The 72,089-nt window shown below is 43.7% G+C and overlaps 1 protein-coding gene across 1 annotated transcript; it reads right to left on the bottom strand.

Annotated features, from left to right (window-relative positions):
* Positions 1–1,666: 1,666 nt before the first annotated feature.
* LOC138666803 (steroidogenic acute regulatory protein, mitochondrial-like) lies at positions 1,667–40,213 on the bottom strand. The gene is made up of 7 exons (XM_069754977.1): positions 40,150–40,213; positions 34,888–35,007; positions 25,945–26,081; positions 25,708–25,863; positions 17,175–17,359; positions 9,017–9,110; positions 1,667–1,795 (listed from the first exon to the last, which is right to left on the bottom strand). The coding sequence occupies exons 1-7, from the start codon at positions 40,211–40,213 to the stop codon at positions 1,667–1,669; spliced, it is 885 nt and encodes a 294-aa protein (XP_069611078.1).
* Between the last annotated feature and the right edge of the window lie 31,876 nt (positions 40,214–72,089).

Genomic DNA, 72,089 nt, shown 5'->3' on the forward strand with positions numbered 1-72,089 from the left:
TCGGGTTTCGTGAAACCCGACCCGATCCTATAAAAGTAAAAGTCGCTCAACCCTAATTATGAAAGCTTGCACGCAGGCTCGGACTGGCCCACAGGAGAACAGGAAAATCCTCCGGTGGGCCCCTGTGCAGGAGTAAGCCTCTTACCACCCAACATGAGCAGTTGTTGGCCTACTACATTCGATTACAGACAAAATAAGCATCTCATTATTCATCCAACAAATTACCCAGTTTATTACTCTATAGAAGCAGAGCTAAATTTGAGAATGAGGATAATGTAATATTTGCACATAGCAAATATCATGGTTACTGGTGGGCCCTTGACACGTCAGTACCACACTGCTTTCATGTGCTGAAATGATTCATAAGTACCCATTGACCCTATGTATTCCAGAAAAATGCACTTTTGGCCTGTCAAGGCTGTTGCCTTGACATGCCAAAAGTGCATACAGAGGTACACCAAGGTGTTTTCAGCCAGGCTTGAAGGCTCAGAAAAAATCTTAGTGGCTGGACAAAAAATTATTTAGAACATGCTATAAGTGTGCGGATCCCTATAGTTGTAGGTATGTAATGGCAGGCAGGACCAATAAAGAGACCTTTTATGTCAAAGGGAATCTGTCACCAGTTTTTCCAGCCTAATCTGGGAGCAACATTATTTAGGGACCGAGATCCTGATTCCAGGGGTATGTCACTTACTGGACCGCTACTTTATAAGCAGGAGATTATCTCTAGAGGACTAGAAAACCTGCTGCCAGGTAGCCCTCCTTACTCATGAACTCTGTGTAACTCTGCCCCCTCCAAAGCATTTCTTTCCTCCGCAGGCAGCTCAATATGCACTTTTTTATGTCTACCGGACACTATGATCCTATGATTATGTGATGCAGGTTGGTGGGAGGTTGGCACCAGCAAATTGTGAGAGAGACTGGATTCATCACTGCTGGTGTGACAGAGCTTGGAGGGTACATGTAGCCGAGATATTGAAGAAACTGAACCTGCTGAAGGGATGGTTTGAAGGGGTGCAACTTGTGAAGTGGACGGTCTCGGTCCACTAACATCTTGAAACCAGATAATTTTCCTCCCATGTCACTAAAAAACATTGGGTGTTGAAGTAAAGGTTGCAGAACATGGTCAAATCTAGCTGTATTTTTTAAGGCAAATTAAAAAATGTTTGGTTTCATAAATTACTACCATTTGAAAAAACATTTTAAAAAAACAAAACTCTTTATCAAGGTTGTCCAGCCTTAGGAAACAAGTCTGCAGTCACTGTGACTATTCTCCGGTGGCGGTACTGGGAGTATGCGGTCATGTGACCAGTGACCACAAGTATGCAATTTACCTACTTCTGGTCACATTCCCACTAGACGCTTCTGGCCTCACTGCATTAAGCGAGGCAGCGCACGTTTAGTCGGCATGTGCCTGCATGTATGCAAATCCCATATTTGCGGTCACGTGCCTTCTGCTCCTGGCACCAGGACTGTAGGATCCTCACAGAGCACAGCACATGCGATGTGAGGATTCACAAGACTGCAGTCACAGTTACTGTAGACTTGTACGCTAAGGCAGGACAACCCCTTTAAGACCTGCAAGCAAGTCTAAAACAGTTAAGATGGGTATATTCACAAATAAATCATACTAATAGTATCAATAAAAGCATATTTTGTATATTTCTTAGGATAGAGCCGCTGTAACAGGTGAAAATTCGTTTTCACTTGATGACAGATGTCTCCTCAGATGTTTAATAAAATCGGCTTGTGACTGTGACAGGGCTCGGTCAGTCGCAGACTGCGGTATCCACCCCTATGGAAAGAAAGTGTAGAGAAGAATAGTTAGAGGTTGTTTATTATCTGTTAAAGGGAACCTGTCACCCCGAAAATCGTGGGTGAGGTAATCCCACCGGCATCAGGGGCTTATCTGCAGCATTCTGTAATGCTGTAGATAAGCCCCCGATGTTACCTGAAAAAGGAGAAAAAGACGTTAGATTATACTCACCCAGGGGCGGTCCCGCTGCTGGTCAGGTCGGATGGGCGTCTCCGGTCCGCTCCGGCGCCTCCTATCTTCTTTCCATGACGTCCTCTTCTGATCTTCAGCCACGGCTCCGGCGCAGGCGTATTTTGCTCTGCCCTGTTGAGGGCAGACAAAGTACTGCAGTGCGCAGGCGCCGGGCCTCTGACCTTTCCGGCGCCTGCGCACTGCAGTACTATCCTCTGCCCTCAAGAGGGCAGAGCAAAGTACGCCTGCGCCGGAGCCGTGGCTGAAGATCAGAAGAGGACGTCATGGAAAGAAGATAGGAGGCGCCGCAGCGGACCGGAGATGCCCATCCGACCTGACCAGCAGCGGGACCGCCCCTGGGTGAGTATAATCTAACGTCTTTTTCTCCTTTTTCAGGTAACATCGGGGGCTTATCTACAGCATTACAGAATGCTGCAGATTAGCCCCTGATGCCGGTGGGATTACCTCACCCGCGATTTTCGAGGTGACAGGTTCCCTTTAAAGGGGTTATCCTCTACTTGGACAAACCCTTCTTTAATTTAAAAAAAAACTCTTATACATATTTTGCGCATTGGCACCATGCAAACAATGTCGGCTTCCGGTCTCTCAGAGCTGGCATGACATGGTTATGCTACATGCACATTGCAACCAATCAGCAGCTGGTTATGGCCTACTTCCCTCACATTTCTGTCAGATATTTGAGCTTCACCTGAGGAAACTGAGCGCTGCAGCCCAACAGCGGCCACGGATTATTATGCCTTGTGAGTACTGCCAAAATATAATGTGAGCTTCTGGAGACCCAGCGCCGATGCAGAAGGTAAGTATAAGGGGTTTTGTTCATAGCATCACACTAGGCGTATTTTCAGCGTTTTATTCTGCAGCAAAACCTGATCTCTTGGCACTAAAGAACCTGCAGAAAAAAGTATGTTTTCCTTGCGTTTCTTATGCTTTTTTCGAGTGTTTATTGCATGCTATCTGTTAGGGCTAGCGGAAAGCACTAAATAATAAAGAGGTAGATATGAGGTGCGCTCTCAGCTCAGGGTCCACCATGCAGAGATAGTACCTGCTGCTGAGTAATGGTGGATGGACACTTGCTCACACGTGGGTTAGACTTCACCCAGTGTGAATGGAAGCGAACTCTGTTGCTTCACAGAGTTGCCAAAGTACGCTGCGCCCTGTTAGCAGTCACAGGGTGCAGCTGCAAGACACTAGTGGGATCCCTATGAATCACCCCCACTAAACTGGTGATTGGACTCGCTCTGACCTTCGGTGGCTTTTGAGCCCGCACCTAAGGACGCCCCGAGTCAGATGCAGAGTCCAAGTGGGAGTTCTCACCCTACAAACAGGCTGTCAGGAAAGCGCACTGATTGCACAGGGTGCCGTACAGATGGGCACTGGAAAAGGCACTGTAACATGTGCAACGCGTGCAGGTAGCACTGTCGGGCGCTAGATAGCTTCCACCATTCGCGAGCAGTCAACAACACAAGGAATGAGAATGATTAAGGAACTTTCATCCATCGACAGTCATTCATCTACACACACACATGTTATCAAGTTTATACTAGCGCATGGTCGTGTGTGTTAGGGGTCGAGTTCCTGCCTCTGCACAGGGGGAATCTTGGGCCATCTCCGCTGCGGTCTCCCATTCTTCTCCTGCCGCAGTGGAGCTTGCTCAGCGGAGACGTCGATCCCAGCGTCTCGCTCAGTTTGACTCTGTGCTAAGAGTTACTGCTGCGTTTCCTGCTTCTCCCATTGAAGTCAGTGCTGGGCAGCGGCGAGTGGACGCTTCTGGGGCTAAGTCCTGCTTTTCACATTCTGAGCATGCCCAGAGTAAGATCTCTCAGTGGAGATCGAGGGTCACATGATCAGATACTGCAGCTAAGGTCCTTGTAGCTGCTAGGACTAAATCCTGCTTTGCACTCTGAGCATGCCCAGGGCGAGATCTCTCAGTGGAGATCCAGGGTCACATGCTCAGGTGCTGCAGCACTCCATTGGTCCTTCTTTGAAAGGTCCTAAACATGCTGCAGCGGCCATGCGCTAGTATTGTCTTTATATTATGTGTGTGTGTAGATGGATGTATGTCGAAGGATGAAAGCTCCTAAATATCCCATTCCTAGTGTTGTTGTCTGTTTGTGGATGGAGGTAGCTATCTAGCGCCCGACTAGCCATCAGCACGATACACACATTACAGCGTCTAGTTGCTGTGACTGCCAGTGCGGCGCCGTGCGCTTTCTCTGTGCTTTCCTGACCCAAGCCTGGGTGGTTAGTGGCGCCCGCCAGTGCGGCACCGCACGCACTCTCGTGCCTCTAAAATATATTCTCTTGGTGCGGTACTGTGGCCCTGTGACGCAACAGGGTTCGCTTCCTCCACACTGGGTGAAGTTAACCCATGTGTGTATTCATATTATACCGCCATATCGTCCGTCTCTACTAGCAGCAGGGTTTTCACCTGCACGGTGGACCTCGGACGGCGAACGCACCTAATACCATTACATCTTATACTTGGTGCGTTCCGCCAGTCCTAACAGTGTGGCCATGCGAACCTTTTATAGCGGAAGCTCTCCAGGACCTTCCTAGTGATCCAATAGGAGCTGCTACAGGACCTGAGCATGTGACCCCCGAACTCCAATGAGAGGTCGTCCCTTGGGCATGCTCAGTCGAGAAAAAGAAGGACTTAGTCCCAGGAGCGTCTGCTCGCCGCTGATCAATGCTGGTTACAATGGCTGGACCTGGAATTGAATCAGTAACTAAGCGCACAGTATCTGCCTGAGTCAGACGCTGGGACCGATGTCTCTGCTGAGCAGGCTACACTGCGGCTGGAAGAGAATGGGAGACCGCAGTGGACATGGTTCGAGATTCCCCCTGTGCAGCTGCGGGAACTCAACACCTAACACTATATTTGTCTCTTGTACATGCTAATAAAGTTTAGTATTGCAAAAAAAAGTCCTATTCTAAAGAATGAGGTTTTGGCACAAACACTGCAAAACCTGATAACTGTGTTTTTTTAATTTGTTTTTTCACCTTACATTCAAGTCAATGGGTAAAAAACACTGAAAAAACGCTAAAAGAAGTGACATGCTCTATGTCCAAAAAACCATGCAAAGCACAAAATACTCATGACAAAAAAAAAACAACTTGTGTGCATCAGATGTCTGAAATCTCATAGGCTTTTTTGGTACTGTAAAAAGCAGCTGAAAATTGGCATAACACAAGCCTAAAAAAACAGCAAAAATGCCCAGTGTGAACTTAGCCTAAAGCTTTTGCTGCTGAAAGTGAGAAATCAACATTGTGAATCAATTTCTTAGAATTTCATCTATGCTGGTACTGCACTATGCTGTGGATTTGTCTACATCTCATGTGCATGTAGCCTGACAGTTCAGATGTAGAACATCATTGTTATGGTCGTATGTATGTGGAGACAAATCAGTTCCTTGCCTATTAGTGAGAGAAATTTGTATGCTTGTAGTAGACAGTCAAGACAAACATGATCAGTTGCTTTGTAAAGTTTTGCTCCAGGCTCATGGACAAACAAGTATTCACGCCTACAATAGCTTGTTCTTATTGCACAGGCAAAGGCTATACTTAGAAATTCTACATCCAAACCACTGCTTTTAGGAAAATATGCCACAGAACAAATACTAGACGTTAAGACCATCCCGAATAGGGTCACCATGACGTGGTGGGATGGCTTTTACTTTTTTTGATCAAAATTATGTGACCTAAGCACCCTGACCTTATGATGACCTTATTATGCCTCTGTACAAAATTTTCTCATAATACATCAATGTGCAAGTGTCCTCAAATATTTTGAAGGAAAGATACCTTACCAGCCATCTATGGTTCAATAAGATCAGCGCAAATTGAATTTACAAAAATCTGTGTATTCAAAAAATGTGGATTTTTTTGTATATTTGTGTAGAATTAAATTCTATTCAAATAAATTTGCTCATCTCTAGTTGATGGGCTGTATCCTATAATTCAATGACCCAACATTTGCATATGACATGTTAGAAAAAAACATACAAAATATACCATATTTTTCAGGCTGCATGATTAATGCAAGCAAAAATCTTGGAAATGCATATAAAGTAGAGAAAAAAGTATTTAGTCAGCGACCAATTGTGCAAGTTCTCCCTCTTAAAAAGATGAGAGAGGCCTGTAATTGCCATCACAAGTAGACAACAACTATGAGAGTCAAAATGAGAAAACAAATCCAGAAAATCACCTTGTATGATTTGGCAAGATTTATTTTGCAAATTATGGTGGAAAATAAGTATGTAGTCACCTAAAAACATGAAATATTTCTGGCTCTCACAGACCTGTAACTTCTTCTTTAAGAAGCTCCTCTGTCCTCCACTCATTACCTGTAGTAATTGCACCTGTTTGAACTTGTTATTAGTATAAAAGACACCTGTCCACAACCTCAAACAGTCACACTCCAAACTCCACTATGGTGAAGACCAAAGAGCTGTCAAAGGACACCAGAAACAAAATTGTAGCCCTGCACCAGGCTAGGAAGACTGAATCTGCAATAAGCAAACAGCTTGATGTGATGAAATCAACTGTGGGAGCAATAGTAAGAAAATGGAAGACATACAAGACCACTGATAATCTCCCTCGATCTGGGACTCCATGCAAGATCTCACTATGTGGGGTCAAAATGATCACAAGAACAGTGAGCAAAAATCCCAGAACCACACAGGGGACCTAGTGAATGACCTACATAGAGCTGGGACCACTGTAACATAGGCTACCATCAGTAACACATTACGCTGCCAGGGACTCAGATCCTGCAGTGCCAGACGTGTCCCTCTGCTTAAGCCAGGACATGTCTGGGCATTCTGAGTTTTTCTAGAGAGCATTTGAATTGTCCAGAAGAGTATTGAGAGAATGTCATATGGTCTGATGAAACCAAAGTAGAACTGTTTGGTAGAAACAAAACTCTGCATGTTTGGAGGAGACATAATTCTGAGTTGCATCCAAAAAACACCATACCTACTGTGAAGCATGGGGGTGGCAACATCATGCTTTGGGGCTGTTTCTCTGCAAAGGGACCAGGACAAATGATTTGTGTACATTAAAGACTGAATGGGGCCATGTATCATAAGATTTTGAGTGCAAACCTCCTTCCATCAGCAAGGGCATTGAATATGAAACATGGATGGGTCTTTCAGCATGATATGATCCCAAGCACACCGCCAGGGCAACGAAGGAGTGGCTTAGCAAGAAGCATATGAAGGTCCTGGAGTGGCCTAGCCAGTCCCCAGATCTCAACCCCATAGAAAACCATTTGAGGGAGTTGAAAGTCCGTGTTGCCCTGCGACAGGCCAACATACCACCAATAGTGTGTGCCAACCTTGTGAAGACTTACCGAAAACGTTTGACCACTGTCATTGCCACCATAATTTGCAAAATAAATCTTGCCAAATCACACAAGGTGATTTTCTGGATTTGTTTTCTTATTTTGACTCTCATAGTTGTTGTCTTCCTATGATATGAATTACAGGCCTCTCTCATCTTTTTAAGTGGGAGAACTTGTGTGTGTCCCATCATTAGCACTTCTTCATCAGACTATCTGTTGAAGAAGCACTTGGTTAACAAAGGCCAATAGTCATCTCAGAAATCTGGGGATGTAAATCTTTTCTCCCATCCACACCTGGAGATCACCAGCGGAGGTGAGTAGGAAGGTGAATGGGATATTTGTAAATTTGGCTGTAGAGCTGAGTGCATAATGCCTGTGCTGTAGAGCTGTGTGTATAATGCCTGTGCTGTAGAGCTGTGTGTATAATGTCTGTGCTGCTGAGCTGTGTGTGTTTAATGCCTGTGCTGCTGAGCTGTGTGTGTATAATGCCTGTGCTGTAGAGCTGTGTGTATAATGTCTGTGCTGCTGAGCTGTGTGTGTATAATGCATGTGCTGCTGAGCTATGTGTGTATCATGCCTGTGTGGCTGAGCTGAGTGTGTATATAATGCCTTTACTATAGGGCTGAGTGTGTATATAATGTCTGTGCTGTAGAGCTGTGTGTATAATGTCTGTGCTGTAGAGCTGTGTGTATAATGTCTGTGCTGTAGAGCTGTGTGTATAATGTCTGTGCTGTAGAGCTGTGTGTATAATGTCTGTGCTGTAGAGCTGTGTGTATAATGTCTGTGCTGTAGAGCTGTGTGTATAATGTCTGTGCTGTAGAGCTGTGTGTATAATGTTTGTGCTGTAGAGCAATGTGTATATTGTCTGTGCTGTAGAGCTGTGTGTATAATGCCTGTGCTGTATAGCTGAGTGTATAATGCCTGTGCTGTATAGCTGAGTGTATAATGCCTGTGCTGTAGAGCTGTGTGTATAATGCCTGTGCTGTAGAGCTGTGTGTATAATGTCTGTGCTGCTGTGCTGTGTGTGTATAATGCCTGTGCTGCTGAGCTGTGTGTGTATAATGCCTGTGCTGTAGAGCTGTGTGTATAATGCCTGTGCTGTAGAGCTGTGTGTATAATGCCTGTGCTGTAGAGCTGTGTGTATAATGCCTGTGCTGCTGAGCTTTGTGTGTATAATGCCTGTGCTGTAGAGCTGTGTGTATAATGCCTGTGCTGTAGAGCTGTGTGTATAATGCCTGTGCTGTAGAGCTGTGTGTATAATGCCTGTGCTGTAGAGCTGTGTGTATAATGCCTGTGCTGTAGAGCTGTGTGTATAATGTCTGTGCTGTAGAGCTGTGTGTATAATGCCTGTGCTGCTGAGCTGTGTGTGTAAAATGCCTGTACTGCTGAACTGTGTAATCCCTCCAATTCTTTATACCATTGGGGAAGTTTTAAATAGTAAAGAAATAAGTTTTAATATTTTTCTTGTCTTAATTTGAGATTTTGGAGCATCCTATAGCAGGGCATGACTGAAAAATATGGTATTTATATTATCACATGGCACATGTGAAGCTGTTTGACAGCACCATATTTTTATGTTCTTATATTGCAAATAACATGACAAAATCCTTCAGATAATTACAGTTTTGGAACTATTTAAAGACATAAAAATATCAATAGAGGCTAACCTTAAGATCTAGGCTTAGAAGCCATGTGAAATGAGTTTTTCCATTGTCGCCATCTATGGGCTGGAGAACAATACAGGTGAGACCAGCTTCTGCCCTGCAAAAACAGAAGTGTTAGTTCTCTACTGCAGTCAATTAATCATAAACTTTTGTTTAAAGGGAACCTGTCACCTGAATTTGGCGGGACCGGTTTTGGGTCATATGGGCGGAGTTTTTGGGTGTTTGATTCACCCTTTCCTTTCCCGCTGGCTGCATGCTGGACGCAATATTGGATTGAAGTTCATTCTCTGCCCTCCGTAGTACATGCCTGCGCAAGACAAGATTGCTTTGCGCAGGCGTGTACTATGGAGGACATAGAATGAACTTCAATCAATTATTGCGGCCAGCATGCAGCCAGCGGGTAAGGAAAGGGTGAATCAAACAACTGAAAACTCCGTCCATTTGACCAAAAACCGGTCCCGCCAAATTCAGGTGACAGGTTCCCTTTAAATGACAGAGTTACTGAGAGGCTAAGGTGGTAGGTAGCCCAAGTTCAGTGATTTGTGTGCATCCCCATCCAGAGAAGGCACCGCCATCCTTCATAGCCCCTCTCAGGTACTGTACACGCTTAATGAAGGGCATGCAGAAATAATATGCTCCAAATTCATTAAGTTGCAAACGCCTTCATCATATCAGTGTATACCGCCACTTTTGTTAAATTTGTCAGGTGGCTGTTGTAACGGCCTGGCTCCTCCCCAGCTTTGACATCTTTGGCAAAAAGGTCTTTAAAGTTGTGTCAAAAAGCTAAAAGTCACAATTTTCTTTTTGCAACTTCACATTGCTCAAAAATGTTGGCATAAACTGGCAAAAACTGGCATAAACAGTTTGGTGAATTAGGGCCTTAAACCCCTTAGCGACAGAGCCAAATTTTAAAAATCTGACCAGTGTCGCTTTATGTAGTAATAACTCTGGAACGCTTTGACAAATTCCAGTGATTTTGAGAACGTTTTTTTGTGACACATTATACTTTATGATAATGTTAAATTTAGGTTGATATGTTTTGTGTTTATTTATAAAAAATATCAGAAATTTGACAAAAATGTAAAAAAAATAGCAATTTTCAAACTTTGAATGATTATCCCTTTAATCCAGATAGTCATACCACAGAAAAACATTAATAAATAATATTTCCTACATGTCGGCTTTACATCAGCACCATTTGTAAAACGTTATTTTATTTTGTTAGCATTTTAGGAGGTTTAAAGTGTAGCAGTAATTTTTCATTTTTTAAAGGAAATTTACAAAATTATTTTTTTAGGAATCTATCCAAGTTTGCATTGACTTTTCCTATACAGGTCCTTCTCAAAAAATTAGCATATAGTGTTAAATTTCATTATTTACCATAATGTAATGATTACAATTAAACTTTCATTATAGATTCATTATCCACCAACTGAAATTTGTCAGGTCTTTTATTGTTTTAATACTGATGATTTTGGCATACAACTCCTGATAACCCAAAAAACCTGTCTCAATAAATTAGCATATCAAGAAAAGGTTCTTTAAACGACCTATTACCCTAATCTTCTGAATCAACTAATTAACTCTAAACACATGCAAAAGATACCTGAGGCTTTTATAAACTCCCTGCCTGGTTCATTACTCAAAACCCCCATCATGGGTAAGACTAGCGACCTGACAGATGTCAAGAAGGCCATCATTGACACCCTCAAGCAAGAGGGTAAGACCCAGAAAGAAATTTCTCAACAAATAGGCTGTTCCCAGAGTGCTGTATCAAGGCACCTCAATGGTAAGTCTGTTGGAAGGAAACAATGTGGCAGAAAACGCTGTACAACGAGAAGAGGAGACCGGACCCTGAGGAAGATTGTGGAGAAGGACCGATTCCAGACCTTGGGGAACCTGAGGAAGCAGTGGACTGAGTCTGGTGTGGAAACATCCAGAGCCACCGTGCACAGGCGTGTGCAGGAAATGGGCTACAGGTGCCGCATTCCCCAGGTAAAACCACTTTTGAGCTACAGAGAAGCAGCACTGGACTGTTGCTAAGTGGTCCCAAGTACTTTTTTCTGATGAAAGCAAATTTTGCATGTCATTCGGAAATCAAGGTGCCAGAGTCTGGAGGAAGACTGGGGAGAAGGAAATGCCAAAATGCCTGAAGTCCAGTGTCAAGTACCCACAGTCAGTGATGGTGTGGGGTGCCATGTCAGCTGCTGGTGTTGGTCCACTGTGTTTCATCAAGGGCAGGGTCAATGTAGCTAGCTATCAGGAGATTTTGGAGCACTTCATGCTTCCATCGGCTGAAATGCTTTATGGAGATGAAGATTTCATTTTTCAGCACGACCTGGCACCTGCTCACAGTGCCAAAACCACTGGTAAATGGTTTACTGACCATGGTATTACTGTGCTCAATTGGCCTGCCAACTCTCCTGACCTGAACCCCATAGAGAATCTGTGGGATATTGTGAAGAGAAAGTTGAGAGACGCAAGACCCAACACTCTGGATGAGCTTAAGGCCGCTATTGAAGCATCCTGGGCCTCCATAACATCTCAGCAGTGTCACAGGCTGATTGCCACCATGCCACGCCGCATTGAAGCAGTCATTTCTGCCAAAGGATTCCCGACCAAGTATTGAGTGCATAACTGAACATTATTATTTGTTGGTTTTTTTGTTTGTTATTAAAAAACACTTTTATTTGATTGGATGGGTGAAATATGCTAATTTATTGAGACAGGTTTTTTGGGTTATCAGGAGTTGTATGCCAAAATCATCAGTATTAAAACAATAAAAGACCTGACAAATTTCAGTTGGTGGATAATGAATCTATAATATATGAAAGTTTAATTGTAATCATTACATTATGGTAAATAATGAAATTTAACACTATATGCTAATTTTTTGAGAAGGACCTGTATATTGGAAACCCCCCCAAACTGATACAATTTTAAAAACAGCACCCCTAGACATATTGAAAACTGCATACAGGTAGTTTATTAACCCTTCAGGTGCTTTTCAAGAATTAATACAAAGTGGCATGATAGGAATGAAAAAGATGATTTTTACCAAATGTCGCTAACTTCTGAACAGGCCGCTACAGCTGTCAGACTCTAAGGCCGCTATTTGCTCGTGAATTGCCATGGCAAACATCAGGACCACACAATCATGATCTCAGGGTGCCGATGGGGAAAAAGAGGAAGACCCCACACTCTGTTAACTATTTATATGATATAGTCATTATTTACAGCAGCATCTAAGGGGTTAAACAGATATGGACGGTGACAACACTGATCGTGGCTGATGCAGCTAGTTGTCAGCTATAGTGTACAGCCGACAGCTGCTGGATTGTCACCTGTATGGGGAGGCTATTCTCTTATATCTCAGGTCAGTTAAAAGACGCATTGGCGGTCATTAACCCCTTTACCCCCAAGGGTGGTTTGCACGTTAATGACCAGGCCAATTTTTACAATTCTGACCACTGTCCCTTTATGAGGTTATAACTCCGAAACGCTTCAACGGATCCTGGTGATTCTGACATTGTTTTCTCGTGACATATTGTACTTCATGATAGTGGTAAAATTTCTTTGATAGTACCTGCGTTTATTTGTGAAAAAAACGGAAATTTGGCGAAAATTTTGAAAATTTCGCAATTTTCAAACTTTGAATTTTTATGCAATTAAATCACAGAGATATGTCACACAAAATACTTAATAAGTAACATTTCCCACATGTCTCCTTTACATCAGCATAATTTTGGAACCAATTTTTTTTTTTGTTAGGGAGTTATAAGGGTTAAAAGTTGACCAGCAATTTCTCATTTTTACAACACCATTTTTTTTTAGGGACCACGTCTCATTTGAAGTCATTTTGAGGGGTCTCTATGATAGAAAATGCCCAAGTGTGACACCATTCTAAAAACTGCACCCCTCAAGGTGCTCAAAACCACATTCAAGAAGTTTATTAACCCTTCAGGTGTTTAATAGGAATTTTTGGAATGTTTAAATAAAAATGAACATTTAACTTTTTTACACAAAAAATTTACTTCAGCTCCAATTTGTTTTATTTTACCAAGGGTAACAGGAGAAATTGGACCCAAAAAGTTGTTGTCCAATTTGTCCTGAGTACGCTGATACCCCATATGTGGCAGTAAACCACTGTTTGGGCGCATGGGAGAGCTCGGAAGGGAAGGAGCGCTATTTGACTTTTCAATGCAAAATTGACAGGAATTGAGATGGGACGCCATGTTGCGTTTGGAGAGCCACTGATGTGCCTAAACATTGAAACCCCCCACAAGTGACACCATTTTGGAAAGTAGACCCCCTAAGGAACTTATCTGGATGTGTGGTGAGCACTTTGACCCACCAAGTGCTTCACAGAAGTTTATAATGCAGAACCGTAAAAATAAAAAATCATATTTTTTCACAAAAATTATATTTTTGCCCCCAATTTTTTATTTTTCCAAGGGTAAGAGAAGAAATTGGACCTCAAAAGTTGTTGTCCAATTTGTCCTGAGTACGCTGATACCCCATATGTGGCAGTAAACCACTGTTTGGGCGCATGGGAGAGCTCGGAAGGGAAGGAGCGCAGTTTGACTTTTCAATGCAAAATTGACAGAAATTGAGATGGGACGCCATGTTGCGTTTGGAGAGCCACTGATGTGCCTAAACATTGAAACCCCCCACAAGTGACACCATTTTGGAAAGTAGACCCCCTAAGGAACTTATCTAGAGGTGTGGTGAGCACTTTGACCCACCAAGTGCTTCACAGAAGTTTATAATGCAGAACCGTAAAAATAAAAAATCATATTTTTTCACAAAAATTATATTTTTGCCCCCAATTTTTTATTTTTCCAAGGGTAAGAGAAGAAATTGGACCTCAAAAGTTGTTGTCCAATTTGTCCCGAGTACGCTGATACCCCATATGTGGCAGTAAACCACTGTTTGGGCGCATGGGAGAGCTCGGAAGGGAAGGAGCGCCGTTTGACTTTTCAATGCAAAATTGACAGGAATTGAGATGGGACGCCATGTTGCGTTTGGAGAGCCACTGATGTGCCTAAACATTGAAACCCCCCACAAGTGACACCATTTTGGAAAGTAGACCCCCTAAGGAACTTATCTGGATGTGTGGTGAGCACTTTGACCCACCAAGGGCTTCACAGAAGTTTATAATGCAGAGCCATAAAAATAAAACAAAATTTTTTCCCCACAAAAATTATTTTTTAGCCCCCAGTTTTGTATTTTCCCTAGGGTAACAGGAGAAATTGGACCCCAAAAGTTGTTGTCCAATTTGTCCTGAGTACGCTGATACCCCATATGTGGGGGGGAACCACCGTTTGGGCGCATGGGAGGGTTCGGAAGGGAAGGAGCGCCATTTGGAATGCAGACTTAGATGGAATGGTCTGCAGGCGTCACATTGCATTTGCAGAGCCCCTAATGTACCTAAACAGTAGAAACCCCCCACAAGTGACACCATTTTGGAAAGTAGACCCCCTAAGGAACTCATCTTGATGTGTTGTGAGAGCTTTGAACCCCCAAGTATTTCACTACAGTTTATAACGCAGAGCCATGCAAATGAAAAATATTTTTTTTTCCACAAAAATTATATTTTAGCCCCCAGTTTTGTATTTTTCCAAGGTTAGCAGGAGAAATTGGACCCTAAATGTTGTTGTCCAATTTGTCCTGAGTACGCTGATACCCGATATGTGGGGGGGAACCACCGTTTGGGCGCATGGGAGGGCTCGGAAGGGAAGGAGCATCATTTGGAATGCAGACTTAGATGGATTGGTCTGCAGGCGTCACATTGCGTTTGCAGAGCCCCTGATGTACCTAAACAGTAGAAACCCCCCACAAGTGACCCCATATTGGAAACTAGACCCCTCAATGAACTTATCTAGATGTGTTGTGAGAACTTTGAACCCCCAAGTGTTTCACTACAGTTTATAACGCAGAGCCGTGAAAATAAAAAATCTTTTTGTTTTCCCACAAAAATTATTTTTTAGCCCCCAGTTTTGTATTTTCCCAAGGGTAACAGGAGAAATTGGTCCACAAAAGTTGTTGTCCAATTTGTCCTGAGTACGCTGATACCCCATATGTTGGGGTAAACCCCTGTTTGGGCACACAGGAGAGCTCGGAAGGGAAGGAGCACTGTTTTACTTTTTCAACGCAGAATTGGCTGGAATTGAGATCGGACGCCATGTCGTGTTTGGAGAGCCCCTGATGTGCCGAAACAGTGGAAACCCCCCAATTATAACTGAAACCCTAATCTAAACACACCCCTAACCCTAATTCCAACGGTAACCCTAACCACACCTCTAACCCTGACACACCCCTAACCCTAATCCCAACCCTATTCCCAACTGTAAATGTAATCTAAACCCTAACCCTAACTTTAGCCCCAACCCTAACTGTAGCCCCAACCCTAACCCTAACCCTAGCCCTAACCCTAGCCTAACCCTAGCCCTAACCCTAACCCTAGCCCTAACCCTAGCCCTAACCCTAGCCCTAGCCCTAACCCTAACCCTAACCCTAGCCCTAACCCTAGCCCTAACCCTAGCCCTAACCCTAACCCTAGCCCTAGCCCTAACCGTAGCCCTAGCCCTAACCCTAGCCCTAACCCTAGCCCTAACCCTAGCCCTAACCCTAGCCCTAGCCCTAACCCTAGCCCTAACGGGAAAATGGAAATAAATACATTTTTTTTTATTTTTCCCTAACTAAGGGGGTGATGAAGGGGGGTTTGATTTACTTTTATAGCGAGTTTTTTAGCGGATTTTTATGATTGGCAGCCGTCACACACTGAAAGACCCTTTTTATTGCAAAAAATATTTTTTGCAATACCACATTTTGAGAGCTATAATTTTTCCATATTTTGGTCCACAGAGTCATGTGAGGTCTTGTTTTTTGCGGGACGAGTTGACGTTTTTATTGAAAACATTTTTGGGCACGTGACATTTTTTTATCGCTTTTTATTCCGATTTTTGTGAGGAAGAATGACCAAAAGCCAGCTATTCATGAATTTCTATTGGGGGAGGCGTTTATACCGTTCCGCGTTTGGTAAAATTGATAAATCAGTTTTATTCTTCGGGTCAGTACGATTACAGCGATACCTCATTTATATCATTTTTTTATGGTTTGGTGCTTTTATACGATAAAAACTATTTTACAGAAAAAATAATTATTTTTGCATCGCTTTATTCTCAGGACTATAACTTTTTTATTTTTTTGCTGATGATGCTGTATGGCGGCTCTTTTTTTGCGGGACAATATGACGCTTTCAGCGGTACCATGGTTATTTATATCTGTCCTTTTGATCGCGTGTTATTCGACTTTTTGTTCGGCGGTATGATAATAAAGCGTTGTTTTTTGCCTCGTTTTTTTTTTTTTTTTCTTACGGTGTTTACTGAAGGGGTTAACTAGTTTTATAGGTCGGGTCGTTACGGACGCGGCGATACTAAATATGTGTACTTTTATTGGTTTTTTTTTTTATTTAGATGAAGAAATGTATTTATGGGAATAATATTTTTTTTTTTTTCATTATTTTGGAATATTTTTTTTTAATTTTTTTTACACATTTGGAAATTTTTTTTTTTACTTTTTTACTTTGTCCCAGGGGGGGACATCACAGATCAGTGATCTGACAGTTTGCACAGCACTCTGTCAGATCACTGATCTGACATGCAGCGCTGCAGCCTTCACAGTGCCTGCTCTAAGCAGGCTCTGTGAAGCCACCTCCCTCCCTGCAGGACCCGGATCCGCGGCCATCTTGGATCCGGGGCTCGAGCAGGGAGGGAGGTGAGGAGACCCTCGCAGCAACGCGATCACATCGCGTTGCTGCGGGGGGCTCAGGGAAGCCCGCAGGGAGCCCCCTCCCTGCGCGGTGCTTCCCTGCACCGCCGGCACATCGCGATCATCTTTGATCGCGGTGTGCCAGGGGTTAATGTGCCGGGGGCGGTCCGTGACCGCTCCTGGCACATAGTGCCGGATGTCAGCTGCGATAGGCAGCTGACACCCGGCCGCGATCGGCCGCGCTCCCCCCGTGAGCGCGGCCGATCGGCTATGACGTACTATCCCGTCCAGGGTCAGATAAGCCCAGGGCACCTCGACGGGATAGTACGTCTAAGGTCACAGAGGGGTTAAGGGGTTAATTAAAAAAAAAATTAAGAAATGCTCCTACCTTATTATTCCTTTTTGAGGAGGCATTAACTGAGACTCCGTGGCAGTTCCAATAAGATACAGTGATGAACCTTTTCGGTAGCAGTGTCGTACACTAACAAAGTCTCTCTGCCTGACCATATTTGCAGGTATCTGGGCTGTAATTTCTCTTGTCAGTAGAGTATTTCTTCCAATTTTTTGTAGAATCTGAAAAAAAAAACAAGTAATCAACATTACTGCAAAACTGAAGCTGTACATAGAAATGACAAATAGTCCTTCATTCTATGTATATCACATGTGAAAATATTATGAGCGACAATTTTATACCCCACCAAGTCCACTTCAGGCTTTTTCTGTTCTCATAATAGAGAGCACATCCGCTTTGTGAAATTTGCTACATGATAATAGAATATTTCCAAAATGCTGATAGATTCAACTCCTGCCATCAAGAATCTATTAATGAGATATGAACTGCATCCTATAAATGTATCATAAATGTCCCAGATGGCACAACCCCTTTAAATATGCGTACAAATATACTGCTGGAGTTTGTAGTTTTTAACAGACGTTAAAGGTTTTTTTCCATCTCCAAGATCTATCCCAATATGTAGTAGGTGTAATAAAAATAATAATAATAATAATAATAATAGGAATACCTACATTTAGAAATGTAGTATAGTTCTTCTGATTCGCTATGTCACTTACCCCTTGTGCAGGGCATTGCACTAGCTTAAGTATCCATGGCTAGGACCACTCAGTGACAGTTAGCTGTTAGGGGTCGTAGCCATGGATACCAAAGCTACTACAATGCCCTGAGCATGGGGTAAGTAAGTGACTTGTGTTATGAGGAGAACTCTACCACATTGGAGGTGTTTGCTATTATTATTATTATTATTACACATACTACATATTGGGATAGGATCTTGGAGATGGGAATACCCCGTTAAAGCTATGCTCACATTTTTGCAATTTTTTTTGCTCTGTTTTTATATGCAAATTGAAAGTTGCTTTTTACAGAAGTTATCAGAATTGACAAATCTCCTGCCAGCCTTTTTAAATCTGCATCATGTCAGTTCTGTCACCGTTTTTGTAGCATTTTTTACCCATAGAAAGCAATAAGTGAAAAAAGATGCAAAAAAATGCAACTGTTTTTTTAGGTGTTTTTATGGCATTTATGAAGCATTTTTTGTGAAAGTGAACTTTATTAAACACTAGCTGAAGAGCCCGGCGTTGCCTGTGCATAGTAAATACCTGTGGTTAGTTATAGCACCTCACTTCTCTTATTTTCCCTTCACGCCTCTCATTTTCCCCCTCGCATTCTATTCATTCATAGAATTTTACAGCCACGAGCACAGCTGCATTAGCAGAGTTCCTGGGTGTAAAATGATTTAACCCCTTCAGATGGATTTACATCGTGGGACGTGACAGAACTATGGAAGGTATGGGATACTGTTGATTATTTTTCCTTTTTTACAGAACGAGGGTCTTCAGGTGGATTACCAGTATAATAAAATATTCCAGCAACCTGTGTCTTTATTTCATTAAAATACTTTGTAATAATGTGTGTGTGTTTTATTAACCATTTCATACTATTGGATTAATAATGCATAGGTGTCTTATTGACACCTCTCCATTATTAATCTGGCTTAATGTCACCTTACAATAGCCCTATGTGGCGTCATGGAAAGATCGCGTCCCTGCAGATCGGGTGAAAGGGTTAACTCCCATTTCACCCGATCTGCAGGGACAGGGGGAATGGTAGTTTAGCCCAGGGGGGGTGGCTTCACCCCCCCCCCCCCCCCGTGGCTACGATCGCTCTGATTGGCTGTTGAAAGTGAAACTGCCAATCAGAGCGATTTGTAATATTTCACCTATTATAACGGATGAAATATTACAATCCAGCCATGGCCGATGCTGCAATATCATCGGCCATGGCTGGAAACACTAATGTGCCCCCACCCCACCGATCGCCCCCCCAGCCCCCCGATCTGTCGGGTACACTGCTCCGGCTCCCCTCCGTCCTGTGCGCCGCTCCCCCCGTGCTCTTGTCCGCTCCCCCCGTGCTCCAATCACCCTCCCCCGTGCGCCAACCACCCCCCTGCACTCGGATCCTCCCCCCTGCAGTCCGATCCACCCCCCCTGAAGTCCGATCCACCCCCCGATGATCCAATGCACCCCCCCGTGTTCCGTTCCACCCCTCCCGCGCTCCGATCCACCCCCCTATGCTCCGATCCCACCCCCCCGTGCTCCCCCCCACCCCATCATACTTACCGATCCTGCCGGGGTCCGTCCGTCTTCTCCCTGGGCGCCGCCATCTTCCAAAATGGCGGGCGCATGCGCAATGCGCCCGCCGAATCTGCCTGCCGGCAGATTCGTTCCAAAGTGCATTTTGATCACTGAGATTATATCTCAGTGATCAAAATAAAAAAAATAATAAATGACCCCCCCCCCCTTTGTCACCCCCATAGGTAGGGACAATAAAAAACTAAAGAATTTTTTTTTCCCACTAATGTTAGAATAGGGTTAGGGGTAGGGTTAGGGTTAGGGGTAGGGTTAGGGGTAGGGTTAGGGTTAGGGGTAGGGTTAGGGGTAGGGTTAGGGGTAGGGGTAGGGTTAGGGGTAGGGTTAGGGGTAGGGTTAGGGGTAGGGTTAGGGGTAGGGTTAGGGGTAGGGTTAGGGTTAGGGCTAGGGTTAGGGTTTTGGTATGTGCACACGTATTCTGGTCCTCTGCGGATTTTCCGCTGCGGATTTGATAAATCCGCAGTGCTAAACCGCTGTGGATTTATGGCGGATTTACCGCGTTTTTTCTGCGCATTTCACTGCGGTTTTACAACTGCGATTTTCTATTTGAGCAGTTGTAAAACCGCTGCGGAATCCGCAGAAAGAAGTGACATGCTGCGGAATGTAAACCGCTGCGTTTCCGTTTTTCTGCAGCATGTGTACAGCGATTTTTGTTTCCCATAGGTTTACATTGAACTGCAAACTCATGGGAAACTGCTGCGGATCCGCAGCGTTTTCTGCAGCGTGTGCACATACCTTTAGAATTAGGCTATGTGCACACGGTGCGGATTTGGCTGCGGATCCGCAGTGGATTGGCCACTGCGGATTCGCAGCAGTGTTCCATCAGGTTTACAGTACCATGGAAAACCAAATCCGCTGTGCCCATGGTGCGGAAAATACCGCGCGGAAACGCTGCGTTGTATTTTCCGCAGCATGTCAATTCTTTGTGCGGATTCCGCAGCGTTTTACACCTGTTCCTCAATAGTAATCCGCAGGTGAAATCCGCACAAAAAACACTGGAAATCCACGGAAAATCCGCAGGTAAAACACAGTGCCTTTTACCCGCGGATTTTTCAAAAATGATGCTGAAAAATCTCACACGAATCCGCAACGTGGGCACATAGCCTTAGGGTTAGGGTTGGAATTAGGGTTGTGGTTAGGGTTGTGATTAGGGTTATGGCTACATTTGGGATTAGGGTTAGGGGTGTGGGGGGGTTAGTGTTGGAGGTAGAATTGAGGGGTTACCACTGTTTAGGCACATCAGGGGTCTCCAAACGCAACATGGTGCCACCATTGATTCCAGCCAATCTTGTATTCAAAAAGTCAAATGGTGCTCCCTCACTTCCGAGCCCCGACGTGTGCCCAAACAGTGGTTTACCCCCACATATGGGGTACCAGCATACTCAGGACAAACTGCGCAACAATTACTGGGGTCCAATTTCTCCTGTTACGCTTGTGAAAAACATCATTTTTGAGGAAAGAAAAATGATTTTTTATTTTCACGGCTCTGCGTTGTAAACGTCTGTGAAGCACTTGGGGGTTCAAAGTTCTCACCACATATCTAGATAAGTTCCTTGGGGGGTCTAGTTTCTAAAATGGGGTCACTTGTGGGGGGTTTCTACTGTTTAGCCACACCAGGGGCTCTGCAAACGCAACGTGACGCCCGCAGACCATTTCATCAAAGTCTGCATTTCAAAAGTCACTACTTCCCTTCTGAGCCCCGACGTGTGCCCAAACAGTGGTTTACCTCCACACATGGGGTATCAGCGTACTCAGGAGAAACTGGACAACAACTTTGGGGTCCAATTTCTCCTGTAACCCTTGGGAAAATAAAAATTCTGGGCTAAATAATTATTTTTGAGGAAAGAAAACGTATTTATTATTTTCACGGTTCTGCATTATAAACTTCTATGAAGCACTTGGGGGTTCAAAGTGCTCACCACACATCTAGATAAGTTCCTTTCGGGGTCTAGTTTCCAAAATGAGGTCACTTGTGGGGGGTTTCTACTGTTTAGCCACATCAGGGGCTCTGCAAACTCAACGTGACGCCCGCAGAGCATTCCATCAAAGTCTGCATTTCAAAACGTCACTACTTCAATTCCGAGCCCCGACATGTGCCCAAACAGTAGTTTACCCCCACATATGGGGTATCACCGTACTCAGGAGAAACTGGACAACAAATAATGGGGTCAAATTTCTCCTGTTACCCTTGGGAAAATTAAAAAATTCTGGGCTAATAATTATTTTTGAGGAAAGAAAATGTATTTATTATTTTCACGGCTCTGCATTATAAACGTCTGGAAGCACTTGGGGGTTCAAAGTGCTCACCACACATCTAGATAAGTTCCTTTCGGGGTCTAGTTTCCAAAATGGGGTCACTTGTGGGGGGTTTCTACTGTTAAGCCACATCAGGGGCTCTGCAAACGCAACGTGACGCCCACAGAACATTCCATCAAAGTCTGCATTTCAAAACGTCACTACTTCACTTCCCGAGCCCCGGCATGTGCCCAAACAGTGGTTTACCCCCACATATGGGGTATCAGCGTACTCAGGAGAAACTGGACAACAACTTTTGGGGTCAAATTTCTCCTGTTACCCTTGGGAAAATAAAAAATTGCAGGCTAAAAGATCATTTTTGAGAAAATATTTTTTTTTTTTTAATTTTCATGGCTCTGCGTTATAATCTTCTGTGAAGCACTTGGGGGTTCAAAGTCCTCACCACACATCTAGATTAGTTCCTTTGGGGGTCTAGTTTCCAAAATGGGGTCATTTCTGGTGGATCTCCAATGTTTAGGCACACAGGGGCTCTCCAAACGTGACATGGTGTCCGCTAATGATTGGAGCTAATTTTCCATTTAAAAAGCCAAATGGTGGTTTACCCCCACATATGGGGTATCAGCATACTCAGGACAAACTGGACAACAACATTTGGGGTCCAATTTCTCCTATTACCCTTGGCAAAATAGGAAATTCCAGGCTAAAAAATGATTTTTGAGGAAAGAAAAATTATTTTTTATTTTCATGGCTCTGCGTTATAAACTTCTGTGAAGCACCTGGGGGTTTAAAGTGCTCAATACGCATCTAGATAAGTTCCTTGGGGGTCTAGTTTCCAAAATGGGGTCACTTGTGGGGAAGCTCCAATGTTTAGGCACACAGGGGCTCTCCAAACGCGACATGGTGTCCGCTAACAATTGGAGCTAATTTTCCATTCAAAAAGTCAAATGGCGCTCCTTCCCTTCCGAGCCTTACCATGTGCCCAAACAGTGGTTTACCCCCACATGTGAGGTATTGGTGTACTCAGGAGAAATTGCCCAACAAATTTTAGGATCCATTTTATCCTGTTGCCCATGTGAAAATTAAAAAATTGAGGCTAAAAGAATTTTTTTGTGAAAAAAAAGTACTTTTTCATTTTTACGGATCAATTTGTGAAGCACCTGGGGGTTCAAAGTGCTCACTATGCATCTAGAAAAGTTCCTTGGGGCGTCTAGTTTCCAAAATGGGGTCACTTGTGGGGGAGCTCTAATTTTTAGGCACACGGGGGCTCTCCAAACGTGACATGGTGTCCGCTAAAGAGTGGAGCCAATTTTTCATTCAAAAAGTCAAATGGCGCTCCTTCCCTTCCAAGCCCTGCCGTGCGCCCAAACAGTGGTTTACCCCAACATATGAGGTATCAGCGTACTCAGGGCAAATTGCACAACAACTTTCATGGTTCAGTTTCTCCTTTTACCATTGGAAAAATAAAAAAATTGTTGCTAAAAGATAATTTTTGTGACTAAAAAGTTAAATGTTCATTTTTTCCTTCCATGTTGCTTCTGCTGCTGTGAAGCACCTGAAGGGTTAATAAACTTCTTGAATGTGGTTTTGAGTACCTTGAGGGGTGCAGTTTTTAGAATGGTGTCACTTTTGGGTATTTTCAGCCATATAGACCCCTCAAACTGACTTCAAATGTGAGGTGGTCCCTAAAAAAAATGGTTTTGTAAATTTCGTTGTAAAAATGAGAAATCGCTGGTCACATTTTAACCCTTATAACTTCCTAGCAAAAAAAAATTTTGTTTCCAAAATTGTGCTGATGTAAAGTATACATGTGGGAAATGTTATTTATTAACTATTTTGTGTCACATAACTCTCTGGTTTAACAGAATAAAAATTCAAAATGTGAAAATTGCGAAATTTTCAAAATTTTTGCCAAATTTCCGTTTTTATCACAAATAAACGCAGAATTTATTGACCTAAATTTACCACTAACATGAAGCCCAATATGTCACGAAAAAACAATCTCAGAACCGCTAGGATCCGTTGAAGCGTTCCTGAGTTATTACCTCATAAAGGGACACTGGTCAGAATTGCAAAAAACGGCAAGGTCTTTAAGGTCAAAATAGGCTGGGTCATGAAGGGGTTAACCCTTCATTACCCCATATCCCACCTCTACACAGGAATGGGAAGAGAGTGGCCAAGTTCCAGAATAGGCGCATCTTCCAGATGTGCCTTTTCTGGGGTGGCTGGGGGCACATGTTTTTAGCTGGGGGGGGGGCAATAACCATGGACCCTCTCCAAGCTATTAATATCTGCCCTCAGTCACTGGCTTTACCACTCTGGTGGAGAAAATTGTGCGGGAGCCCACGCCAATTTTTTCTGTGATTTAACCCTTTAATTTAATAGCTAGGTCACCCAAATTTTGCACATACACACTACTAACATTAGTAGTGTGGAATATGCCAAAAAAAAGGGATATGAGATGGTTTACTGTATGTAACCATGTCTCATATCATGTCGGGTTTGAGAAGGAGAAATGAAAAACCGACAATTGAATTACCGGCTTTTAAGCTATCTAGCACTGTAGGAAATATTAATATATATACATATATGTGTCTCACTGATATATATATATATATATATATATATATATATATATATATATATATATATATATATACCCCTATACTATGTGTGGACATTTATCTTAGCTATTCTATTCTAACTTGTCAGTGTGATTTTACTGTACACCGCACTGAATTGCTGGCTTTTCTATGGAGCACCGCTGCGTATTTCTGGCAAGTCACATGCATGGTCTGTGTGTAATCCATGTTTTTCTCGCCCCCATAGACTTTCATTGGTGTATTTTTTGCGCAATACGGTGACAAACGCAGCATGCTGCAATTTTCTACGGCCGTAGAAGAGCGTATAATACGGATCAGTAAAATACGGCAGATAGGAGCAGGGGCATAGAGAATCATTGTACTGTATGCAATCCGTATTTTCTGCACCTCTCATACATCCGTAAAACTCGCTAGTGTGAGGCCGGCCTAACCGGCACCCAATAAACATTGCAACAAAGCAACAAAAACGCAGTGAAAATGCTGAAAGATGAGTGTATTGAACACAGCGTTTTTACTGCCAAGAAAGCAGGTTTTGGCTGCAGAAAAAAATTGCAGCAAAATTTCTGCATGTGAACATAGCCTAAGGCTATGTGCACACGTTGCAGATTTGGGAGCAGAATTTTCTGCACAAAATCTGCATCTCCTGGCAGAAAACACAGGTGCAGATTAGATGCGTTCTTCTTGTAGATTGTGTGCGCTTTTGTTGCGGATTTTGTGCGGATTTCATGCGTTATTACCCCTGCAGATTTCTATAATGGAAGGGTGCAGAAACACCGCAGATCCGCACAAAAGAAGTGACATGCTCCTTCTTTCAATCCGCTGCGTTTTCCATGCAGAATTTTCTGCACCATTATCACAGCATTTTTTTTTCCTATTAATTTACATTGTACTGTAAATCACTTTGCGGATCTGCAACTTTTCTACGTGGAAAAAACCGCTGCAGATCCGCAGTAAATCAACATCGTGTGCACATAGCCTAATAATGTTGGGAAGAGACTGTTATAATTCAGGTAAGACCTTTCCACATGGCCCATCATACTGACATCGTAGTGTAGGGGTCCACTAGCCCCAGTGGAGACCTGTTACAATCTATTGCTCTTGATATGGTCGGTTTGATTCAATCATGTCCTTCTAATATTCGTTCTGAATTATTATTTGCACTGTAGAAAACCCTTGATGATTTTATATCAGCTTTCCTAATTGTTGCAGCCATCATATAGTAAACTATTCCACTGCAGCTAAAGTCATTGTAGCTGGGACTACAACACCCGTCCCCTGACCTCATGGTGACTCTACCAGGCTCTTACAAGCTATTTCCTATTTCATGCAACCTTCCAATGGTAATGTAAATACAGGATTACTATTATTACATCTACCAATAATTAGAACTTTCATGACCTGCACTTTGCTGATACTTGGATTCCATTGATCCATTTGTTCAAGTTGTTCAAAAAGTTGACTGTAGATGCGTTCTGGTGGTGAGTCTATTATTGCTTCAGCTCGGAATACTTTTCCTGTCCTTGGGAATGTTTTGCTGAGAATCCAATCACCATTCTGCAGAAAATAATTAACATGGATTAGTAAATAATATGGTAGGCTGTTGAATGCCATAGGTCAGACTGCTGGTGGCCATACCTGATATGTTTCAGCCTGCCACCCATCTTGCTGGAGCATACACATTGCTTGGTGAAGTGTGTCCTCAGCCTGAGAACAGTAAAACAACTCTTGGCTGGAAAGCATCGTGCCCTCTCTGTCCATAACTTTATTAATTCCTGTGAAATGCAGCATGTGAGGTTTTGATTAGTAGCACGTACACCTTTGCCTTTCAACTTACAGGGGATGTCCACTTCTTGGAAAACCCCTTCTTAAATACTATGTATAATGGGCTGTAGTCCTCGCACTTCCTTTGACTGTTCAAGGTGCATCTGAAGGAAGTGTGAGAATTGCAGCCCAATAGCGACTGATTATTATGTCAAATGAGCACTGAAGCCAATGTCACCTAAACACTGCAGCCAATGTCACCTGAGCACTGCAGCCAATGTCACCTGAGCACTGCAGCCAATGTCACCTGAGTACTGTAGCCAATGTCACCTGAGCAGTGCAGACAATGTCACCTCTGAGTACTGCAGCCAATGTCACCTGAGCAGTGAGGCCAATGTCACCTGAGCACTGCAGCCAATGTCACCTAAACACTGCAGCCAATGTCACCTGAGCAGTGCAGACAATGTCACCTCTGAGTACTGCAGCCAATGGCACCTGAGCACTGCAGCCAATGTCACCTGAGTACTGCAGCCAATGTTACCTGAACACTGCAGCCAATGTCACCTGAGCACTGCAGCCAATGTCACCTGAGCACTGCAGCCAATGTCACCTGAGCACTGCAGCCAATGTCACCTGAGCAGTGCAGCCAATGTCACCCCAGTACTGCAGTCAATGTCACCTGAGCAGTGCAGCCAATATCACCTGAGCACTGCAGCCAATGTCACCTGAGCACTGCAGCCAATGTCACCTGAGCAGTGCAGCCAATGTCACCTGAGCACTGCAGCCAATGTCACCTGAGCACTGCAGCCAATGTCACCTGAGCAGTGCAGCCAATGTCACCTGAGCACTGCAGCCAATATCACCTAAACACTGCAGCCAATGTCACCTGAGCAGTGCAGCCAATGTCACCTGAGTACTGCAGCCAATGTCACCTGAACACTGCAGCCAATGTCACCTGAGCACTGCAGCCAATGTCACCTGAGCAGTGCAGCCAATGTCACCCCAGTACTGCAGTCAATGTCACCTGAGCAGTGCAGCCAATGTCACCTGAGCAGTGCAGCCAATGTCACCTGAGTACTGCAGCCAATGTCACCTGAACACTGCAGCCAATGTCACCTGAGCACTGCAGCCAATGTCACCTGAGCAGTGCAGCCAATGTCACCCCAGTACTGCAGTCAATGTCACCTGAGCAGTGCAGCCAATGTCACCTGAGCACTGCAGCCAATGTCACCTTAGCACTGCAGCCAATGTCACCTGAGCAGTGCAGCCAATGTCACCTGAGCACTGCAGCCAATGTCACCTGAGCAGTGCAGCCAATGTCACCTGAGCAGTGCAGCCAATGTCACCTGAGCACTGCAGCCAATGTCACCTAAACACTGCAGCCAATGTCACCTGAGCAGTGCAGCCAATGTCACCTGAACACTGCAGCCAATGTCACCTGAGCACTGCAGCCAATGTCACCTGAGCAGTGCAGCCAATGTCACCCCAGTACTGCAGTCAATGTCACCTGAGCAGTGTAGCCAATGTCACCTAAACACTGCAGCAAATGTCACCTGAGCACTGCAGCCAAAGTCACCTGAGCACAGCAACCAATGTCACCTGAGCACAGCAGCCAATGTCACCTGAGCAGTGCAGCCAATGTCACCTGAACACTGCAGCCAATGTCACCTGAGCACTGCAGCCAATGTCACCTGAGCAGTGCAGCCAATGTCACCCCAGTACTGCAGTCAATGTCACCTGAGTAGTGCAGCCAATATCACCCGGGCACTGCAGCCAATATCACCCAAGCACTGCAGCCAATGTCACCCGAGTACTGCAGCCAATGTCACCTGAGCACAGCAACCAATGTCACCTGAGCACAGCAGCCAATGTCACCTGAGTACTGTAGCCAATGTCACCTGAGCACTGCAGCCAATGTCACCTGAGCACTGCAGCCAATGTCACCTGAGCACTGCAGCCAATGTCACCTGAGCACTGTAGCCAATGTCACCTGAGCACTGCAGCCAATGTCTCCTGAGCACTGCAGCCAATGTCACCTGAGCACTGCAGCCAATGTCACCTGAGCACTGCAGCCAATGTCACCTGAGTACTGCAGCCAATGTCACCTGAGCACTGCAGCCAATGTCACCTGAGGACTGCAGCCAATGTCACCTGAGCACTGCAGCCAATGTCACCTGAGCACTGCAGCCAATGTCACCTGAACACTGCAGCCAATGTCACCTGAACACTGCAGCCAATGTCACCTGAGCACTGCAGCCAATGTCACCTGAGCACTGCAGCCAATGTCACCTGAGCACTGCAGCCAATGTCACCTGAACACTGCAGCCAATGTCACCTGAGCACTGCAGCCAATGTCACCTGAGCACTGCAGCCAATGTCACCTGATCACTGCAGCCAATGTCACCTGAGCACTGCAGCCAATGTCACCTGAGCACTGCAGCCAATGTCACCTGAGCACTGCAGCCAATGTCACCTGAGCACTGCAGCCAATGTCACCTGAGCAGTGCAGACAATGTCACCTCTGAGTACTGCAGCCAATGGCACCTGAGCACTGCAGCCAATGTCACCTGAGTACTGCAGCCAATGTTACCTGAACACTGCAGCCAATGTCACCTGAGCACTGCAGCCAATGTCACCTGAGCACTGCAGCCAATGTCACCTGAGCACTGCAGCCAATGTCACCTGAGCAGTGCAGCCAATGTCACCCCAGTACTGCAGTCAATGTCACCTGAGCAGTGCAGCCAATATCACCTGAGCACTGCAGCCAATGTCACCTGAGCACTGCAGCCAATGTCACCTGAGCAGTGCAGCCAATGTCACCTGAGCACTGCAGCCAATGTCACCTGAGCACTGCAGCCAATGTCACCTGAGCAGTGCAGCTAATGTCACCTGAGCACTGCAGCCAATATCACCTAAACACTGCAGCCAATGTCACCTGAGCAGTGCAGCCAATGTCACCTGAGTACTGCAGCCAATGTCACCTGAACACTGCAGCCAATGTCACCTGAGCACTGCAGCCAATGTCACCTGAGCAGTGCAGCCAATGTCACCCCAGTACTGCAGTCAATGTCACCTGAGCAGTGCAGCCAATGTCACCTGAGCACTGCAGCCAATGTCACCTTAGCACTGCAGCCAATGTCACCTGAGCAGTGCAGCCAATGTCACCTGAGCACTGCAGCCAATGTCACCTGAGCAGTGCAGCCAATGTCACCTGAGCAGTGCAGCCAATGTCACCTGAGCACTGCAGCCAATGTCACCTAAACACTGCAGCCAATGTCACCTGAGCAGTGCAGCCAATGTCACCTGAACACTGCAGCCAATGTCACCTGAGCACTGCAGCCAATGTCACCTGAGCAGTGCAGCCAATGTCACCCCAGTACTGCAGTCAATGTCACCTGAGCAGTGTAGCCAATGTCACCTAAACACTGCAGCAAATGTCACCTGAGCACTGCAGCCAAAGTCACCTGAGCACAGCAACCAATGTCACCTGAGCACAGCAGCCAATGTCACCTGAGCAGTGCAGCCAATGTCACCTGAGCACTGCAGCCAATGTCACCTGAGCAGTGCAGCCAATGTCACCCCAGTACTGCAGTCAATGTCACCTGAGCAGTGTAGCCAATGTCACCTAAACACTGCAGCAAATGTCACCTGAGCACTGCAGCCAAAGTCACCTGAGCACAGCAACCAATGTCACCTGAGCACAGCAGCCAATGTCACCTGAGCAGTGCAGCCAATGTCACCTGAACACTGCAGCCAATGTCACCTGAGCACTGCAGCCAATGTCACCTGAGCAGTGCAGCCAATGTCACCCCAGTACTGCAGTCAATGTCACCTGAGTAGTGCAGCCAATATCACCCGGGCACTGCAGCCAATATCACCCAAGCACTGCAGCCAATGTCACCCGAGTACTGCAGCCAATGTCACCTGAGCACAGCAACCAATGTCACCTTAGCACAGCAGCCAATGTCACCTGAGTACTGTAGCCAATGTCACCTGAGCACTGCAGCCAATGTCACCTGAGCACTGCAGCCAATGTCACCTGAGCACTGCAGCCAATGTCACCTGAGCACTGTAGCCAATGTCACCTGAGCACTGCAGCCAATGTCTCCTGAGCACTGCAGCCAATGTCACCTGAGCACTGCAGCCAATGTCACCTGAGCACTGCAGCCAATGTCACCTGAGTACTGCAGCCAATGTCACCTGAGCACTGCAGCCAATGTCACCTGAGGACTGCAGCCAATGTCACCTGAGCACTGCAGCCAATGTCACCTGAGCACTGCAGCCAATGTCACCTGAACACTGCAGCCAATGTCACCTGAACACTGCAGCCAATGTCACCTGAGCACTGCAGCCAATGTCACCTGAGCACTGCAGCCAATGTCACCTGAGCACTGCAGCCAATGTCACCTGAACACTGCAGCCAATGTCACCTGAGCACTGCAGCCAATGTCACCTGAGCACTGCAGCCAATGTCACCTGATCACTGCAGCCAATGTCACCTGAGCACTGCAGCCAATGTCACCTGAGCACTGCAGCCAATGTCACCTGAGCACTGCAGCCAATGTCACCTGAGCACTGCAGCCAATGTCACCTGAGCAGTGCAGACAATGTCACCTCTGAGTACTGCAGCCAATGGCACCTGAGCACTGCAGCCAATGTCACCTGAGTACTGCAGCCAATGTTACCTGAACACTGCAGCCAATGTCACCTGAGCACTGCAGCCAATGTCACCTGAGCACTGCAGCCAATGTCACCTGAGCACTGCAGCCAATGTCACCTGAGCAGTGCAGCCAATGTCACCCCAGTACTGCAGTCAATGTCACCTGAGCAGTGCAGCCAATATCACCTGAGCACTGCAGCCAATGTCACCTGAGCACTGCAGCCAATGTCACCTGAGCAGTGCAGCCAATGTCACCTGAGCACTGCAGCCAATGTCACCTGAGCACTGCAGCCAATGTCACCTGAGCAGTGCAGCCAATGTCACCTGAGCACTGCAGCCAATATCACCTAAACACTGCAGCCAATGTCACCTGAGCAGTGCAGCCAATGTCACCCCAGTACTGCAGTCAATGTCACCTGAACACTGCAGCCAATGTCACCTGAGCACTGCAGCCAATGTCACCTGAGCAGTGCAGCCAATGTCACCCCAGTACTGCAGTCAATGTCACCTGAGCAGTGCAGCCAATGTCACCTGAGCACTGCAGCCAATGTCACCTTAGCACTGCAGCCAATGTCACCTGAGCAGTGCAGCCAATGTCACCTGAGCACTGCAGCCAATGTCACCTGAGCAGTGCAGCCAATGTCACCTGAGCAGTGCAGCCAATGTCACCTGAGCACTGCAGCCAATGTCACCTAAACACTGCAGCCAATGTCACCTGAGCAGTGCAGCCAATGTCACCTGAACACTGCAGCCAATGTCACCTGAGCACTGCAGCCAATGTCACCTGAGCAGTGCAGCCAATGTCACCCCAGTACTGCAGTCAATGTCACCTGAGCAGTGTAGCCAATGTCACCTAAACACTGCAGCAAATGTCACCTGAGCACTGCAGCCAAAGTCACCTGAGCACAGCAACCAATGTCACCTGAGCACAGCAGCCAATGTCACCTGAGCAGTGCAGCCAATGTCACCTGAACACTGCAGCCAATGTCACCTGAGCACTGCAGCCAATGTCACCTGAGCAGTGCAGCCAATGTCACCCCAGTACTGCAGTCAATGTCACCTGAGTAGTGCAGCCAATATCACCCGGGCACTGCAGCCAATATCACCCGAGCACTGCAGCCAATGTCACCCGAGTACTGCAGCCAATGTCACCTGAGCACAGCAACCAATGTCACCTGAGCACAGCAGCCAATGTCACCTGAGTACTGTAGCCAATGTCACCTGAGCACTGCAGCCAATGTCACCTGAGCACTGCAGCCAATGTCACCTGAGCACTGCAGCCAATGTCACCTGAGCACTGTAGCCAATGTCACCTGAGCACTGCAGCCAATGTCTCCTGAGCACTGCAGCCAATGTCACCTGAGCACTGCAGCCAATGTCACCTGAGCACTGCAGCCAATGTCACCTGAGTACTGCAGCCAATGTCACCTGAGCACTGCAGCCAATGTCACCTGAGGACTGCAGCCAATGTCACCTGAGCACTGCAGCCAATGTCACCTGAGCACTGCAGCCAATGTCACCTGAACACTGCAGCCAATGTCACCTGAACACTGCAGCCAATGTCACCTGAGCACTGCAGCCAATGTCACCTGAGCACTGCAGCCAATGTCACCTGAGCACTGCAGCCAATGTCACCTGAGTACCTCAGCCAATGTCACCTGAACACTGCAGCCAATGTCACCTGAGTACTGCAGCCAATGTCACCTGAGCACTGCAGCCAATGTCACCTGAGGACTGCAGCCAATGTCACCTGAGCACTGCAGCCAATGTCACCTGAGCACTGCAGCCAATGTCACCTGAGCACTGCAGCCAATGTCACCTGAACACTGCAGCCAATGTCACCTGAGCACTGCAGCCAATGTCACCTGAGCACTGCAGCCAATGTCACCTGATCACTGCAGCCAATGTCACCTGAGCACTGCAGCCAATGTCACCTGAGCACTGCAGCCAATGTCACCTGAGCACTGCAGCCAATGTCACCTGAGCACTGCAGCCAATGTCACCTGAGCACTGCAGCCAATGTCACCTGAGCACTGCAGCCAATGTAACCTGAGCACTGCAGCCAATGTCACCTGAACACTGCAGCCAATGTCACCTGAGCACTGCAGCCAATGTCACCTGAGGACTGCAGCCAATGTCACCTGAACACTGCAGCCAATGTCACCTGAGTACTGCAGCCAATGTCACCTGAGCACTGCAGCCAATGTCACCTGAGGACTGCAGCCAATGTCACCTGAGCACTGCAGCCAATGTCACCTGAGCACTGCAGCCAATGTCACCTGAGCACTGCAGCCAATGTCACCTGAACACTGCAGCCAATGTCACCTGAACACTGCAGCCAATGTCACCTGAGCACTGCAGCCAATGTCACCTGAGCACTGCAGCCAATGTCACCTGAGCACTGCAGCCAATGTCACCTGAGTACCTCAGCCAATGTCACCTGAACACTGCAGCCAATGTCACCTGAGTACTGCAGCCAATGTCACCTGAGCACTGCAGCCAATGTCACCTGAGCACTGCAGCCAATGTCACCTGAGCACTGCAGCCAATGTCACCTGAGGACTGCAGCCAATGTCACCTGATCACTGCAGCCAATGTCACCTGAGCACTGCAGCCAATGTCACCTCAGCACTGCAGCCAATGTCACCTGAGCACTGCAGCCAATGTCACCTGATCACTGCAGCCAATGTCACCTGAGCACTGCAGCCAATGTCACCTGAGCACTGCAGCCAATGTCACCTGAGCACTGCAGCCAATGTCATCTGAGCACTGCAGCCAATGTCACCTGAGCACTGCAGCCAATGTCACCTGATCACTGCAGCCAATGTCACCTGAGCACTGCAGCCAATGTCACCTGAGCACTGCAGCCAATGTCACCTGAGCACTGCAGCCAATGTCACCTGAGCACTGCAGCCAATGTCACCTAAGCACTGCAGCCAATGTCACCTGAACACTGCAGCCAATGTCACCTGAGCACTGCAGCCAATGTCACCTGAGGACTGCAGCCAATGTCACCTGATCACTGCAGCCAATGTCACCTGAGCACTGCAGCCAATGTCACCTGAGCACTGCAGCCAATGTCACCTTAGCACTGCAGCCAATGTCATCTGAGCACTGCAGCCAATGTCACCTGAGCACTGCAGCCAATGTCACCTGATCACTGCAGCCAATGTCACCTGAGCACTGCAGCCAATGTCACCTGAGCACTGCAGCCAATGTCACCTGAGCACTGCAGCCAATGTCACCTGAGCACAGCAGCCAATGTCACACGAGCTCTGGAAGATCTGGTGCTGACATTGATGGTGAGAGGAGCGCATCTGTTTTTATTTTACGCTTTTACATTTAAGAAGGGGTCATCTGCATTGTGAACAACACCTTTAAAGGCAGTTATGACTACTAATTTGATGCAACTACATCTACAAAAGTTCCATTATAAAGACGACTTTTCTGCTGACAATTTACCCTTGGAATAAGTACATTCTGTTTGAGGTAGACTTGTTGCAAATGTTTCTGGGAATTTCTAATTCATCTGTAGAAATTCTTACACATGTTCAAAAAATATTTTTCAATTGCAGAAATGACTGCAAGAAAACTGCCCCATGTGAACAAATCCTCCAAAAATGAAAATATTATCTATAGTAAAACCAAGCAATGTGAATTACTGGAGCACACACCGGCAATTCCGTTGCCCTCATTTATGCCTCAGTATTTGATTAGCAGTTTTTATGCTTTTTCAAAGCCAAAATAAGGAATGGATTGGAGATAAAGTCTAAATGGTTCCACTACATTTAATCATTGTTTGATACACTCCTCATGGGTTTGCTTTAAAAAAAAAAAAAAGATAAAAAATATTAATCACATACTGAGTGTGTGTATATGACCCACTCAATTCATTCACTATGGGATTGCCTGGAATGGACAACTCAAACACATACTACCTACCTCGGGTACTCCTATATACTGTGGATCAAGTGGTGGTTGCACATGCACAATGTCACCACATTCACATAGGGGACAAAGGGACCCCAAATTTTGTGTTTGGTAGTCTTGTGATTGGTGGTCCCAGAGGACTGAACCTACTGATTATACATTTATCACCTATCAAAGGATGGAAAGCCCCTTTAAATATTTCATTATTCAGTCATGGATTAGCTTACCTAGTTTTGTGCATAACATTTTCTGCAGAGATACTGGTATATGTGGGAAACCTCTTGGGGTCTTCAAAATAAATTTTGACATTTCTCTTCCAAAAGCACCAACAGCTGGCCGTTGTAAGCCTAGAAGCACACAAGATATTGTAGGTCAGCATTATTAATGATCTTTCATACTGCTGTAATTGCATAGGGGCAAAAAAAAAATGGTCAAAGTGACAATTTTCCTAAAATAACCTTAACGTACTGACTTATTAAAGTAAACGTACAGCCTACTTTTAAGAACTAAGGCGACGTTGTGACATTCTAGGTCATTACGCAATCTGTATAGAGAAATAATGATCTCCAGATGGTATAGCCTTCAGGATTATCGTACAGCCATGTCAGCTGAAGAGAAAACATTCAAATCTCTATCCATGGTGCTGACAAAAGTCATGGCTCTAAGTATGGTCGGTGTCTTTCACTGTCACCTTTATAATGATGTGTATGCGTGCATGCAACCTGGAGAGGGAAGATATGCAAAGTATCATCCAAAATGTCCCAAGGTAATGAGACAGAAGGAGAACATGCTCTACGCTGTCGATCTAACAATCTAAGACACGCTACAGACTATTTTGTGAGATTTTATTATTTGAAAAAGCTGCAAGAAGATATTTGACATAATATAAGGCATTGCAAGCTGAGAGCATATGGACAGTATATAGATAAAGTCTTAATTCAAGGATGGTCACCCATTTAGGATATCTTGAGACAAGAGACCAGGTAAGGAAGGCTACACACATCAAAGGTACGGTGGCATGAAATTTCTGCAACAAATCTGTCGCATGTGAGTACACCTGATGCCTGATGCAGTGGCATGTAAAAGTTTAGGCTCACCTGGTTGAAGATGAAATTATCTCTAAAAGGGCTAAAGTTAAAGATGGCACATTTCCTTTATATTGATGGCAAAAAAAAAAATCTATTTTTATATTTTACATTTTTAAATTTACAAAACGGAAAATGGGCCGATGCAAAAAGTTTGGCACCCTGCATGGTTAGTAGATAACCAGGGGTGCCCAAACTTTTACATACCACTGTATCAGGCACCAGGTATACTCACAGATGCGTCAGGTTTGTTGCACAAATTTCTGCAACTGAAAATCTGTTCATACACGCAAATGAGTTTATTGTACAAGACAGTCATCTAATATTAACAATTCTCTTAGAATAATGGGGTTGTCTGGTCTCAGAAGAAAAGTCTGCTGTCATTGTGTGCGACTGCAGCATCATGACAGCGTGCGATGCTCAAAAGGAGGGGAAGGAAGCAATACATTGATGCACACACCTGTATAAAATAAGAAATATTTTATTGAAAACCCCCCCAAAAAATCAATCCACAACACTGACATTCCAGCATAAATATGCATTTAAAAAATATACACAAAGATAAATAAAACCCATACCCTGATATGGGTGATAATATATTGAAGAGCAAAGCCCCAAGTGTATGAGAAATGTGGAAAATATTAAGCAAGGTGAAAATATATGCTCATATTCAAGCACAAACATTAAAAATACTACTTTATCATTTATGACCTATCCATTGTCCACTGCTTTATCATTAATGACCTATCCATTGTCCCCTACTTTATCAATAATGACCTATCCATTGTCCACTACTTTAGCATTAATGATGACCTATCCTTTGTCCACTACTTTATCAGTAATGACCTCTCCGTTGTCCATCACTTTATCATTTATGACCTATCCATTGTCCACTACTTCATCACTAATGACCTATCCATTGTCCACTGCTTTATCATTAATGACCTATCCATTGTCCACTACTTTATCACTAATGACCTATCCATTGTCCACTACTTTATCATTTATGACCTATCCATTGTCCACTACTTTATCATTAATGACCTATCCTTTGTCCACTACTTTATCATTAATGACCTACCGTATCCATTGTCCGATACTTTATCAATAATGACCTATCCATTGTCCACTACTTTATAAATAATGACCTATCCGTTGTCCAACGCTTTATCATTTATGACCTATCCATTGTCCACTACTTTATCAATAATGACCTATCCATTGTCCACTGCTTTATCATTAATGACCTATCCTTTGTCGACTACTTTATCATTAATGACATATCCTTTGTCCACTACTTTATCAGTAATGACCTCTCCGTTATCCATCACTTTATCATTTATGACCTATCCATTGTCCACTACTTCATCACTAATGACCTATCCATTGTCCACTATTTTATCATTTATGACCTATCCATTGTCCACTGCTTTATCATTAATGACCTATCCTTTGTCCACTACTTTATCATTAATGACGTATCTATTGTCCCCTACTTTATCAATAATGACCTATCCATTGTCCATCGCTTTATCATTTATGACCTATCCATTGTCCACTACTTCATCACTAATGACCTATCCATTGTCCATCACTTTATCATTAATGACCTATCCATTGTCCACTATTTTATCATTTATGACCTATCCATTGTCCACTGCTTTATCATTAATGACCTATCCTTTGTCCACTACTTTATCATTAATGACCTATCCTTTGTCCACTACTTTATCAGTAATGACCTATCCATTGTCCACTACTTTATCAATAATGACCTATCCATTGTCCACTATTTTATCATTTATGACCTATCCATTGTCCACTATTTTATCATTGATAAAGTAGTGGACAATATCCGGATAGGTCATCAATGTTAAAATATCCTATCCGGATATTGTCCACTACTATATCAATAATGAACTATCCGCTGTCCACTACTTTATCATTAATGACCTATCCTTTGTCCACTACTTTATCATTAATGACCTATATGTTGTCCATCACTTTACCATTGATTACCTATGCTAAAGGATAGGTCATCAATGATAAAGTACCGGACAACGTCTTTAAGCTAAGACTTGCTGCTTCAGGTCTCATGTGTGAATCTCCAATGCCCATGTCTAATAGTACAATTTACCTTGTCATTTATGGCAGACAATCTAAGCTCAGTGCAATATTTGTTCAATGCTCTGAAAAACTAACTAACTTTTTTTTGTTGGATAGGGCAGCAAAGGTCAGATTCTTATGTAAATGAGACTAATGGGACTTTGCATACCTCTGTACCATTACTAATGTTGTGGTATAAGGAAATGTGGTGGTATTTCCTGTATTCTAGGCAGTGCAGTGGCTCGTGAGTTGAGGCCAATTAGTGCACTTGCAAATCAGAATATCCTTTTAGTTTAGAGAACTCAGTCTTAGGGCTCATTCACATGACCGTACTTTTGGTCTGAGTGCTATCCAGAAAAAAAAAAAGGACAGCGCTGAGACCAAAGTAACTAAATGGAGCAGGTCAGATGAGTGATATTTTTCACTGACTGAATCTGCGTGTACAAATATTTGCAGCGTGCACTAGTTTCTTCTGCTAATCAGATGGGACTTGCCCATTCGATTATGTGGGTGCGTAAAAATCCTGGATGTCATACTTTTAGCATCTGACTTTAGCATCTACTATTATTCCTTTACAGGACCATTTGCAGTACAGTTTCCTATGTTACAGGATTGCAATGTATCCAAAAAGAAAGGGATGCTGCACTGTGGCTTCGTATGGCATCTGATTTTTTTGGCGCGCCCATAGACTTAAACAGGCGACTCATCTGATTTACAGAAGAAATTCGTGCACGCTGTGAGTTTTCTTCACTTGCAGATTCGGTAACTGAAAAAAAAAGTTTGTCTGCACTGCCCCATTGAGTAACATTGGACCGAGTGTGGTTCATATTTTTTTACAGACAGCACTCGGAGCGAAAATACAGGGATTCAACACTTATACTTCAGATGATTTTAGCTCTGCTATTTTGTGGAATAATACGAGCAGATATCAACCACAGTTCTGGACATAATTGGTGTATTTTGTACTAGATTTCAATGAAAATGAGATAAAACAACCTCTACTAGTAATAACAAATAAAAACATTTCTGGAATTAAAGAAAAAAAAAACCACAAACTTGAAAGTCACCAATGTAACCGGGAACAACTTGATCATGTTCATGGTTCCATAAATAACGACTATAAGATAACAGTGCAGTGTCCTTTACCTAGATGCAAAATAATCGGCCGACTCATCATTGCTGTTTCTCCACGTTAGAGAAATTTTCTCCATTTTTAGTGGGTTTTGTATTTGTGCCTTAGTCTCTATACATTTTCCATATTTTTTTTAAGTTTCCTTTCTTTATTAAGTCTTTTATCTTTCCCCAACTGCTTTGCTTATCCAGATATAATAGACGGATTCATGAAATGAAAGTTTTCACTTTTGTGCAGTTTTGCAGCTTTTTAACAGGATGTATGACTTTTGGTTCTAAAAAGTTGCCACAAAGAAAATTTTTTAATTTTGTACCAAATTCATCAAATACATATGCCATTTTGAAAAATTTGGTGCAAATAAAAAAATGTCATTGAATGCCAAAGGAGAAAAAAAATAAAAGTTATTTAAACAAATCACAAGTGACGGATTGTGCCCAATATGTTTATTATAATGTGTACCTAGACAAACATTTTACTTAAAGCAGAAAACTGCATACATAGAAGTTTCAGGCTAATGTTGCTCATGTGCTACTTTAATAGCCACCATGTAGTCCATTCAGAAGAACTATAAAATACTAATAAATACGTGCAGAACAATATATAAAAATATCGATGCTAAATCAGTCATAGTGTAAGTAGTCATAGTCCTGTGAGTGTGTTGTAATTTAAATCATATAGATCCACAGTAAAAACGTGATGCTGATTTTTATATAGAGCTGTGACATCAGTTATTTGCCTTTTCTATGCGAGTAATAGCTCTTTAGCTGGAATCACATCATTAAATCCTTATACTTTTTTTTTATGAATGCAATATGCATCTACGAGTTGAAAAAAAAAAACGAAATAACTAACCGGTGCACCAAAATAAACTATAATAACGAGGTAACTGAATATCGGGGATGCATTTACTGGACATTAAAGGGAGGTTACAATAATTGCTTAAAGATTATAATGCTAACTAATCTAAAAGACAAGTAACCTTCTTAAGAAGTCAACAATCTGTGATATCTTACTCCTCGCCGTAAGGGAAAAGGTACTTTTAGTAACTGAAGTGTAATAAGTAGACCTTGACGTTAAAATGCATTATTGAGCCAATGGGCGACATCAAAAAGCGTGATAAAATATTGCATGAAATATGATGACGTTGTAGAAGCGGTATACTGTACCGGTGAGTTTCCGGAGATGTTGGTGGGAAATTCCACAGCACAGTTTGAGAGTTGCAGGAAGCATGGTGTGATGTAGCCTGGAGAGGCTGTACTTACTTCAGTGTCCTATCTTTATAGATATCCTGAAGGACAGCATCGGATGATAGGCAGCAAGTTTCTAGATAGAAAAGGCAAATGGATGGAGTCCAAGGACAGAGAAAGCCCGAAGGGAGGGGAAAGGCAGAAGGAGGAAAAAGGAATCAGTCACAAGTTCACAGAGCAAATATCTTTCATCTTTACCATACACATCTGCATATGAAGTGTTATCTGTCTAGAGATTTGCACGAGCTTCCTCCGAGAGACCTTGAACAAGAGAGACGCACATCTTTTCTTAAATATAATTATTATACTGACATAATTGTGTGGGAAGACTTAAAATGGTCTCCAAGTATCTGGGGTCCATCATTATCATAAAGGGATACAATATAGTAAGTTGGCTGCCACTAACTTTATTCACTTGGCTGTATACTGCCTCCATAAAACATAGGTCTCAACTACGGAGCCATAGCGTGTATAGCGAGTATATATTTATATACAGTTAGGGCCAGAAATATTTGGACAGTGACACAATTTTCGCGAGTTGGGCTCTGCATGCCACCACATTGGATTTGAAATGAAACCTCTACAACAGAATTCAAGTGCAGATTGTAACGTTTAATTTGAAGGGTTGAACAAAAATATCTGATAGAAAATGTAGGAATTGTACACATTTCTTTACAAACACTCCACATTTTAGGAGGTCAAAAGTAATTGGACAAATAAACATAACCCAAACAAAATATTTTTATTTTCAATATTTTGTTGCAAATCCTTTGGAGGCAATCACTGCCTTAAGTCTGGAACCCATGGACATCACCAAACGCTGGGTTTCCTCCTTCTTAATGCGGAGGAGAGAAGGTTTTTCCACCAACATAGAAGAGGATTCTTTACTGTTAGGGCAGTGAGAATCTGGAATTGCTTGCCTGAGGAGGTGGTGATGGCGAACTCAGTCGAGGGGTTCAAGAGAGGCCTGGATGTCTTCCTGGAGCAGAACAATATTGTATCATACAATTATTAGGTTCTGTAGAAGGACGTAGATCTGGGTATTTATTATGATGGAATATAGGCTGAACTGGATGGACAAATGTCTTTTTTCGGCCTTACTAACTATGTTACTATGTTACTATGTTACTAATGCTTTGCCAGGCCTTTACAGCCGCAGCCTTCAGGTCTTGCTTGTTTGTGGGTCTTTCCGTCTTAAGTCTGGATTTGAGCAAGTGAAATGCATGCTCAATTGGGTTTAGATCTGGAGATTGACTTGGCCATTGCAGAATGTTCCACTTTTTGGCACTCATGAACTCCTGGGTAGCTTTGGCTGTATGCTTGGGGTCATTGTCCATCTGTACTATGAAGCGCCGTCCAATCAACTTTGCAGCATTTGGCTGAATCTGGGCTGAAAGTATATCCCGGTACACTTCAGAATTCATCCGGCTACTCTTGTCTGCTCTTATGTCATCAATAAACACAAGTGACCCAGTGCCATTGAAAGCCATGCATGCCCATGCCATCACGTTGCCTCCACCATGTTTTACAGAGGATGTGGTGTGCCTTGGATCATGTGCCGTTCCCTTTCTTCTCCAAACTTTTTTCTTCCCATCATTCTGGTACAGGTTGATCTTTGTCTCATCTGTCCATAGAATACTTTTCCAGAACTGAGCTGGCTTCTTGAGGTGTTTTTCTGCAAATTTAACTCTGGTCTGTCTATTTTTGGTATTGATGAATGGTTTGCATCTAGATGTGAACCCTTTGTATTTACTGTCATGGAGTCTTCTCTTTACTGTTGACTTAGAGACAGATACACCTACTTCACTGAGAGTGTTCTGGACTTCAGTTGATGTTGTGAACGGGTTCTTCTTTCCCCAATTAAGTATGCGGCGATCATCCACCACTGTTGTCATCCGGGGACGCCCAGGCCTTTTTGAGTTCCCAAGCTCACCAGTCAATTCCTTTTTTCTCAGAATGTACCCAACTGTTGATTTTGCTACTCCAAGCATGTCTGCTATCTCTCTGATGGATTTTTTCTTTTTTTTCAGCCTCAGGATGTTCTGCTTCACCTCAATTGAGAGTTCCTTTGACCGCATGTTGTCTGCTCACAGCAACAGCTTCCAAATGCAAAACCACACACCTGGAATCCACCCCTGACCTTTTAACTACTTCATTGATTACAGGTTAACGAGGGAGACGCCTTCAGAGTTAATTGCAGCCCTTAGAGTCCATTGTCCAATTACTTTTGGTCCCTTGAAAAAGAGGACGCTATGCATTACAGAGCTATGATTCCTAAACCCTTTCTCCGATTTGGATGTGGAAACTATCATATTGCAGCTGGGAGTGTGCACTTTCAGCCCATATTATATATATAATTGTATTTCTGAACATGTTTTTGTAAACAGCTAAAATAACAAAACTTGTGTCACTGTCCAAATATTTCTGGCCCTAACTGTATGTAGCTTGCTCTGGGAAGCTATACGTGCCTTAGATTCTCTCCACAGTAATGAAGTTTCAAAATATGAATAAGTTACATGTTCTATGAATAATAATAATAATAATAATAATAATAATCACTTGCCAGGTTCCAAATAAAACGCCAACATCATTCATGACAACATAGTATCACCGCATGGTAAATAAATAATACCACTATACTGCTACTGAAAAAAATATGGTAGGAAAACTATACTGGTATACAGTGATTTTTCTGCCAATGAGGTCTGAGCGGCTTTATATTAAGTTCACATTGCTGATTAAGAACATGACTTCAGTTTGGTCAGATTGTCTCTAGTTTCTGAGTTTCTGAGATATTTAATAACTAGATGGTGGCCCGATTCTAACGCATCGGGTATTCTAGAATATGTATGTATGTATGTATATAGCAGCCACATAATATATAGTACATGCCACATAGTATATAGGAGCCATGTAGTATATAGCAGAAAAATACTACGTGGCCTGTGCTATATACTATGTGGCTGCTATATACATACATACATATTGCAGAATACCCGATGCGTTAATACAGGCCACACAGTAAATAACACAGCCCAAACAGTATATACCACAGCCCACGTAGTATATAACACAGCCCAAACAGTATATAACACAGCCCACGCAGTATATAACTGGTCACGTAATATATAGCACAGACCACGCAGTACATAACACAGCCCACATAGTATCTAACACTGGCCAGGTAGTATATAGCAGCCACGCGGTATATAACACAGCCCACGTTGTATATAGCAATGTGGGCACCATATCCCTGTTAAAAAAAATAATTAAAATAAAAAATAGTTATATACTCACCCGCTGGGATCCAGCGAAGCTGTGCGGATGCGCTTGCAGCTGCCGCCATCTTCCGTTTCCAGGATGCATTGCGAAATTACCCAGATGACTTAGTGGTCTCGCGAGACCGCTAAGTCTTCTGGGTAATTTCGCAATGCATCTCTGGGAATGGAAGATGGTGGCAGCCGCGCGCCCTGGGCGGACTACGGAAGGTGAGAATAGCAGGGTTTTTTTAATTATTATTTTTAACATGACATCTTTTTACTATTGATGCTGCATAGGCAGCATCAATAGTAAAAAGCTGGGGACACACAGGGTTAATAGCAGCGTTAATGGAGTGCGTTACCCGTGGCATAACGCGGTCCGTTAACGCTGGCATTAACCCTGTGTGAGCGCTGACTGGAGGGGAGTATGGAGCGGGCGCCGGGCTCTGACTGCAGGGGAGTAGGGAAGGACAAATCCTCAGCTGGACTGTGCCCATCGCTGATTGGTCGCGGCAGCCAGGACAGGCAGCTGGCGAGACCAATCAGCGACGCGGGATTTCCTTGACGGGAGTTGCCGACAGACAGAAGGACAGACAACAAGATGGAAGTGCCCCTTAGACAATTATATAGTAGATTAATTACTGTAGAATTCTGGCTTCATAAAGTCACTTTTATAGCATTGTAAGCCTACAAATTTAAATGCAAAATGATTATATGGAATATTTAATTACCTAAGACACTATTAAAGAGTCAAAAGACCAAAATCTATTGCATTTGTTATCACATGCAAGTTGCATTTGAGGAATGCATTATTTTAATGGATGAACTTGTAGCTGTGAGTTCACCGTTATAGAAAAATTGCCTTCTTCAATGATCATGCTCTGATTCTCTTCTCCACCCACCTCCTTAGCTGTTCATTCTCTCGCCAGAGGGAAGCAGGCTTTTCAGCTTAAATGAGTGCTCAGTCTACAGTTACCATAGAAGTCGATTAGATGGGAAGGGGAGATTCAGTGAAAAGAAAGCAGCTGCAAAATGAGAGATAGAATCTCACTGTGCTGGATTCACTGCTACACTGCTCTGTACTTTTTTGTACTTTTCTATATTATCTTACGTTACTCTCCGACTCAGTCCTCTTCTGTTAACTTTCCATACTTCTATTGGCAATTGTAGTCTAAGTTTTCTGTGAAGCTGAAAATCTGTCTTTTGCACTCTTTATTTATATTTTAGCAGTAAATTTATAGTGAATGAACAGTTTAGGAGGTGGGAGGGAAAAAAGGATAATGGTAAGATAGATTGCAGCAGGATAACAAAGATGTTTTTTATTCTACTAACAGCTATTGGTAAATTATTAGTTTTCATTGGACATGTATCACTTATCCAAAGCAGAGGTGATAAATATATGATCACTTGGGGTCTGACCACTGTGACCTACAATGATCACAAGAACAGGGGTGCTAAAGTGACTTCTGTGAAAAGAACTATAGTGCAAATTTGTGATGGACAATGTGAAAGAAAAACAAGGAACCAATGGGTGCTACTGGAAAAAGATGACAGCGTGTATGTGATGACATCGTCACGTGCGCGCCGACATGTACGAGGACGCTAGAAGCGAAGCTGCAGCTGCAGGGGATCATCTATGAGGTATGAAAACCTTTTTTTTTCTTTTGTTTCTTTATAAAATTAATTAAATGGTTGAGGGGGGAGGTGGAGGGAGACTGCAACTCTAAAAAGTCATGGAGGGGGGCTGCACATGGTGAGGTAGGAGGGAGGAGTTCAGAAAAATATACCAGAAAGAAACAGCCTCACCAAGACCAGCCAGATCACAAATGCACAGGAAAGATGCGGCAGACCCCCATTATAAAGGCAGGGGTAACACAGGTGCAAACTACTGATAAAAGCAGACACTCACAAGCCTACCAAATTATGGAGGGGGTTCCTGTGTAGTAGATACAATGCACACAAATGAGGATTGAGTAGAATGCCAGTCACACAGCCTCATTTGTGTGCATTTTTTCTACTAGACAGCTCCCCCCCTTCATAATTTGATAGGATTGTGAGTGTCTGCTTTTATCAGTAGTTTGTACCTGTGCTACCCCTGATTTTATAGTGGGGGTCTACTGCATCCTGCCTGTGCATTTGTGACCTGACTGGTCTTGGTAAGGCTGTTACCTTCTGGTATTTTTTGTAGGGGGGAGGAGGACTGCACATGATGAAGTGAGTGGGGGGAGGGGGACTGCACATGATGAAGTGAGAGAGACTGCACATGATAAAGTGAGGGGGACTGCACATGATGAAGTGAGTGGGGGAGAGGGAGTGCACATGATGATGCGAAGAGGGAAGGGGACTGTACATGATGAAGTGAGTGGGGGAGGGGACTGCACATGATGAAGAAAATGGGGAAGGGGGACTGCACATGATGAAGTGAGTGGGGGAGGGGGACTTCACGTGATGAAGTGAGTGGGGGACTTCACAAGATGAAGTGAGTGGGGGAGGGAGACTGCACATGATGAAGTGGTGGGGAGGAGGACTGCACATGATGAAGTGGGGGGGAATGCACATGATGAAATGAGGGGGATTGAACATGATGAAGTGAGTGAGGGGAGGGGCAGTGCACATGATGGGGTGAAAGGGGACTGTACATGATGAAGTGAGTGGGGGAGGGGAACTGCACATGAGGAAGTGGTGGGGAGGGGGACTGCATATGATTAAAGTAGGGGAGGGGGACTGCACATGATGAAGTGAGTAGGAGGGATGGGACTGCAAATGATGAAGTGAGTAGTGGAGAAGGAGTGCACATGATGAAGTGAAGGGGGAAGGGGACTGTACATGATGAAGTGAGTAGGGGAGGGGACTGAACATGATGACGTGAGTGAGGTAGGGTGACTTCACATGATGAAGTGGTGGGGAGGGGGACTGCATATGGTTAAGGTAGGGGAGTGGGACTGCATATGATTAAGGTAGGGAAGTTAGACTACAAATGATGAAGTGAGTGGGAGGAGGGGAACTGCAAATGATGAAATGAGGGAGGGGAACAGTGCTATAAATGATGAACTGAGCACGGGAGGGGGACTGCAATTGATGAAGCGAGGGGGGAATGGGGCAACCATCACCGCAGTGGAGGGGCCGATGTAGTATGATTAGTACATGATTATCAACTATACTAATGAATAAGGGACTTTGATATCAATGTTTCTTGCTGCATAAGGTATGCACACAAAGGAAAAGTCTCTCTTTTGACACCCCTGTACACTAGAAATATCATCTTGATGGAGCATTCCTGCAAATCATGAAGTGAGGGTGGGGGACGGGGGACTGCAAATGAAGAATCGAAGGTGGGTGGGGAGGGAGAGCAAATGATGATTTGGGAGAGAGCAAATAATTTTGACTTTTGAGGGTGGGGGGAGTAAATTATGATGTATTGAGACTATTGGATAGGGACAGTAAATGATGAATTGGGTGGGGCAGCAAAAAATGAAAGATTGAGGGTGGGGAGAGTAAATGATGTATTGAATGCGGAGGAAAGAAGTTGATCATGAATTAGTGGGTGAGGTGGGGGAGAGAGAAGACATGACACAATGTATTGGAGCAGAAGGGGCATGTAAATATAATAATCAAGGGACCAGGAAGTACATAGTGAGGGCTGTTGAGGATGCAGTGACTGGTATTGAATTCGGGGAAAGAGTACAGGAGCTACTTTATTTATATATTAGTTGAGGAAAGTGGCAATTTATAGTTGGTGGGGGCACAGTGGTGGATTTTAATTTATATTTGGAATAATGGGTTGCATAATAACTAATTATGTATTAATTGTGGGTGCACATCTGTATTCAACTGTGTAGTGTAGAAGAAATGGAAAAAGGGGAGAATATACTCTGGAAGCAGCACTCTAGGTAATTATGTGTTATTATGTGCAGAGATGAGTCCTGGCTGGAAGAAGCGATGGCAGTCTGCTCTGAATGAAGAAGAAAAGAAAGATGAAGGACTTCAACTAGAGACATCACTGGTAAGTCAGTGTGTTACCTGTACACTGACACTGTATACTATATAGAGCGCTTGTGTAAAATGTCACTAGTGATCACTGTATTACCTGTACACTGACACTATATACAGAGCTCCTGTGTATTATGGCACTTATGGCAAAAATTAGTATTGTGTGTTTTTTTATTAATGATCAGTATTGTAGTATTCGGTCACTATGTGGTGGTAATATGTGGTCTAGTCATGGTGTGGTGGTATTTTATTTTTTATGTAGTATTATTCAGTCACTTTGTGGTGATAATTAGGGTTGAGCGAAACGGGTCGGCCACTTTCAGAAGTCGCCGACTTTTGGCAAAGTCGGGTTTCATGAAACCCGACCCGACCCCTGTGTGGGGTCGGCCATGAAGTCGGCGATCTTCTCAATGTGGTATCGGAATTCCGATCCCGAGTTCCGATATGTTTGCAATATCGGAAATCGGTATCGGAATCCATATTTAATGTAAAATAAAGAATTAAAATAAAAAATATCGCTATACTTACCCTCTGACGCGCCCTGGTACTAACCGGGAACCTTCCTTCCTTCGAATCAGCGCTTGCAGGACCTTGCGGTGATGTCGCGGTGACGTCGCGGCTTGTGATTGGTCGCGCGGCCGCCCATGTGACCGCTCGCGCGACCAATCACAAGCCGCGACGTCACGCAAGGTCCTGCAAGCGCTGATTCTTAGGAAGGAAGGCTGCCGGAAAGAAGCAGGGCGCGTCCGAGGGTGAGTATATACCTAATAGGAATATACTCACCATTGGACACGCCCTGCTTCTTTCCGGCAGCCTTCCTTCCTAAGAATCAGCGCTTGCAGGACCTTGCGTGACGTCGCGGTGACGTCGCGGCTTGTGATTCGTCGCGCGAGCGGTCACATGGGCGGCCGCGCGACCAATCACAAGCCGCGACATCACCGCGACGTCACCGCAAGGTCCTGCAAGTGCTGATTGGAAGGAAGGAAGGTTCCCGGTTAGTACCAGGGCGCGTCAGAGGGTAAGTATAGCGATATTTTTTATTTTAATTCTTTATTTTACACTTAAATATGGATCCCCGGGCCTGAAGGAGAGTTTCCGCTCCTTCAGACCCTGGGAACCATTGGAAACCCAATACACCGCATTGGGTTTCGAGTTTCGGCCAACCCCGACCCCGACTTTTTTATAAGATCGGCCGATTTCACTCGACCCGACTTTTGAAAAAGTCGGGTTTCGTGAAACCCGACCCGATCCTATAAAAGTAAAGGTCGCTCAACCCTAGTGATAATATGTGCTCTGGTCATGGTGTGTCGCTATTTTTTCTTTGCACGTGGTATTATTCAGTTACTATGTGATGGTAATATGTGGTATGGCCATGGTATGGCTGTGTTTGTTCCTTGTATGGTATGTGGTATTATGTGGTGGTAATATGTGGTCTGGTCATGGCGTGGCGATATTTGTTCATTATATGTGGTATTTTTAATCAATGGAAACGGAGGCACATATGTAGAAGTTCACATTCATATTTATTGAGGTTAAATGTGGAACCACTAGACCACGGTCCGGGGGGCTCCGAAGGGGGCGTTACTGCGTGAGCCTCAGACACCCGTAGTAAGTCCCCTCGAACAGGGACAGAATGGAATGCCTGGATGACACGGGTGCAACCTTCAGTTAGACCCCGTACTCGTGGCGGCTGTCCGAGCAGAACAGACGGACCCAGCAGGGTTAGAGGATGCTGCAGAGTTGACCAGAAAATACAGGGTGTTCAGGTAGAAGCTGGTACCGGGAGTACTGATATAGTCCAAAAGAGTGGCAGGCAGACTGGCGGGACTAGACGGGTCCAGCGTAGATAGTGCGGATGCAGTCCAGAATAAATGGGTAACAGGTAGCAGAGGATCTGTGGAGACAGACAGTGTAAGCAAAGTACTTGGCAGATACTTCAGAAACAGAAGTGCATGTAAACAGGAAATGGAAGTTAGCAACAGTGGATACTTGTTGCTTCAGCGTCCTCCCTTTGGTGGAGGGACTAGAAATAGTAGCCAACCACACGCTATTGGTTAGAGGCAACTTTTGGAAAATGTACACTGTCTCTTTAAGAGACCGGGAGTTAGCACGCGTGCGACCTAAGAACCCTGCTGGCTGCACACCAGGAAGCATGAGAGGAAGGAGGGGCAGAGGCTGCATCCAAACAGCGTGGAGCCGGCACAGAGCGGGAGTCCCGACGGAGACCCCTTGGAGGTACAGGAAACGGACTGGGTGTAACAGTATTATTCAATTACTATGTGATTTTTATATGTGGTGTGGCCATGTTGTGGTATTTGTCCCTTGCATGTGGTATTATTTAGTCACTATGTGGTGGTAATATGTGGTCTGGTCATGGTGTGGTGGTATTTATCCCATGTATATGGTATTATTCAGTCATTATGTGATGGTATTATGTGGTCTGGTAATGGTGTTACGGTATGTGTCCCTTGTATGTGGTATTATTGGTCATTTTAAAAAAATGTATGTGACTGCTTCCATTGAAGAAAAATAAAGAAAAATATACCTAAATAGAGTGCTGGACATTTTAGCAAATGTTTAACCTTTACCCCCAAGGGTGGTTTGAAAGTTAATGACCAGGCCAATTTTTGCAATTCTGATCACTGTCCCTTTATGAGGTTATAACTCTGGAATGCTTCAATGGATCCTGGTAATTCTGATAATGTTTTCTCAAGACATATTGTACTTCATGATAGTTGTAAAATTTCCTCGATATCACTTGTGTTTATTTGTGAAAAAAATGGAAATGTGGCAAAAGTTTTGAAAATTTCCCAATTTTCCAAATTTGAATTTTCATGCCCATAAATCACAGAGATATGCCACGCAAAATACTTAATAAATAACATTTCCCATATGTCTACTTTACATCAGCAAAATTTTGGAACCCAAATTTTTTTGGTTAGGAAGTTATAAGGTTTAAAATTTGACCAGCAATTTCTCATTTTTACAATACCATTTTTTTTAGGGACTACATCACATTTGAAGTCACTTTGAGGGGTCTATATGATTGAAAATGCCCAAAAATGACACCAATCTAAAAACTGCACCCCTCAAGGTGCTCAAAACCACATTCAAGAAGTTTATTAACCCTTCAGGTGCTTCACAGGAATTTTTGAAATGTTTACATAAAAATGAACATTTAACTTTTTTTCACAAAAAATTTAATTCAGATTCAATTTGTTTTATTTTCCCAAGGGTAACAGGAAAAATTGGACCACTAATGTTATTGCACAATTCGTCCTGAGTACGTAGATACCCCATATGTGGGGATAAACCACTGTTTGGGCGCATGACAGAGCTCGGAGGGAAGGAGCGCTGTTTGACTTTTCAATGCAAAAATTGGCTGGAATTGAGATAGGACGCCATGTCGTGTTTGGAGAGCCCCTAATGTGCCTAAACAGTGGAATTCCCCCACAAGTGACACCATTTTGGAAAGTAGACCCCCTAAGGAATTTATCCAGATGTTTGGTGAGCACTTTGACCTCCAAAGTGCTTCACAGAAGCTTGTAATGTAGAGCCATAAAAAATCATATTTTTTTCACAAAAATTATCTTTTGCCTCCAATTTTTTATTTTCCCAAGGGTAACAGAAGAAATTGGACCCCAAAAGTTGTTGTGCAATTTGTTTTGAGTACGCTGATACCCAATATGGGGGGGTAAACCACTCTTTTGGCGCATGGCAGAGCCCGGAAGGGAAGGAGCGCCGTTTGACTTTTCAATGCAAAATTGGCTGGAATTGAGATAGGACGCCATGTCGCGATTGGAGAGCCCCTGATGTGCCTAAACAGTGGAAACCACCCATAAGTGACACAATTTTGGAAAGTAGACTCCCTAAGGAACTTATCTAGATGTGTGGTGAGCACTTTGAACCCCCAAGTGCTTCACAGAAGTTTATAATGTAGAACCATAAAAATAAAAAATCATATTTTTTATTTTCTCAAGGGTAACAGGAGAAATTGGACCACAAACATTTGTTGTGCAATTTGTCCTGAGTATGCGGATACCCCATATGTGGGGGTAGACCACTGTTTGGGTGCAAGGCAGAGCTCGGAAAGGAAGGAGCGCCATTTGACTTTGTTAATGCAAAATTGACTCGAATTGAGAAAAGACCCCATGTAGCGTTTGGAGAGCCCCTGATGTGCCTAAACAGTGGAAACCCCCATAAGTGACCCCATATTGGAAACTATACCGCACAAGGAACTTATCTAGATGTGTTATTAGAACATTGAACCCCCAAGTGTTTCACTACAGTTTATAACGCAGAGCTGTGAAAATAAAAAATCTTTTCTTTTTCCACAGAAATGCTTTTTAGCCCCCAGTTTTGCATTTTCCCAAGAGTAAAAGGAGAAATTGGACCCCAAAATTTGTTGTCCAATTTATCCTGAGTATGCTGATACCACATATGTGGGGGGGAACCACTGTTTGGGCGCATGGCAGAGCTCAGAAAGGAAGGAGTGCCGTTTGGAATGCAGACTTAGATGGAATGGTCTGCGGGCGTCACATTGCGTTTGCAGAGCCCCTGATGTACCTAAACAGTAGAAACCCCCATAAGTGACCGCATTATGGAAACTGGACCCCCCAAGGAACTTATCTAGATGTTTTGTGAGAACTTTTAACCCTCAAGTGTTACACTACAGTTTATAACGCAGAGCCGTGAAAATAAATAATCTTTTTATTTCCACAAAAATTAATTTTATCCGCCAATTTTGCATTTTCCCAAGGGTAAAAGGAGAATTTGGACCCCAAACGTTGTTGTCCAATTTCTCTTGAGTACGCTGATACCCCATAAGTTGGGGTAAACCACTGTTTGGGCACATGACAGAGCTCAGAAAGGAAGGCACACTGTTTTACTTTTTCAACGCAGAATTGGCTGGAATTGAGATCGGACACCATGTCGTGTTTGGAGAGCCCCTGATGCGCCTAAACAGTGGAAATCCCCCAATTCTAACTCCAACCCTAACCCACCCCTAATCCTAATCCCAACCCTAACCATAACCCTAACCACACCCCTAACGCGAACACACCTCTAACCTGAACACACCCCTAAACCTAATCCCAACCATAACCTTAACCACACCTCTACCCCTAACACACCATTAGCCCCAGCACACTTCTAACCCAAACACACCCCTAACTCTAATCCCAACCCTAACCCTAACCACACCCCTAACCCTGACACACCCCTAACCCTAATCCCAACTGTAATCGCTACCGTAAACGTAATCCAAACCCTAATCCCATCTCTAGCCCCAATCCTAACCTTAGCCCCAACCCTAACCCTAGCCCTAGACCTAACCCTAATGAGAAAATAGAAATAAATACATTTTTTAAATTTTATTATTTATCCATAATTAAAGGGGTGATGAATGGGGGTTTGATTTACTGTTTATAGCGGGTTTTTTTTATCAGGTTTATAGTTTGGCAGCTGTCACATGCTAAAAGATGCTTTTTATTGCAAAAAATAGTTTTTGCATCATCACATTTTAAGAATTATAATTTTTCCATATTTTGGTCCATAGAGTCATGTCAGGTCTTGTTTTTTGCAGGACGAGTTGACGTTTTTATTGGTACCATATTTGGGCACATGACATTTTTTGATCGCTTTTTATTCTGATTTTTGGGAGGCTGAATGAATAAAAACCAGCAATTCATGAATTTCTTCTTGGTGGGGCGTTTATACCGTTCTGCATGTGGTAAAATTGATAAAGCAGTTTTATTCCTTGGGTTAGTACAATTACAGCAATATCTCGTTTATATCATTTTTTATGTTTTGGTGCTTTTATACAATAAAAACTATCTTATATAAAAAAATAATTGTTTTTGCATCGCTTTATTCTGAGGGCTATAACTTTTTACATTTTTTCCTGATTACGCTGTATGGTGGCTTGTTTTTTGTGAGACAAGATTTCGTTTTCAGCGGTACCATGTTTATTTATATCCGTCTTTTTGATTGTGTGTTATTCCACTTTTTGTTTGGCGGTATGATGATAAAGCATTGTTTTTTACCTCGTTTTTTATTTATTTTTTTACGGCGTTCACTGAAGGGGTTAACTAGTTGGACAGTTTTATAGAACGGGTCGTTACGGACGCGGCAAAACTAAGGCTAGTTTCACATTTGCGTTTAAAAACGCAATGTTTTAAATGCAAACGCATGTGGTGAAAAAACGCATGTAAACGCGTGCAAACGCTGCGTTTTTTAGACGCATGCGTTTTTGCATGTGGTAAAAAAATGCGGCATTTTTACGTGTTTACATGCGTTTTTTCCTGCGTTTGCGTTTTTGAAACACATGATGAGAAGTGTGTGACAGCTGCCAATCATCAAAATCAACTAGAAAACCCACTATAAACAGAAATAGCTAGGGTTAGGGTTAGGATCCCTAGGGTTAGGGTTAGGGTTAGGATTTCTAGGGTTAGGGTTAGGGTTAGGATCCCTAGGGTTAGGGTTAGGGTTAGGATCCCTAGGGTTAGGGTTAGGGTTAGGGTCCCTAGGGTTAGGATTAGGGTTAGGGTTAGGGTCCCTAGGGTTAGGGTTAGGGTTAGGATCCTTAGGGTTAGGGTTAGGGTTAGAATCCCTAGGGTTAGGGTTAGGGTTAGGATCCCTTTAGGGTTAGGGTTGGGGGTGGCTTATCAGTGTGTATTCTTGTGTTTTTCTATAAAAACGCAAGCAAATGCATGTGCTTAAAAACGCATGCGTTTACATAGACAGCAATACGTTTTTTGCCACAAAAAACACATGCGTTTTTTTGCGGCTAAAAAACGCCTCTAGAAATTACTACATGTTGCATTTCCGCAACAAAACGCAAGCATAGAAACGACGCATGCGTCGTCAAAACGCGGCAAAACGCATGCAAAAAAACGCATGCGTTTTTAATGTTAGGTATAGAAAAAAAAACGCATGTGTTTTTTTGCGCTAAAACGCAGCGGCAAAAAACGCAAATGTGAAACCAGCCTAAACTAAATATCTGTACTTTTATTGTTTTTTATACTCAAAGAAATTTATTTATAGGAACAATATTTATTTTATTTTTTATTTCTAATTTTTTAAAAAATATTTTTACCATGATTTTTTTTTATTTTTTACATTTTTACTTAGTCCCAGGGTGGGACATCACTATATGTTGTCAGATCTCTGATCTGACACTGTGCACAGCACTGTGTCAGGTCAGCGATCTGACAGGCAGTGTTGCAGGCTTGCGGGGGCCTGCTCTCAACAGGCGTCGGCAAGCCACCTCCCTGCAGGACCCAGAAGGATCCCCGCAGTCATCTTGGATTCGGGGCCTGCAGGGAGGAGGTGGTAGCAGACCCTCTGAACAATGCAATCGCATCGTGTTGTTCTGAGGGTCTTTGAATCCAGGACTAACCACTGAGCCACCGTGCTGCCGATGTATGCCATTCTCTGTTTTGGTGATGAATATGTAAAGGACTACCAGCCTTTCAGAAGCTTTCAAAGCAACCCATCAGTCCTGCAATGAAAAAAGTGAAAGAGATTTACTAAGCTATATGCTCCAGAACTCTGGAACAATTTTTGACTCACTTGACAAAAAAGTATTGCATAAATGGAAGGGTTTGAGGCTTTACAGAAAAAGTCAAAGCCTAAAGACAACAGCAGGTGCCGAAATTTGCTAACCTTACTGCTGCAAAGTTTGACTAACGTTTTTGATGATAGAGGATGGGAAAAAAAATCTCATCTACCATGCATCACCTGCTTTTACTAAATCTACTTCTTAATCTGAAATAGATTCAATATTTGAACTACAAAAATAAAAAAAATCAATAGTGATGACATCTTGAGTCTACTTCCGCTTTGCAACCCATTGGACATTTTATTATCATAAACATTTGGTCACCCTGACATAATAAAAAAAAGTATACACACCAAATTCATCCTACCAAGATCCTAATTTGTGAAATATGCCAACGTATGATATCACATTATTGAAAGTTTCATCAAAATTGTGAAGGAAGAATCTGAATGGAAAGAATTACTGTGGAAATATTAATTCTTACAATGTTCCGCAAGCATGTTAGGTTTTCGAATGTCAGCAGATATATAGGGCAGCACCATGTAAACAAGAAGTCTTCTAGGTGGCTAAGAAAACTAGCAATGTAGTATAACATTGGGAATCCTTACAGTATGTTTTATAAACACTGTTAGGATGGCGCTTATTTCCCACAGTCCTTGCAGTGATCCCGTGACCACTCATATGCATTTGACATACTTGCACTTCAAGTATGCAAATTGCATGTGAGTATTCAAGTGACGACCATTGGAACTGTGAAACATGCAGAATCCTAACAGTGTGTACATTACAAACTGTTAGGAATCTTGATGTTACATTACATTGCTGGTTTTCTTTGTGACCCAGAAAATCCCTTTAATTTTTAAAATTTTATGACCTTGAAAAATGTGTTAAAGCTATTAAGGGTAAAGGTACAGCTTCAATATTCAATGTATAAAATGGAAACAATGATATCCTGAAGCAGAAATTATTAGCAAGAATAATTGTTAGTTCTGGAGATGCTTGTCTCTGTGCTTAATCATTTACTTTCACAGTCAGAGTTTTAAGGGCTCAAAAGTACAAGATTGAAAATTTGCATCAAACTCACTATTCTCTTGTGTCAGTACTAGGAAGTGCACCACGTTGGTATAGCTGAAATGTCTGTTGGAGAAAAAGAGGTAGAGGTCAAAAATCAGGAAGGAAAAAGCCAAGGATTCATGATTATAGTGATGACTCACAGCTATAACTGCTGGCTGCACACAGTTTAGGATATGCCTTATAGACATCAAAAAAATCAACACTACACTATCTTACACTACAATAACCCATGGAATTAAGAATCACTGTATGCATTGATTCTCCTTAATTATTCTCTCACTGTGGTCTTGTTCAATCTTTGAATATACAAAAAAGGTTGCACTCTATCATTCTAAAGCATGTCAATTTGGAATATGTGAAATTTGAATAGCAATATAGCTTTGGAGGATTAGGATAAAATATGAGACCCTTACCATAAAATTTGGCCAAATATTATGTGCCCATCAACCATCGTCAAGGTGGTCTCAGCCTGATGGGTCCCTGACTTGTGTGAATACCTCTCTAAGGCTGATGACTGAATTCCTGGGTGTAATTAAAATCACCAACCTTGGAGAAATATTCAAACAGATAGTATCCTTGTTTTACCTGGGTTGTTGCATCTGGGCTACGATGGCTTGCGGTCATTGATAGTATCATTTAGAATGAATTGTTCCAGCAAATTCTAAAGGAAAATTTTAAGACATCTGTCCATGAGCTGAATCTCAAGAGAACGTGGATCATGAAGCAGGAATAGTTAAAGAAAATTAAAGTTAAAGGGAATCGGTCACCCCATTTTAGGCCTATAAGCTAAGGCCACCGCCATCATGGGCTTATCTACAGCATTATATAATGCTGTAGATAAGTCCCCGATGTAACCTGAAAGATAAGAAAAAGAAGTTATATTATACCCAGGGGCGGTCCAGGTGCGGTCCGGTCCGATGGTTGCCACAGGTCTGGGTCTAGCACCTCCTATCTTCATACAATGTCGTCCCCTATTTGCTTTCTGTCGCTGCTCCTGTGCAGGCATACTTTGTCTGCCCTGTTGAGGGCAAAGCAAAGTCCTTCACTGCACAGGCGCTGGGCCTCTCTGACTTTTCTCGGTGCCTGTGCACTGCAGTACTTTGCTCTGCCCTCAACAGGGCAAACAAAGTACACCTGCGCAGGAGCCGTGACACCGGGGCCACCTCTGGGTGAGTATAATCTAATTTGTTTTTCTTATCTTTCAGGTTACATCAGGGGCTTATCTACAGCATTATAGAATACTGTAGATAAGCCCCTGATGGCGGTGTCCTTAGCTTATAAGCCTAAAATGGGGTGACAGATTCCCTTTAAAGTTTTGGAATGGCCAAGTCAAAGTCCTGATCATAGTCAAAGTGAATTTCTGAGGACAGAGCTAAAGTAAACAGTTCATGGGAGAAAACCTACCATACTTTTGCCACTCACAGACATGTCATATTTAGTGATGATCGAATATATTCGGCACTATTCGTTACTCCCACGAATAGTACGGTATTCGGGCTATTCGTTACTCGGTGAGTAATGAGGTAGTTGACTCGGTATATCTGAGTGACCCACGCAGCATGTTTGGTGCTTTGTTTGCAGCTAATGATCATGCTAGGCTGGCTCGTCAAAAACAGTAATGCTGCCGCCATCTTTGTTGTGGCATTACTGTGATTGGCTGGCCTTCCAGCTTCATAGGAGATATTTAAAGGCTGCCTTCATCATTTTGTGCACATTGCAGCCAGAAACAGAATAGGGAGATTTATCTCACATATGGCGTGATCAAAAAATATACTGACCTCAACCATGGTACTGTATTAAAAACAATATTTTATTGAAATAAATCTTCATAAAAACAACATGTAATACTGTAACAAAAAAAGGGTACTGGAACCACATGTTTATATATGCTTATTCATGAGGGTGTACGGCTTACCATGATAGTAGGAGGATTAGCGTTTAGCTACCCAGTTATTGCAATGTGAATATGGTCTTGTAGGCATGCACACCCCTGACTAAGCTATATATCTTTGACAATTGATATGTTTATACTTATCTGAGTCAGTCCGTTGTTTGGGGGTAACCTATGGCAGAATTGTCCCTTTTTTGTGGTTCCAGTACCCAATTTTAAGAGCTGAAGATTGTGAAGATTAGTTGTTAGGTGGGGATTTAATAGGGAGAGATCTTAGAGGAGGGAGAGTGAAAGGCAGGCACCTAGGTGTTTTATAATCATTGAAAGCACATGCTGCAGACTACTGCTATTTTGCTATTTTCCATTGTGCTGTATAGTTAGTATTAGGAACAGACTGTGGGATTAGGGTGAAATAGGAACGGTTTCATCCATTAACAAAATATAAATATCAGCTATTTGTAGAGGGAAATAATATTAGGTAGTAACAGTATATAGGGAGCTACATAATATATCTGTGTAGCAACCTATACATTTTTTATTTTTTATCGCAAAATAATATTCTTCAATGCCAGCATATAGTAAAATCCATTTTAAAATCTAATGGATAAATAATATTCATCGTCTATTGCTTAAATACCTAATATTTGTCTAGCAGTAGTGCGACTGCAAAACCTCTTGAGCTACAGAAACGTCACTATTTACCATTAATTTCCCTGAGTCTGGTGTTGGCGTGTCTCATAAAGGTGATGTAAAAAAATGCCCGCCAAATATATTTGTTTAAAAAATAGCGTAACTTTATCTAGCAGTTGTGCAACTGGCACAATCCGGGCAGAGATAATCTTCCATGACAATTTAGCAGCGGCAGTAATCTTCATTACTTTGCATTTGGAGTGTGTCAGCAAGTAGATCTAAAAAAAAAATCATAATTTTATATTGATTTGAAAATTAGTGTATCTTTATCTAGTAGTTGTGCTACTGGCACAATCCGGGTAGAGATAATCTTATGTGACAATTTAGCAGCGGCAATAATCTTCATTACTCCATATTTGGAGAGTGACGGCAAGGTGATCTAAAAAAACATAATTTTCCACTGGTTTAAAAAATAAAATATCTTTATCTAGCAGTTGTGTGACTGGTGCAAAGCCTGCAGAGATATGCAAACATGACTATTTACCAGTAATTTACGTCAGTTTGCTGTTGCCGTGTATAATCAAGCTGCGATCTCCCAACAAATAGCCACACATTGCTAGATACAGTGAATCTGCGCATAAGACATAAAGCCAGCATTTTTTTGTTCATAAGCATAACGCATTCAAGATGAGAAAGGGTGAAGTTAAGGGATGTGGATGTGGTGCCTGCCAAGTCCGTGTGACAGACCCCAAGGTGACTGTATCTCCTTCTAGCTTACTGTCACAATTTGCTAAGCATGCTACACCACTAACGAACCCAGACAAGTTTAAGGATGTTGTGGGTTGGATGGCAGACAAAGGCTCCAGTGTGTAGAAAAGCAGCACCACAAAGTCTTTCACATGGTCCAGTCTCAGTACCCAAGAGGCTGGGCCGCTGAATCCTCAACCTCGTCCTCCTTCCTCCCACCATCAAGACATATGACCCCAACACTGGCCACTCTGAGGAACTGTTTATGCTCCCTTGTAATTTGTCAGGCCTCTCAACGTGCACCATTATAGAGCATCTTGAGGAGGTGGAGTGCAGTAATGCCCAATCAATTGAGCACCCATGGCCATGAGAAGACCACGTTGAGGAAGGTCAATTCATGTCTGAAGAGGTGGAAGATAATCATGATGCACAGTTGCCTTTAGGTCAGCCTCAAATCCCAACTCAGGAGGGGAATCAGATTGTACAATTGAAAGACAATGTGGTCGATGATGAGGCCACTGATCCAACTTGGCACGGTGGCATTCCTAGCAAGCACAGCAGTGCAGGAGGGATGGACGTGGAGCAAAAAAACAGACATTAACAGGTAGTGGTTTGCCCAGAGATAGAACTTGGTCAACTGGTCCACAGAGCCCACCCATTCGGCTAGATAATCAGCCAGTGGTGCATTGTTCCCCTGTATGGCAGTTTTTTTCTGGAAGTCCTTCAGCTAAAACAACTGTAATTTGCAGCATTTGCCAAGCTAAGAAAAGGCAAAAACACTGGCAACCTGTGTATGAGGGTCAAACCACTGCCCCTTCCCCTGTGTTACGGCCTTCTCAACCTGCTGACCATGAAGCAGATTCTGATGCCTCCTGCCTACAACCAGCGGTTGCATTGCACACACAACACTCAGCAACCTTGTCTAGTTCATTGTCCCAGAGCAGCGTTCAATTGTCCTTGCCCCAGAGACGTTTACCAGAAAGCAGAAACATCAAGCCACCTACCCACAGGCCCAAACGCAAAACACCCACATTGCCAGATTGCTAGCCCTGGAAATGTTGCCGTTTCAACTAGTGGAAACTGAGTCTTTCTGTGACCTCTTGGCACTGGCAGTCCCATGTAACTAGATTCCCAGCTGACGTCAATTATCTGGGTGTGCTGTCCCCGCGTTACATAAGCATGTGCTACACAATATCAGCCATGCTCTGGCCAATGCAATCACAGGGAAGGTCCACCTAACCACAGACATGTGGAAAAGTTCTTGTGGACAGGGGCAATACATTTCACTGACAGTACACTGGGTTAACCTGGTGGAGTCTGGGACAGGGTCAGAGGCTGGTACATCATACATCCTATCCACACCAAGAATAGTGGGCCCAACTTCCATTAGAGTTTCAGTCTCCTCGAATTTCACTTCCTATCTCTCATCTTCCTCCTCTTCATCCTCAGTGGAACTAGCCTCCCCATCAATTCTCAGCTGGGAAATCTGCAGCACTGTATTGGCAAAGCAGAAGCACCATCTGCTGAAGCTCATCTGTTTAGGTGATAAAGTACACAATGCAGCCGAGCTGTTGAAAAGGATAAAAGAACAGATCGATCAGTGGCTCTCCCCGCTGAACATCCAAACAGGTCTGGTTGTGTGCTACAATGGGCATAACTTAGTGGCTGCTTTAAAGCTCTGCAAGCTGGTACACAATCCATCTATGGCCCATGTGCTGTATTTGGTTTTACAATGGTTTTTAAAAACATACCTTGACTTGCCTGACCTACTTGCCAAGGTACACCATGTCAGCGCACATCTCTGTAAGTTATCTCAGGATTTCACCCACATGCTTGAATTTTGACATTCCATTTGTTGGCACGGCTTAGTGAGCAGCAGAGGGCAGTCTCTGAATTCAAGCTTCTCAATGCTTGTCAGAGTAACACTCAGCCACCACACAAAACAACTGCTGAGTGGATGTGAATAGATGACCTATATGAGGTTCTTCAAAACTTTGAGTACTGCACCATGATGGTGAGCGCTGATGATGATGTTATAAGTGTAACCATCCCGCTGTTCTGTCTATTAAAACATTAAATCTCAAACAGGAAGCAGGTGGCTGTGCAGCAAGATTGTACAGAGGCTGATACCACACAGCCCAGCCTTACAATGGATGATGATGGGGAACAGGAGGAGGATGAAGAGGATGACAAGGAACAGGTGTTCCAAGCTTCATGCCAGTCCAGCATGAATGGTTCTTCCTGGTGAGGACATTGAACATTTGACTCTTTATAGTCTGCCACACATGGCAGAGTTCATGTCCAGATGCCTTTCCCAAGACCCTCGCATGAAAGACATTTTGTCCACCATGAAATATTGGCTGTGCATCTTTCTTGACCGATGATACAAGGAGAAATTTGCTTCTCTAATGTCAGAGGCAGACGTACCATTTTCAGTGCATGCATGCCAGAGTGCCATAGTGGAAGACTTGCTCAAACGATTACCCTCAGATAATACTGGTGGCAGAGGTACCGGCTCTTTTCACCAAAAAGGATTACAGGGGAGGGCCATACACACCAAGGGCAACTCAAGGGGCGAGGTAAATGTCCACCAACTGGGCCATTTTCATGAGACCATCCCATCAACAAGGGTTATCAGTGGGTGCAACTATGACTAGGAGGGAGATGTTGAACAAGATGGACTACTTAAGTGACCATAACAGCATCCTTCCTGATTCTTCAGTGCCCTTTAACTATTGGTTGTCCAAGTTTCACACTTGGCACAACCTCTCCTTGTACGCCTTGGAGGTGCTGCCCTACTGCGAGTGTGTTGTCTAAGCGGATTTTTAATTCAGCAGGTGCAATCATAATGGATAGGTGCACACACCTGTCAACTGAAAATGCAGAAAGGCTGACTCTCCTAAAATTGAACAAGAGTTGGATTTCCTCTGACTTTGTAAGCCCTACAGATGACAGCAACATTATGAAAATGCAGGCTAAATGGTTTTTTTTGGAAGTTGTCTTAATGTCCACCCCTTACCATCCAAAACCATTTTGTTCATGAAATCACCTCCTCTTCCTCCTCCTGCTTCTGCAACAAATACTTAATGTTCATCTATGTATACCCCATGTGGGTAGTGTTTTGTAGTTTTTGAAACTTTTGCCCATTGTGCAATCGTGAAATTGTACTCTCTATTAGTGATGAGATAGTGTGCTCATTACTCGAGATATCCAAGCATGATCGGGTGTTCTCCAAGTATCTGGGGCATACTAGTGTTTTATGTTTGTGTTCCCGCAGCTGCATGATTTGCGGCTGCTAGACAGCCTGAATACATGTGAGGATTGCCTGTTTGTTAGGGAAGCCCCACATGTAGTCAGCCTGTCTAGTATCCGCAAATCATGCAGCTGTAGGAACACAAACATAAAACATGAGCATGCCCCAGATACTCAGAGAACACCTATGCATGCTCAGAAATCTCGACTAATGCGCACACTTGCTCATCACTATTCTCTATCTCTACCACTTGTAATAACTGCTATGTGTATTGGGATTTCCCCATCACAGCGTCTTTCAGCTGGTCTGATACAGACCCCTTGGCTAACTTTTGGAAACCTTTGTACATCGTGCAATGGTCAACTTTCTACTCCCTATCTCTACCTCTTGTAATAACTGCTAAGTGTATTGTGATGTCCCCATTAGGGTTGAGCGAAACGGGTCGAACATTTTCAAAAGTCGCCGACTTTTGGCTAAGTCGGGGTTTCATGAAACCCGATCCGACCCCTGTGCGGGGTCGGCCATGCGGTACGCGACTTTCGCGCCAAAGTCGCGTTTCAATGACGCGAAAAGCGCCATTTCTCAGCCAATGAAGGAAAACGCAGAGTGTGGGCAGCGTGATGACATAGGTCCTGGTCCCCACCATCTTAGAGAAGGGCATTGCAGTGATTGGCTTGCTGTCTGCGACGTCACAGGGGCTATAAAGAGGCGTTCCCGCCGACCGCCATCTTACTGCTGCTGATCTGAGCTTAGGGAGAGGTTGCTGCCGCTTTGTCAGAAGCAGGGATAGCGTTAGGCAGGGTCCATTAACCACAAAACCGCTTGTGCTGCAGCGATTTGCACTGTCCAACACCACCCTCGGTGTGCAGGGACAGTGGAAGTTTTTTTTTTTTTTTTTTTCCCCTCAGCGCTGTAGCTCATTGGGCTGCCCTAGAAGGCTCCCTGATAGCTGCATTGCTGTGTGTACGCCGCTGTGCAAACCAACTGCTTTTTTCAAAGCACAAATCCTCTTGTTCCTTCCTTTCTGCACAGCTATCTTTTTTGTTTGTCCACACTTTTTATTTCATTTGTGCATCAGTCCACTCCTTATTGCTGCCTGCCATACCTGGCTGAGATTACTGCAGGCAGGGAGATAGTAGCTGCCTGCCATACCTGGCTGAGATTACTGCAGGCAGGGAGATAGTAATTGTAGGACATTCCCTGTTTTTTTTTTTTTTTTTTTGGTGGGAGATTAAGATTGGCAATTTGGCATTTCTGCTAGAGTGCCATCCCTGTGTGTGCCATCTCTCTCACATAGTGGGCCATAGAAAGCCTTTTCATTTTTCTGTATTTTTTTTTGTGGGGTGTATAAATTCTCCCTGATAAAAATACAGTGGGAGATTAATATTGGCCTTTGGGCTTGTGTGCCAGTCCTGAGTGTGCCATCTCTCTCACAAATAGTGGGCCATAGAAAGCCTATTTTATTTTTTTTTGGGTTTTATAAATTCTCCCTGAAAAAAAGGGAGATTAATATTGGCCTCTGGGCTTGTGTGCCAGTCCTGAGCGTGCCATCTGTGCCAGCCCTGAGCGTGCCATCTCTCTCACAAATAGTGGGCCATAGAAAGCCTATTTAATTTTTTTTTTGGTTTTATAAATTCTCCCTGAAAAAAAGGGAGATTAATATTGGCCTCTGGGCTTGTGTGCCAGTTGTGAGCATGCCATCTGTGCCAGTCCTGAGCGTGCCATCTCTCTCACAAATAGTGGGCCATAGAAAGCCTATTTAATTTTTTTTTTGTTTTATAAATTTTCCCTGAAAAAAGGGAGATTAATATTGGCCTCTGGGCTTGTGTGCCAGTTGTGAGCGTGCCATCTGTGCCAGTCCTGAGCGTGCCATCTCTCTCACAAATAGTGGGCCATAGAAAGCCTATTTAATTTTTTTTTTTGTTTTATAAATTTTCCCTGAAAAAAGGGAGATTAATATTGGCCTCTGGGCTTGTGTGCCAGTTGTGAGCGTGCCATCTGTGCCAGTCCTGAGCGTGCCATCTCTCTCACAAATAGTGGGCCATAGAAAGCCTATTTAATTTTTTTTTTGGTTTTATAAATTTTCCCTGAAAAAAGGGAGATTAATATTGGCCTCTGGGCTTGTGTGCCAGTTGTGAGCGTGCCATCTGTGCCAGTCCTGAGCGTGCCATCTCTCTCACAAATAGTGGGCCATAGAAAGCCTATTTAAATATTTTTTTGGTTTTATAAATTCTCCCAGAAAAAAAGGGAGATTAATATTGGCCTCTGGGCTTCTGTGCCAGTCCTGAGCGTGCCATCTGTGCCAGTCCTGAGCGTCCCATCTCTCTCACAAATAGTGGGCCATAGAAAGCCTATTTTTTTTTTTTTTTGGGTTTTAGAAATTCTCCCTGGAAAAAAAAAGGGAGATTAATATTGCCCTTTGGGCTTGTGTGCCAGTACTAAGCGTTCCATCTCTCTCTCTCTCTCAGTCAGTGGGCCATAGAACGCCTATTTTTGGTTTTATTTGTTTTCTAAATTCTCCCTGAAAAAATCATTTTATTTTATTTGGTTTCTAAATTCTTCCTGATAAAATCATATTTTTTTTATTATTTTTTTTCTAAAGTCTCCCTGAAAAAAAAAAAAAAAAAAACAGTGGGAGATTAATATTGGCCTTTCTGCTTGTGTGCCAGTCTTGACTCCTGGGTGCGTCATCTCTCAGTCAGGTAGTTGACTCGGTATATCTGAGTGACCCACGCAGCATGTTTGGTGCTTTGTTTGCAGCTAATGATCATGCTAGGCTGGCTCGTCAAAAACAGTAATGCTGCCGCCATCTTTGTTGTGGCATTACTGTGATTGGCTGGCCTTCCAGCTTCATAGGAGATATTTAAAGGCTGCCTTCATCATTTTGTGCACATTGCAGCCAGAAACAGAATAGGGAGATTTATCTCACATATGGCGTGATCAAAAAATATACTGACCTCAACCATGGTACTGTATTAAAAACAATATTTTATTGAAATAAATCTTCATAAAAACAACATGTAATACTGTAACAAAAAAAGGGTACTGGAACCACATGTTTATATATGCTTATTCATGAGGGTGTACGGCTTACCATGATAGTAGGAGGATTAGCGTTTAGCTACCCAGTTATTGCAATGTGAATATGGTCTTGTAGGCATGCACACCCCTGACTAAGCTATATATCTTTGACAATTGATATGTTTATACTTATCTGAGTCAGTCCGTTGTTTGGGGGTAACCTATGGCAGAATTGTCCCTTTTTTGTGGTTCCAGTACCCTATTTTAAGAGCTGAAGATTGTGAAGATTAGTTGTTAGGTGGGGATTTAATAGGGAGAGATCTTAGAGGAGGGAGAGTGAAAGGCAGGCACCTAGGTGTTTTATAATCATTGAAAGCACATGCTGCAGACCACTGCTATTTTGCTATTTTCCATTGTGCTGTATAGTTAGTATTAGGAACAGACTGTGGGATTAGGGTGAAATAGGAACGGTTTCATCCATTAACAAAATATAAATATCAGCTATTTGTAGAGGGAAATAATATTAGGTAGTAACAGTATATAGGGAGCTACATAATATATCTGTGTAGCAACCTATACATTTTTTATTTTTTATCGCAAAATAATATTCTTCAATGCCAGCATATAGTAAAATCCATTTTAAAATCTAATGGATAAATAATATTCATCGTCTATTGCTTAAATACCTAATATTTGTCTAGCAGTAGTGCGACTGCAAAACCTCTTGAGCTACAGAAACGTCACTATTTACCATTAATTTCCCTGAGTCTGGTGTTGGCGTGTCTCATAAAGGTGATGTAAAAAAATGCCCGCCAAATATATTTGTTTAAAAAATAGCGTAACTTTATCTAGCAGTTGTGCAACTGGCACAATCCGGGCAGAGATAATCTTCCATGACAATTTAGCAGCGGCAGTAATCTTCATTACTTTGCATTTGGAGTGTGTCAGCAAGTAGATCTAAAAAAAAAATCATAATTTTATATTGATTTGAAAATTAGTGTATCTTTATCTAGTAGTTGTGCTACTGGCACAATCCGGGTAGAGATAATCTTATGTGACAATTTAGCAGCGGCAATAATCTTCATTACTCCATATTTGGAGAGTGACGGCAAGGTGATCTAAAAAAACATAATTTTCCACTGGTTTAAAAAATAAAATATCTTTATCTAGCAGTTGTGTGACTGGTGCAAAGCCTGCAGAGATATGCAAACATGACTATTTACCAGTAATTTACGTCAGTTTGCTGTTGCCGTGTATAATCAAGCTGCGATCTCCCAACAAATAGCCACACATTGCTAGATACAGTGAATCTGCGCATAAGACATAAAGCCAGCATTTTTTTGTTCATAAGCATAACGCATTCAAGATGAGAAAGGGTGAAGTTAAGGGATGTGGATGTGGTGCCTGCCAAGTCCGTGTGACAGACCCCAAGGTGACTGTATCTCCTTCTAGCTTACTGTCACAATTTGCTAAGCATGCTACACCACTAACGAACCCAGACAAGTTTAAGGATGTTGTGGGTTGGATGGCAGACAAAGGCTCCAGTGTGTAGAAAAGCAGCACCACAAAGTCTTTCACATGGTCCAGTCTCAGTACCCAAGAGGCTGGGCCGCTGAATCCTCAACCTCGTCCTCCTTCCTCCCACCATCAAGACATATGACCCCAACACTGGCCACTCTGAGGAACTGTTTATGCTCCCTTGTAATTTGTCAGGCCTCTCAACGTGCACCATTATAGAGCATCTTGAGGAGGTGGAGTGCAGTAATGCCCAATCAATTGAGCACCCATGGCCATGAGAAGACCACGTTGAGGAAGGTCAATTCATGTCTGAAGAGGTGGAAGATAATCATGATGCACAGTTGCCTTTAGGTCAGCCTCAAATCCCAACTCAGGAGGGGAATCAGATTGTACAATTGAAAGACAATGTGGTCGATGATGAGGCCACTGATCCAACTTGGCACGGTGGCATTCCTAGCAAGCACAGCAGTGCAGGAGGGATGGACGTGGAGCAAAAAAACAGACATTAACAGGTAGTGGTTTGCCCAGAGATAGAACTTGGTCAACTGGTCCACAGAGCCCACCCATTCGGCTAGATAATCAGCCAGTGGTGCATTGTTCCCCTGTATGGCAGTTTTTTTCTGGAAGTCCTTCAGCTAAAACAACTGTAATTTGCAGCATTTGCCAAGCTAAGAAAAGGCAAAAACACTGGCAACCTGAGCACCACCAGCATACAAAAGCACATGGCAGCCAAGTACCCCAGTAGGTGGGTGGAACACCTGGGTACAAAATCTGTGTATGAGGGTCAAACCACTGCCCCTTCCCCTGTGTTACGGCCTTCTCAACCTGCTGACCATGAAGCAGATTCTGATGCCTCCTGCCTACAACCAGCGGTTGCATTGCACACACAACACTCAGCAACCTTGTCTAGTTCATTGTCCCAGAGCAGCGTTCAATTGTCCTTGCCCCAGAGACGTTTACCAGAAAGCAGAAACATCAAGCCACCTACCCACAGGCCCAAACGCAAAACACCCACATTGCCAGATTGCTAGCCCTGGAAATGTTGCCGTTTCAACTAGTGGAAACTGAGTCTTTCTGTGACCTCTTGGCACTGGCAGTCCCATGTAACTAGATTCCCAGCTGACGTCAATTATCTGGGTGTGCTGTCCCCGCGTTACATAAGCATGTGCTACACAATATCAGCCATGCTCTGGCCAATGCAATCACAGGGAAGGTCCACCTAACCACAGACATGTGGAAAAGTTCTTGTGGACAGGGGCAATACATTTCACTGACAGTACACTGGGTTAACCTGGTGGAGTCTGGGACAGGGTCAGAGGCTGGTACATCATACATCCTATCCACACCAAGAATAGTGGGCCCAACTTCCATTAGAGTTTCAGTCTCCTCGAATTTCACTTCCTATCTCTCATCTTCCTCCTCTTCATCCTCAGTGGAACTAGCCTCCCCATCAATTCTCAGCTGGGAAATCTGCAGCACTGTATTGGCAAAGCAGAAGCACCATCTGCTGAAGCTCATCTGTTTAGGTGATAAAGTACACAATGCAGCCGAGCTGTTGAAAAGGATAAAAGAACAGATCGATCAGTGGCTCTCCCCGCTGAACATCCAAACAGGTCTGGTTGTGTGCTACAATGGGCATAACTTAGTGGCTGCTTTAAAGCTCTGCAAGCTGGTACACAATCCATCTATGGCCCATGTGCTGTATTTGGTTTTACAATGGTTTTTAAAAACATACCTTGACTTGCCTGACCTACTTGCCAAGGTACACCATGTCAGCGCACATCTCTGTAAGTTATCTCAGGATTTCACCCACATGCTTGAATTTTGACATTCCATTTGTTGGCACGGCTTAGTGAGCAGCAGAGGGCAGTCTCTGAATTCAAGCTTCTCAATGCTTGTCAGAGTAACACTCAGCCACCACACAAAACAACTGCTGAGTGGATGTGAATAGATGACCTATATGAGGTTCTTCAAAACTTTGAGTACTGCACCATGATGGTGAGCGCTGATGATGATGTTATAAGTGTAACCATCCCGCTGTTCTGTCTATTAAAACATTAAATCTCAAACAGGAAGCAGGTGGCTGTGCAGCAAGATTGTACAGAGGCTGATACCACACAGCCCAGCCTTACAATGGATGATGATGGGGAACAGGAGGAGGATGAAGAGGATGACAAGGAACAGGTGTTCCAAGCTTCATGCCAGTCCAGCATGAATGGTTCTTCCTGGTGAGGACATTGAACATTTGACTCTTTATAGTCTGCCACACATGGCAGAGTTCATGTCCAGATGCCTTTCCCAAGACCCTCGCATGAAAGACATTTTGTCCACCATGAAATATTGGCTGTGCATCTTTCTTGACCGATGATACAAGGAGAAATTTGCTTCTCTAATGTCAGAGGCAGACGTACCATTTTCAGTGCATGCATGCCAGAGTGCCATAGTGGAAGACTTGCTCAAACGATTACCCTCAGATAATACTGGTGGCAGAGGTACCGGCTCTTTTCACCAAAAAGGATTACAGGGGAGGGCCATACACACCAAGGGCAACTCAAGGGGCGAGGTAAATGTCCACCAACTGGGCCATTTTCATGAGACCATCCCATCAACAAGGGTTATCAGTGGGTGCAACTATGACTAGGAGGGAGATGTTGAACAAGATGGACTACTTAAGTGACCATAACAGCATCCTTCCTGATTCTTCAGTGCCCTTTAACTATTGGTTGTCCAAGTTTCACACTTGGCACAACCTCTCCTTGTACGCCTTGGAGGTGCTGCCCTACTGCGAGTGTGTTGTCTAAGCGGATTTTTAATTCAGCAGGTGCAATCATAATGGATAGGTGCACACACCTGTCAACTGAAAATGCAGAAAGGCTGACTCTCCTAAAATTGAACAAGAGTTGGATTTCCTCTGACTTTGTAAGCCCTACAGATGACAGCAACATTATGAAAATGCAGGCTAAATGGTTTTTTTTGGAAGTTGTCTTAATGTCCACCCCTTACCATCCAAAACCATTTTGTTCATGAAATCACCTCCTCTTCCTCCTCCTGCTTCTGCAACAAATACTTAATGTTCATCTATGTATACCCCATGTGGGTAGTGTTTTGTAGTTTTTGAAACTTTTGCCCATTGTGCAATCGTGAAATTGTACTCTCTATTAGTGATGAGATAGTGTGCTCATTACTCGAGATATCCAAGCATGATCGGGTGTTCTCCAAGTATCTGGGGCATACTGGTGTTTTATGTTTGTGTTCCCGCAGCTGCATGATTTGCGGCTGCTAGACAGCCTGAATACATGTGAGGATTGCCTGTTTGTTAGGGAAGCCCCACATGTAGTCAGCCTGTCTAGTATCCGCAAATCATGCAGCTGTAGGAACACAAACATAAAACATGAGCATGCCCCAGATACTCAGAGAACACCTATGCATGCTCAGAAATCTCGACTAATGCGCACACTTGCTCATCACTATTCTCTATCTCTGCCACTTGTAATAACTGCTATGTGTATTGGGATTTCCCCATCACAGCGTCTTTCAGCTGGTCTGATACAGACCCCTTGGCTAACTTTTGGAAACCTTTGTACATCGTGCAATGGTCAACTTTCTACTCCCTATCTCTACCTCTTGTAATAACTGCTAAGTGTATTGTGATGTCCCCATTAGGGTTGAGCGAAACGGGTCGAACATTTTCAAAAGTCGCCGACTTTTGGCTAAGTCGGGGTTTCATGAAACCCGATCCGACCCCTGTGCGGGGTCGGCCATGCGGTACGCGACTTTCGCGCCAAAGTCGCGTTTCAATGACGCGAAAAGCGCCATTTCTCAGCCAATGAAGGTAAACGCAGAGTGTGGGCAGCGTGATGACATAGGTCCTGGTCCCCACCATCTTAGAGAAGGGCATTGCAGTGATTGGCTTGCTGTCTGCGACGTCACAGGGGCTATAAAGAGGCGTTCCCGCCGACCGCCATCTTACTGCTGCTGATCTGAGCTTAGGGAGAGGTTGCTGCCGCTTTGTCAGAAGCAGGGATAGCGTTAGGCAGGGTCCATTAACCACAAAACCGCTTGTGCTGCAGCGATTTGCACTGTCCAACACCACCCTCGGTGTGCAGGGACAGTGGAAGTTTTTTTTTTTTTTTTTTTCCCCTCAGCGCTGTAGCTCATTGGGCTGCCCTAGAAGGCTCCCTGATAGCTGCATTGCTGTGTGTACGCCGCTGTGCAAACCAACTGCTTTTTTCAAAGCACAAATCCTCTTGTTCCTTCCTTTCTGCACAGCTATCTTTTTTGTTTGTCCACACTTTTTATTTCATTTGTGCATCAGTCCACTCCTTATTGCTGCCTGCCATACCTGGCTGAGATTACTGCAGGCAGGGAGATAGTAGCTGCCTGCCATACCTGGCTGAGATTACTGCAGGCAGGGAGATAGTAATTGTAGGACATTCCCTGTTTTTTTTTTTTTTTTTTTTTTTTGGTGGGAGATTAAGATTGGCAATTTGGCATTTCTGCTAGAGTGCCATCCCTGTGTGTGCCATCTCTCTCACATAGTGGGCCATAGAAAGCCTTTTCATTTTTCTGTATTTTTTTTTGTGGGGTGTATAAATTCTCCCTGATAAAAATACAGTGGGAGATTAATATTGGCCTTTGGGCTTGTGTGCCAGTCCTGAGTGTGCCATCTCTCTCACAAATAGTGGGCCATAGAAAGCCTATTTTATTTTTTTTTGGGTTTTATAAATTCTCCCTGAAAAAAAGGGAGATTAATATTGGCCTCTGGGCTTGTGTGCCAGTCCTGAGCGTGCCATCTGTGCCAGCCCTGAGCGTGCCATCTCTCTCACAAATAGTGGGCCATAGAAAGCCTATTTAATTTTTTTTTTGGTTTTATAAATTCTCCCTGAAAAAAAGGGAGATTAATATTGGCCTCTG

The sequence above is a fragment of the Ranitomeya imitator genome, chromosome 2 (genome assembly GCF_032444005.1).
Source record: "Ranitomeya imitator isolate aRanImi1 chromosome 2, aRanImi1.pri, whole genome shotgun sequence".
NCBI classification, from domain to species: domain Eukaryota; kingdom Metazoa; phylum Chordata; class Amphibia; order Anura; family Dendrobatidae; genus Ranitomeya; species Ranitomeya imitator.

Bases quoted from the DNA above. Each gene is read 5' to 3' on its own strand.
- LOC138666803 (XM_069754977.1), bottom strand. From the start codon at position 40,213: ATGCTTCCTGCAACTCTCAAACTGTGCTGTGGAATTTCCCACCAACAT. The intron at 9,111-17,174 runs GTAGGAGCATTT...CTGTTTTTGCAG, and splicing joins CCTCAAAAAGGAATAATAAG to GGCAGAAGCTGGTCTCACCT. The intron at 1,796-9,016 runs GTTAGCCTCTAT...TTCTTTCCATAG, and splicing joins TTCTAAGCCTAGATCTTAAG to GGGTGGATACCGCAGTCTGC.